A 72,089-nucleotide genomic window follows, 5' to 3' on the forward strand; every position below is an offset into this window, starting at 1 on the left:
TATTTTGTTGTTCAATGCAACTAGTCACTCACGAGAAAGAAATTAAGATTTGAACGTATTCTCGACCCCATCTAATTCATCCATATTAATTTTAAAATATTAATTTATTTTAAATGTTCAATTATTTACTAATTTTTAAAATTTTATTTACATACTTTCACTATAGTATGATAGTATACATCAAATAATGTACGCCATATCCAAAACTCGGTAGATATTCTTTTTTATAAATATTCTTATAGATAATTTAATTTTTTATAATAACGATAAACCGAGAATTATATATTCATACTTAATTTAGTAGAAAAAGACCCATTAATCCATTTTTCTTCATCAATAAATATTCAATTTCCTATAATATTGGTAAATCTATCAGTGTAACAGTTAATTTTCTTTTTTACACTAAATTAATTCAAAATTAAGAAGAGATAATGAATAATTTGAATACTAATCAATGACATGGTGGTAAAAAAAAGAAGTAATTTATGGGATATGTAAGATTTCAATAATTGTGATTTAAAAAGGTTTTACTATACTTCTATGCAATAATTTGGTAGAAAGCAGATATCATTAAGATAAGATTGGTTACTTTTTAAAGTTATTTTAAAATTAAAGATAATTTTTAAACATATAATATAGTAATCATTGTTATAACTTGATAGAAAGCAGATATCGTTAAGTTAAAATTAGTTATTTTTTAAAGTTATTTTAAAATTAGAGATAATTTTTAAACACATAATATAATTCAAATAGGATTTAGTTTGGGTAAAATCTAAGTTACTCATAACCAATTAATTCTCTTCAATTAGGCATGTCACGTAAGAATGAGAAACACTGTGATTAAAATAGCTACTTTCATATATATATATATATATATATCATCTGTTTGTTTGGACTGAAAACATTTTCTGGCTGAAATTTCCGTTGTTTGGCTGTCCGGGAAAATTTTTTGCAGTGTAAAACAATTTACGCCCACGGCTGTAAAATAACTTACGCATGGGATGTACTGAAGTTATTTTCCCGTAAACTCTTGAAGCTTCTCGCCGTCCCTACAACCATCAATGTCATACACATAACAAAACTCTTGAAGCTTCTCGCCGTCCCCTCTTCCTCACCTTTCTTGACATTATTCCGTTCCTTCCATACCAATATCTATAAGGGTTAATCATACCAATATATATATATATATATAAGGATTAATCACAATTAATGCCCTTAAAGTATACCTCATTTCTCACTTTACCCCTTAATCATTTTTTTGTCTCACTTTATGCCCCATTGGACAAAATTATCCCTCTATTATTCTAAGCTCTTATTTTTCTCTTTTATTTTTTTGCTTTCCCCTTTTGTGCTCCTTCATTTTCTTTGTCTCTTTCTTCTTTCTTTAATTCTTCCTCTTTCCCACAAAAAATCTTCATCTTAATGATTGAAATTAAAAAAAAGGAATTGCAGAGATCTATTTTCTCCTTAAATGATTACAATATATTCAAATCACTTTCCTAAAATACAATTTTTTAGCCTTTCAATTCTTTTAATTTTGGTTTTTCCTCTTTTCTTTCTAGTTTCTCATGTTATTCTCAAGAAATATGATAAGATGAAATTGTGACTTGATTAATAATCATCAATTGAAAATTGTGACACGCGGCAGCATACAAAAAATCAAAATTAATTTTTAATACTTTTTAAACCTTCACCCAGAAATGCAATTACAAATTCAAGATAAAAATTTCTGTTGAGATGGAGTTTTCTATTGAGAAAGATGAAAGAGAGAAGAAAGAAGAAAGAGAAAAAGAAATAAAAGAGAGGAAAAAAGATAAATAAATAGTCAAAATAATGGAAGGGTAATTTTATCCTATAGAGGGTTAAGTGAGCAAAATTAAAGGTTAGGGGCTAAAGTGAGAAATGGAGTATACCTTAAGGGGATTAATTGTGATTAACCCTATATATAACTACACAGACATAATAGAGGAACCTATTCTTGTCTTGGGCTTTTGTTTTGTGGAACATTTTCGGGGAAAGTGCACCAAACACATGAAAATCAAGGGAAAAGAATTTTTTTTTTTTTTCAATGAAGTAATTTTCATTCAAAATCTTTTCTTTTCGTCAGGAATAAGTTTTACACTCAAACAAACGGATTCCTTTTTCTTGTGTTCATTCAACCATGTCATGCATAGTTTTTGCTGTGGTATAGGTGTAATACTCTCTTGCCAATGACTTGATATCAACAATATTCAGTCCATATCCATCACACACTGAGAATTAGAGTTGGTATAAAATGTGATTCAAGCCCATGGAACAAAAGACCAACATATGATATGAGCATCTAATACATATCTGATTGTTGATCTCAGTTTCATAAGTACTTAAATTTATTTTCTCCACCAAAGCCAAATTAAGGTAAAAACCGACAAGAAATTATCTAGTTCCTCGTGTGATTTCCACACAAATTGTAGAAAGGCAAGTTTGAATTGTTTCAAGACTTTGTACAAAGATGGATGGCCTTGGAGAGGCACTTCAACTACCAAACCTGCAAGTGCAACCACCAAATTTGACTTGAGAAAATGGTATTTCATTCTCCTAACCAGATTCATAAGCAAGCCCGTGGATTTTCCTAAAACCAGCGGATACCTACCTTCCAAACCCACTTACATTAGTCATATATAAACTCAATGTCCTTACCTTTCCTTCCTCGTACTGATCAGTTTCCTATCCCTCTTACAACATGGGCAAACTTCTCAAGAATTCCATTATTTGCACTGTCATTACAGTTGCACTTCTCACAGGCATCAATCAGTTCTGCACCCACTTTTCCATTTCTTTGCCTCTTAAATCCCTTTTTCTTACCATCCCATTACTTGTTTTGGTCATTCACCTTCTACGCCCGAAAAAATCAACTGAACTCCCACCAGGGCCGCTTTCGATACCCATCTTTGGCAATTGGCTTCAAGTAGGCAATGACTTGAACCATCGTCTCCTAGCTGAGATGTCAAAAAAATATGGTCCTGTCTTCTTGCTCAAGCTTGGCTCAAAAAACTTAGTGGTAGTATCAAATCCTGAGCTAGCAAACCAAGTTCTACATGCACAAGGTGTAGAATTCGGTTCTCGCCCCAGAAACGTTGTGTTTGATATTTTCACAGGCAATGGCCAAGACATGGTGTTCACCATCTATGGTGAACATTGGCGAAAAATGCGACGAATAATGACTCTCCCATTTTTCACTAACAAAGTTGTTCATCAGTACAGTGACATGTGGGAAGATGAAATGGACTTGGTTGTTCATGACTTGAGAACTGATGAAAGAGTGAGCAGACAAGGGATTGTTATCAGGAAGCGTTTGCAGTTGATGCTGTATAATATCATGTACAGGATGATGTTTGATGCAAAATTTGATTCACAAACTGATCCTATGTTCATTCAAGCAACTCAGTTCAATTCAGAGAGAAGCCGTTTGGCTCAGAGTTTCGAGTATAATTATGGAGATTTTATTCCATTGCTCAGACCATTCTTAAGAGAGTACCTGAAGAGGTGCAGGGACTTGCAGAGGAGAAGACTTGCATTTTTCAACAATTATTACGTTGAGAAAAGAAGGTAATAAGTTATGCTTTTTCGTCTTTAAAAAGGTTCACTTCCTTTCAAATAACATTAGAAACTTCTCAACTTTTTTTCTGGTTTCTTCTTGATGCTAAAATCTCTAAATTAAAAAACATGGCTCTACAGTTAGCATTCGTGGTATGTTTATGTATCTGAAAGAAAAATATAGGAGGGTGAAATTCTTTTTTACGTTTTCTTGTGGTGTATGTGACTGCAACTCCTTGTTTAAAGAAATATAAACCATCATCTCTGACTTGACGCAGGAAATTAATGGCTGAAAATGGGGAAAAGCATAAGATAAGCTGTGCCATCGATCACATAATTGATGCTGAAATGAAAGGAGAAATCAGTAAAGAAAATGTGCTATACATTGTGGAGAACATCAATGTTGCAGCAATTGAAACAACTCTGTGGTCCATGGAATGGGCCATTGCTGAGTTAGTCAATCATCCACATGTTCAAGACAAGATCAGGGATGAAATCTCAGACATCCTCAAAGGAAGGCCAGTTGCAGAGTCTAACCTTCATGAATTACCATATCTACAAGCCACAGTCAATGAAACACTAAGATTGCACACGCCAATACCTTTACTTGTACCCCACATGAACCTTGAAGAAGCTAAACTACGAAATTACACCATACCAAAAGAATCAAAGGTCGTGGTGAATGCTTGGTGGCTAGCCAATAATCCTGCATGGTGGAAGAACCCTCACGAGTTTCGGCCGGAACGGTTTTTGCAGGAAGAAAATGGTACTGAAGCTGCAGTCGCTGGTGGAAAAGTTGATTTTAGGTATTTACCTTTCGGTATGGGTAGAAGAAGCTGCCCCGGGATCATTCTAGCGCTGCCAATTTTAGGGCTAATAATTGCTAAACTGGTAACAGAATTCGAAATCCAGGCTCCTCCTGGTGTGGAGAAGATTGATGTGAGGGAAAAAGGAGGGCAGTTCAGCTTGCACATTGCGGAACATTCCACTGTTGTATTTAAGCCAGTCAAGGCATGATATGCTTCTTTTTTTTTTTTTTACATAACAGCACATCTAGTCAAACCTAACCTACTCCTACTCCCACTGGAAGGAGGGAGCCTACTCTAAGAAGTGGCCCAACTGAATCGGAAGAATCTAATAAGAACTGAACCACTATCAAACCAGACGAATACTTCACGGAATAAGAACTGAACCACCATCAAACCAGACGAATACCCCACGTACTCATATGGATGCTTTATTTCAAGTGTGCTTTTTGTGTTGTGTCTGGGCAAGCTATTTGTGTCTGCCCCTTTGGCTGCTTTTACTGATTCGTTCTGTTCATAACTAGAGCTCATAAACTCTTCGCCCGAGTAAATTACTTCATGATGTTATGCTGCTCGTATTTTCAAGTCCTTGAAGATCTTGGTCACAGATGTGCCAGTTAAACTGTTTTCAGTCCCGTTTTGTTGAAACTTATTAGCGAATACACATTCTCTCACAGCGCCAAATGAACGAAAAAAAAAAAAAGTAGTTTGATCAAAAATGCAAAACTTACTTTGTCATGTTACATATATTCAACATGTATACAATGTCAGAGGGAACTCTTTAGATCTCTGAAAATTCACTAAATTTTCCTTCCTTTTACGACCGCTAAAGTTACAACTCTGAATCTATACGACGTTGAGCTACACATGTAAAGGCGCTAACTGGTTAAGCGCTTCCAGAATGGGCGCTAATTTCTGATGCAAAAAAGTACTAAAGCTCTAAAATATACAGCATAGGACCACCGGTATACAAGTTTAGAGATAAAGAGAGTTTGCGAACATGATACCATGGCGGAGGCTTTCACTGGCTGCAGCAAACTTCTTCTCCAAATCAACTTCTCCCACAGCAAGCGCAGCTGCTTTCAACTGCAGGCACCGCAAAAAAATGATCATGATAATGTCAGAACATCTCAAGCTGTAATTCAAGCTGAAATCCATCGAGAACTATGCAAAACGTTGCAGCGGCTATTTCAATGAGAAAGAAATGCTTGAACGGCTGTAATCTGAATGGAATGTCATTCATTTTCAGGAATGCGAGGAGAATCAGATCCTAAATTCACGAGTTATCCACACAAACCACCACTCAATAATTTCAACTAACAAGGCAGAGAGGAGGAGCAGAAATGCATTGTGCAGGTACTAATATTCAACATCAGCCAATAACTGAGACTCAAAACACACTCCCATTTCAATACAGAACAAGATAGGATGTACTCCAACTCCAAAGACAACAGGAATATCACCACTCCTTGTCCCTCTGTCCTATCATCTGATTCTACTCACCACGATCTTACTTTCTGCTGATAAAACAAATGCAACATGTCCTGATATCTGACTGCCAGATTGTCAACCATTTCCTACTCAATGAATTAGAAAATAAGAGGTTGCTGTAAACCATGACCATATTTACCTGGTTTAAAAACTCATCAAGCCTTCTAGCTAGCCGTATAATGCTACCTTCAAAAATATCAGTCATTTGTATGACCTCAGCAAAAGATGCTCCCTGGAGCAAGGAAAAATGAAATTTTAATAAACCGCAAGTCACTCAACAGACAGATAACTGATTCTGTATCTTTTTTTTTTGGTAGGGGGGTTTTTGTTTTTTTTTTTTGGGGGGGGGGGGGGGGGGGGTGGTTGGAGAGAGAGAGTGTGTGTGTGTGAGAGCATGGAACAAATAAATTCTGAATGTGACCAACACCCAAAACAATATACAAAGTGATTTTGGAAACGAAATCTCCAAATAAATTAAATAAATATGAAGCGAAGGCAGCTGAATAAATTAATTAGACTGTTCTTGACAATACATAGATCATCATTTTTTAACAATTTAATATATTGTACCTTTAAGAGTAAATAGATGATAAGGCAAGCATGAATGCAGATGCTCAAATTTCCACATTTTCAACTGATTCTAAAACCAAAGGCAGAGAACTATAGAAGTTTCCAAACTTGATCATGATTATATTAAAGCTTTGTGGCTCCAACACACCACCACAACATAATGCATTCAAAAGAAAAATCTACACTTAAAAAACGAAAAAGTAAAGTCAGAGACAACTTCACAGAGTCATAAAAATACTAAAACATAACCACGGAGCGAAAACATGAACTGACACCATGAGGCTGCTAAAAATGGTTGCATTTCCACCACTTAATCATGACTATCAGCATTCCATACAGCACATTTCACTAACCTTTGACCAGCAATAAATTACATCCATCAAATACGGTCGTATGGATGCCTCCACATACTCATCCACATTTATCTCCAATTTGCATTCATGTTGTATCTGTAAAACAGAGGATACAACTGGCATTATGTATATGTGCCACTTGTAGAGATCAATTTTCTCCAAACTTCGCTATTAATTTCTAGATTGTGTCTGGTTGAATGGCAATATAAAACAACATCATTCCATTCATGATATATTAAATCTAGCATAAAAAGATGAAAATGTTTTAGAGCTGAAGTTCAAACTTCAAAGAAGACCAAGCAGTCAACCAGTTGGGTTAGGATATCACCTAAGAAAAACTTGGATTAGGATATCACTATCATACAAGGAAAGGCTGGACAAACAGGTACACCAATAATGCAATAATTAATGCAAGATTTTCAAAAGCATGTGAGGCATAACCATTGAACACAGCATATATCTATCAATAGATCAAAACAAAGGAGAATATTCATTGTAACAAAACTTTAATAAGTTATCAAGAGCCCACTGAAATCAATTGGAGTTAGTGAGAATTTGGAAACATGATTAAAGGACTGAGATTAAGATGAATCACACAAACCTCTGCTATTCTTCTTGCACTGTCCTGGAGCTGCTGTAATGGTCTAGCAAGTTCCATTCTCAAATGTATTTGCTCAGTTGATCTATCTCCCGGTATAAAGCAACTTGCCAGAGCTGCAATTTGGTGATGGTCCAGCTCATTGAATGTTCCTGCCGGCCAAAGAAAAAAAAAAGATTCAGAATATTAGTTAGAATAAATTCCTGAATGGTAATATAACTAATATTTACAGCAATCAACAGAAGGCAGTATTGACTACGATTTGAAGGGCGATAATCAGATGCTGCAGATTCAAAAATGCACAAATTATTACCATGGACACAGACTTCAACTAGATTATGGTTGCCAATATATGTTTGCACTATACAAATTAGTTTTTAAGCCAAAGTTGGGGGGCCACATATTTATCCCAACAAAAATTATGTAAAGAACCAAACAAAGTACAATAGAAGTTTTAAGAACCAGAAAGAGATTTACCATTGAACATTAATTCAGTAACAAGGAGTTCATCTCCTGTGTCTATTAAGCAGGCTGCCCGTCCTTTCAGCTGGACAACACCATCAGCATCAATATGGCCCAGCTTTTTCAATACACGAGAACGATTCTTGAGTTCATCGCGAAATTTTTGAAGCTGAAAACATGAGAAACAGGACAAATCAAGCTATTGGCTTATGAATTATGCCAAAATATAGATGCCCAATTTGCTAATCGTCAAGAGGTATGATGTAGCAAAATGATATCACCAAATCCATGAAGTAAACTTTAAAAACAATCAATTCTCTCACTTCAAACAAACGACTTAAACAATAATAAATAAACCAACTATAGTATGTCAGACACAAAAATGCAACAAAGTGGAAAAATAATACTGTCCAAATGAACCCCAGACTTCATTGATCATCAACTTCAAGATCTAAGTGCAAGAGGACCCAATGTGGAAGAAAAAGTACCTGAGAATCACGCATTTTTGTCTTTAACTGTTGAATTTCATGGTTTACTTCTGCCTTTCGCTGGAAACTTTTCAGTTGATGTTCATCTTGGGACTACAAAAGTTCATGCACCGCAATAAAGTAGGCCATCAAATGAGGGGTTCAAAAATAGGAAATTTCCATGACTTTCAGGACAGCTTACTGTAATCACCTTCTGGTGTAACATAGTCAAGTTAGAAGTACATGCAAATGGCAAAATGTTTGACAAACCTTGTTCATTGGGTGAGCAAATAATTTCTGTTCAAGTTGCTCAATTTGATTTACCAGCTCCACAATTTCAGGATCTTCTATGCCCATGTCCTGCCAAAGAATGTAGCTTAAAGTAAAAAAGAAACAGATGAAGAGATAAATTACCTAAATATTTTGCTAAAAATAACATCTTTTACATGCATCTTAGAATTAGATAAGAAGAAAAGATGTCTACTAGTAACACATATCTACCAAATTAAGTAAAGATTCTTCTGTCATGATCATTGAACTAGCAAGAGTATCTACAATATAACACAGAAACGAAGCATCATGAAAGGGACAAAAAAGGAGGAAGGGTGCGAGGATGCAACATTCACAGCCACATAGAAAGACAAAAGACATAAATCAATAACCCCCCCCAAACAAAAAAAAATCCATTTCCAAATGCAACCCATGCTTCATCTGGGCATGACTATAAACAAACACTTGAAGAAAATAGTATTCTAACGAAAAAGCATGAAGCAAGTCACAGAAGGGGCTCAAACAAACCGAATAAAAGTTAATAGCATGTTGGCCCTTTCCTACTCATTGGTTGCATAGAGCTTTAGAGTAATATTTTATGGTTATGTGTCCCTTTGTATGGATGGTGGACCTTCTTCTGAAAGAAAGGGAGCGATATCAATCACAAAAAAAAAGACAACTATGCCCCTAAACATCTTAAACATCCAAGACCCAATTCCAATTGCTGCCCAATGTTATTAGAATAACAACAAAATGCTACTGCAGGCAGAAAAAATTGCACCACAAAAAAATAGTGAAAATTCAGCAAAAAGTCAGAAGATTGATGGTGCTCCAACTGTCTTCATGAAATAGTAATATATGACTACAATTCTTCATAAAGGCATGTAAAATCGTTGATGGGATTCACCTTTTTCAGTGTCGCCATACCCATCCCAAATTAAATACACACAAGCTATTGAGGAACCAACCCAATTTCCACCCTCCCCAATCCGCCAGAGAAAAAAAAAAAACTCAATAACATGGAACACATAAATTGCATGGGACATCAAAATGTGTATGTCATGCTTGATAATATCTATACAAGCAAATATTGCACACCAAGAAAATTCATCAGAGTGCCCATGCCCATATACCTTCACAGGATTAAGCTTTGGCAAGCCTTGTGGAAAACGTTTCCCTAGCTCTTGTACTGCAAGCAGCGTACTTTGCCTAGCTTCAAGTGGCCGAAGATCTGAAGGAATTGATATTCTGATTTTGCTGATGGTGGAAACTAGGCCCAACTGAACAGGAACCTGAAGGATAAAAAGAACATGCCTTATCTGTGCACATATTGCATCTTAACTTCCAAAAATATATCGAACACTAATAATGGCATTCTCAAATTGGGGAATGTTAGCCCATCACTCAAAGATGCAAAAATCTTTCAATTGCATTAGTTATCTACCCACCACATGCATTTCTCCCTTTTCTCCAGGACGAGGGGGACATGGCTTGGGACGAGAACCATTTTCACTTGATCCAAGTGAGCAATGAAGCAAAGTATCCACAATGTAGCTATTACCACGAGCCGAAGCCAATGCAGCAGGCAAAGAACCCGATGCTGGTGGGGACTTTTTCACCACATTGACAACAACTCCCCATCCCCAATCTGTTCCCCCTTCGCGCACCTTCACCTGCAAGTCAAGAGAATAACATGAGCACGGCATAAAGAGTGGCAAATTGATCAAAACTGCTGGAGAAGAGGAGGACAAATACTCAATCAGTATGATTCTAAAAGGAAAAGGTCAGATGAAAGTACCTCATCCTCCCCCAACCAACAACCCCCCTCCCCCAACTCAAGAAAAAGAGGAAATGAACCTTGGAATAGAAGAAAGCAAAGGTGAGGAATAGATGTGCCAATAAATGCAATGCCATAACTCAAAAACCAGGATAAATACTATAACAACTTGATAAATGAAATTAAATAGTCAATGTGTTTAAGACACAGAACTAGCATCTCAAAGGTACATCAGAGAGGGTAATTCACAAGGCCTTCAACCTGCATGTGACTGATCTGCTGATACCCATTTGCAAAGCTGGAGCACCACAGAAGGAGACAAGTGAAGTCCAGAATATGGGATGGGGCTCCTTTGCATCTTTTGGACATTAACAAGAGAAAGAAAAACAAGGTTTTAAAAAGAAAGCACAGAAATCTAGATCAGCACTCCATTCCGTATAGGGCTGGCTTGAGAGTCAACACCGATCTCGAGCCGAGCATTAATATATATAAGTCGAACTTGAGCAGCCATTTGTTAGGCTCAATTGCTCAAAGAGCCGCTCGAAAAGCTTGAGTTAATGTGAAATTACAAAAATGCCCCTACATCAATTAAAATCGAGCTGACTTCGAGCTCCTCGCGAGCCAGAATGTTGAGCGAAACTCGAGCTGCTCGCAAGCCAGAATGAGTTGAGCTCGAACTTTCCTTTTCCTAAGTCGAGTTGAGCTCGAGCTTCATTTTTTTTGGCTCGATGAGCTTGAGATCGAACTCGAGCTCGCACATAGCAAGTCCAGCTCGGCTCGATAAGTTCAAAACTCGACTCGACTCAGCTCATTTGCAGCCCTAATTCCGTAACAACCTCTACTTTGTGAATTCACGTTACTAAAGTGTCAGTTGCAAATTATTTTGTATTTTTGAGTTGCATCCACTTAATGCCTTGTAATATGGGTATTTCCAATTCTCAACAACAACAATTTAAGTATCTTCTCCAGCTTATTTCAAATTAACTTTAATATTGAGCTGGATTACTTAAGCTATAGGAGTCGAGCACGTTTTGGTCTTTCAGATAATAGAAAGGAAGCCATGGTAATTTTCAGAGAAAGACCTCCAAGTGTCTTCTATAAGAGTCATCAGTCCTCCTTTTGACGTAAAAGTCCAAGTATCTGTCACAATACAAATATTCTCTAGGTCACTTTTGCTATAGAAACTAACGTAAATCTTCTGCTGCAGTATAGATTGAGCAATTATCCTGAGATATTTCTTCAATTGCAGCTAAAGCATAAAAGTAATAACCCATGGAGATTTCTGAGATGTTATTATCGTAATCATGTGAATATTTCTCCCACCATCCTACATGAATGAGTCATTATCAAGTGTGGCAACTGTTATAGAGGGCTATAATAATTTTTTCGGATCGAACTTCAATCTGTGTCTTAAAAGGTAGTTAAACACGTTGCATTCAAAAATTTAACCAGGCACTCCATCGGTGGAACCCTGCCAAAACCTAAATTTTGCCTACTATGTACTCTTAGGAAAAGTCGCCCTTTGTCCTGCATCATAAAAAATTTTAGCATGAAAATTCATATATTTTTGCCAGGAAATAATTTGCTAATTTGCCCATGAGCTGTAAATGTATGTAGACTCTAACATAGAACTTGATTTAAGGAAAACTTTGACATAGAGCATTACAGCACAAATTGTCGAACAACTCTAGGTCTTGGTCCCACATCTACTTGATCAAGAAGACAACCTAAGCCCCTGCAGAAAAAACTGACCTATAGCTGATATCCTCTAAAGATAAAACAGAAGGTCTATTGGTAAGATAAAGACCACAGATCAGATCCACATGACCGGCTATCCATGAAATGCAGAGGAACTCACCTACAATACTTTCAGCTACCATGTCTTCATCTCAAACAATTGCACAGAGAGGTCCAACAGCGGCCAAGGGCACCTTGTTTATTGGCAAGAATGTTAATATGATGAAGAGTCTCACATTTAACTTCCACCAGCAGTGCACTTACTAAATGTTAAATTATCTGTTAATTCATAGTCCAATGTATTTCCGCTTTAAGATCCTATGATTGAAAGAAAAGATACCAAAAGAACAAAGATCTCCAATAATAGCTGTCAAGATTAAATTATTCGCCATAGTAAATGTTCTCAAACTCCAATAACTGGCTTGACCGTGAGGCTGCAGAAACTAACCCACAAGGTATGTAACTATGTTTCTAATCTCTTATGTTTCTGCCTCTCCTTATTTCTTGCCTTTCAAGACTAGCTTCAGACATTTCTAACTCAGTATGGGTATAGCCCCAGCTTTTGATGTGTAGGAAAAAGATAAATATGCTTTTGAAAGATACATCAATTCTGGACTTTACTACCAAGAATTCTGCAAAGCTAATAGTTCCTTTAGATCACTGGTAGGTAATTATTCAAGGTCCTAAGAGTTTTAGTATCAGTAAAAATAATCAAAAGTATAGGCCCCCTGTCTTTGGAGTGTTTTTCAAAAACTAGTTTTTCAAATACAATAAAAATTTTTAAAAATACTCTAAAAGGTAATCTAAAAATTATTTTAAATTTTTTTAAAATTTTAAAAAATATCTCAAAATATATTCTAGAAACTCTTCTACTCTTAAATATCCCAAAATATTTTCTAAAAATATTCCAAAATATACTCTAAAAACTCTGCTACAGCAAAGTTTTTCAAAAACACCCCCAAAAACAGCTAATCCAAACGATTAGTTGCTAGAAATTTGTCACGAAAAGGTTTGAAAAGTGCATCACATATTTCCAGAATCTACTCAAAACCACTTCCCAAAGCATCCTGTAGGACAAAAAGTGTTGCTAATCCTACTTAAGCCATCCCCCCATCCCAAAAATAGAGAAAAAAGAAGAGTGTGATAATTACAGTAATGATCCTTTCTATTGTTTCTATTTCATTCTGCAAGACATCCCCTTTACCCCATACCATGATAGCAATTGGTGAAAAACAATTTTGTTCTTTACAGCAGATGGCAATGAGGCCCTTGTCTACATTATCTGGTCTCCCATCATTTTCCTTTTGACTCTTCATGAAGGTGGTTTACCTAAACACCCAATGCTGACCTGCCAAAAAGCTCCAATACAGACTATTGGTTTTAGATACTTGGTAACATGTCCACTTCATTCTTAACTCCAATTCCTAATAAACAACCCCCACTACGAAAACAAATAACAATAGTAACAAAAGAAGTGTCCTCACAATCAAAACTTCCAAATTTCACTTTAAAAAAGTGCTGTCTTTGTTTTGTACACATATGAATAGGTATACTCCTATTGCTTTGTACTAATCTAAACCAAGTATCTAAACTAACAATAGCAGAACTTCATGTTAGTCATCACAGAGAGTTAAGTAGACCACCTTCATGAAGAATGAGGACAGAACCTAGAGAAAGGGAGATCAAAGCAATATCCCTATTTGCCATACAAGCAGCAAAGAACACACACAAGCACTAACACAGTTCGGTAAAGAACAGATGTATTGCGAGAAGAGATTATATCCAGTAAAAGCTAGCATCACTACCCAAGATAAAGGAGCACATCCCCTCTAATGGCAAGCTCGATATTACTTTTCGACAGGTAAACCTTGGAAAGCATATTAAAGAGCATACCCAAAGGGGATACACTTAAACTCTGTCACAAGCAATTTTACATCAATAAATACATAATTTGCTCCTAAAATTGCTGTTAGCATATGGAACTTCCCCTAATAGATAATGGATCTGACTAATTTCTACCATACAACAATATGCACATACTTCAAAGGAGAAGTTGACAATAACTGGAATAGGAACATTTTGATTGGAATATAAGTTAAGCTTCAATATCTGGGTATATCTTGAGGTAAAGAGATCACAAAAATCTCTGTTAAGATAAAGAACACATCACAATGCATCTGTACATGTAACAACATGCAGAATAATCTTAAAATGATATGGAGTACAAATTTAATTAAAAAAAACCTTCAAATTCAGGGTGGAAAAAGGAGGAACCCTGGTTCTCTTCAAAGTCCGTCATGACCAACTCATCCCTACCCCCAAATGGAGAAGCTCTTATGTCAATTGAAGTTTGCAGTATTTCCTCAACTAGCCAATATAAAATTCACCTATTTTTTCATGCCAATTTGAATTCAGTAACATACGGTTACCCAAAATATGAATGCTCAAGTGCCTCTAACAGCAGTTCCTCTCAGCATATGCAATCACAAAACAACACTTAACACAATCTAGCTGCCACTAAGCCCATTGACCTCCATGGAAGTCTGTTTCTTTTAGTTACCTCATTCAATGACTGAAGCATGATAAAGACACAACACAGTAATACAATTCATATTTACCCAAAATGAAACAATCAACTTGAGCACATGTTGAATATTACTAAATGATCAAATGCCTACTTTTAATCACCTAAGTAAAAGCAAATCAACTAAAATGAACCTTGGCACTGAACATGCATATTGAACAATACTCATAAGTCCTAATTTCAGATCTTTTTTTGAAACTCTTTTGTATGTATAAGGAAGGGGAAGTGGGAAGGAAGAACCACTAGAGGAACTGAATGGGGCAGAAAGAATCAATTCCACAATTCAAGATTGAACTCCAAACAATATAACCTTTCTGTATTTAACTTGGCAGAAAAAAAATCAAAGTGAAACTCAAATAAGCGTCAAAGTTGGTGTTCTAAAATGCTAAGGATTCATCATCTTAACAAATATTTCCTTTACATCCTACATCTAAAAGAAAACAAAAGTTTGTTTAAATCAAACTATCGAAGACAGTGTGACAAATAATTTACAAAATCAGTACATATCCAGAAGATTTACATTTTATAAAGCATTATTTAATATGAAAGCGATCCATTTGGAAATAGAGGGAGAAACAGAGAAAATAAATTATGAAACAAGTATCTATGACTTCTTCAGTGTTATTTGCATTAAGTCAGATTGTGACTATTCATCCTAAAAATGTTTGATACAAGTTAATAGGAAACAGTATTCCAAGCCTATATCCAATCTATTCGATCTTTTTGAGACTTTGATACACAATCTTAGTAGTTTGGGAACAAATTTTTTATTCATAGGGTAAACATACATAAAAACATATCGATGGCATATCAAAAAATTACTATATGAGTTTATTTAACATGTTCTGCATTCCAAACTAGAATATGAAGATGTTGCAATGACCCTAATAATATTTCATATAAGTATGGGAGCAAGTTTCTTAAATGAAATTGAAATACTAAATGAAATCAAAACTCCAATATGAGCATCTCATTATCAGAGTAGGATTGGTTCAAAGAACAAGAATTGACTATTTCCCCTAATAAGCTTCTTTAGCCAATGCAGGGGAATCTGATTCTCAGAATGAATCTAGAAAATAAGCAAAAGGTGCACGCAGCTTCTTGTATCTAGCAATACCATATCTACTACACATTGACATTCAAAAGTTGGTTACTTCAATGTGACATGAGGTGGTAGTAAACTAACATACAAAAGGAACTCAAAAAAAAAAAAAAAACTTACAAAAGGAACCTTAAATCGTTTTTTCCCCATTAGGCAACATGTAGCCACTAAGAAATGTGGCTTCATGTTCCTCCTCTGTATGGCAACTTTCTACCATGTTCATCACATGTGCATTTAATCATTTAAAAAAAAATCTAAAAATCAAAATGGTGAAAATGTGACGAACATTTTTCCCTATTTTATTCCCATGAAGAGAGCACTTTCTCAAAGTAACTTCTATAACAAAAGCTTCAAAACTCAAAAACACATGAAGCACACGTTTTGACAAAAGTTTGTGCACTTAGTCAGCAGCGTAGAGAAAATGTGGGTAATAGATGTGTTAAATGAACACTAAACAACCTCCTTATAGTCCAAGGTGAATGTGCACATTAAGTTTAATGATGAGCTTATTTCATATATTTAAAGGTATTCCTTTTGCAGCATTTGTCCTATGACATCCTCCATCCCATAGCCTGTTGGCAATCAACAAAATAGGGGAATGCTTTTATGCTTCTAAGTCATGCCACCTCATGCCTAGATAGATGCACATCAAACTCCTACAAGTGTCCATGCTTCCTAGCTTACTTAAGCTGTTCGAGAAAAATTAATCCTCGAGGAAATTCAGCTAAAATCAGAATAATTTAGAATTTCTCAACTCTATCTGTAATTAAGTTTCAGACTCAGCCCTTCCGCAATTCATGGTAACGTGTTAGAACAAAATTGAAGAAGTTCTAAAGAACATCCTTGAACACCTTCCAGGAAGTAACCTATACAACTCCATTTTCCAATAAAAGTAGCACTTTTTCCCCAAAATCTGAAAGTAGAGTCGTAAATTAATTGTTATTCTATTCAGAAACTGCATTATATCAGTCATAATCTATGTTCACTATTATAGAAAATCACAGGATACGTTGCAACTCCTTGACAGAGGGTTTTTCGACCACCACATATCCAGTTTTAGGATTATAAATTTCTAATGAAAATACAAAAATAAACACAACTTCAACCATGATATATGCAACCAGAGTACCTAGAACATTCTAACTGAAAATTGAAGATTAACATCAAGAAAACAAACTTCTATTGAAACCAATTTTGAACTGTTAAGAGTTCTTGATAAGAAGAACCTTTCACAACATACCAGCCTTCCAGGCTGCAGGAAATAAAGAATTCTTTCAGGTTGTGTTATTTCAGCCATCAATTTCTTTTCATGGTGCGCTATCTCCAGCTTTAGTTTATGATATTCAGCAACTTCAGCCTAAAAATAGATACAAAAACGATATCAGGAGCTAATGTGGATCAGAAAGAACATAAAATGATAGCACATTAGCAAAATTGTATACCTCCCCTGAGGCATCAAGCTTTGCAGCTTCCTCTTCCAACTTGGATACCTTTTTTCCTATATCAGGTAAAGCCTAGAAAGGGGGAAATAAGGTTTAGAAATTGTAAAGTGTGCTAAGTAAATTGTAAACAATATTCCCTCTTTCTGTTGGAAGTTAACAACTTATAATCAAGATGCAAACCTTTTCATACTGAAATTGGAGAAATGAATTCTTGATCACATGCTCAGCTGTAAATTGTCCCTCAGCCTGACTCATCAAGTTCAAGATAGAGTAGTAGCTAAGCCTGAAAGTGCTGACCAGTGGGGCTGGTTTGCCCAAAACCATGTCCTTAAGAGTATTCATCTCCATCTAGAATCCAGACCAAAACATGCACCAGTCACCACAAATATTTGAAGTTCTACATTTTGGAAACATTTATAAAAAGAATAAAGAATGATTCACTTCAATGCACACTTGACTGCTCTAATTAGTAAAGTAAGACTAATGGGAAATAACCAATAGCCAGCAAGAAAAGAAAAATGAAAGGAAAAGCTCGATCTTGAGGAAAGGCAATCCAGAGCCCATGAAATGCATACTATGAACTTGAATTAGCTCTCTTTGAAAATAACACACTATCATAAGTATAATCTAGTTAGTTAACCACCTGCTCGTCAATCATTATAATGCAGATTCCTCGATCATCTTTGCCACGTCGACCAGCTCTTCCACTCATCTGATGAAAACCCAATGAAATTTCTGAGATCAAATGCTGAAAGGAAACACAATGAATTTATGATAGAATGATATGGCACTTACTCACCTGGATATACTCACCAGAACCAATGAACCGATGACTATCACCATCCCATTTTTTGACACTCGTAAACACCACAGTTTTTGCCGGCATGTTTAATCCCATTGCAAACTATAAGATAGCAATCTAACAATTACTATTATCTTGTGACATGCTTCTGTATTCACTTAAATCAACTAATTGAAGCTCTATAAGGTATCTGTTTTTGCCGTTGTCTCATGCTTTTAGCTTGTTTTAAGCTACAGACTTTTGTAAAAAAAAGTGTTTACTGTCCAAAACTTCTAAGACAAAAACGCCATTTGAATTTTCAAAAGTTTTTCCAAATGAATATTTTTTCAAAGCAGCTTTTTTAACATCAAAATAATGAGATAAGATCCTCAGCTGAAGGGCTCTCACCTTCTACTTTTGGAAGTAAACAAGGTGAAATTGGGGATACATTAAATTAAAAAAAGCCAAATTACTTTTCAGTTACAATGTTACCGTCTCAGTGGCAAAGAGAGCCTTAACAAGTCCCTCTTGGAAGAGGAGTTCCACCAATTCTTTGATAATTGGGAGTAGGCCAGAATGGTGAACAGCAATTCCCCTTTGAAGCAGTGGTAACATCAGTTCAATTGCTGGTAAGCTTCTATCTTCCTCATTCAAGCAGAGCACCGCATTTCGGAAAACTTGCTCAACCACATCTTTCTCGTCCTGGGTGTTAAAATCAAGTTTGGACATGGACATTGCATGTTGTTCACATTCTCTTCTACTGAAGCTAAAAATTATTACTGGCTGAAATTTACGTTCCATAATCATCTGAAATATAATCAACATTTGGATTTCAGAGTTTTTAAAAAACATATCACCAATACAAGGAAGGAGAAAAAAGGAAGCCTACACACAGAATTTCAGATAAGAACTAACGGGGAAGGATAAGATAAAAATTAACAATTTAAGTTGCGATTAGCGATTTGATTGTACAGAAGTTAAAAGTAGCTACATAGTCAATAGAAGTTGTAGTTCAGAATTGAAACCCCAAGTGCAAAGTGGAATATTAGTAGAGAAACAGAATACAAAAGTAATTAATACAGTGCAATTGGACCTTGACAATCTTGTAAATATCAGTACCACCAGAAGCATTTCCAGCTTTTGCAATTCTGCCACTTCCTTTGGAATTCGCACTTTTGTTGCCATCTCCCAGCTTCTGCTTTGTAAATGTATCTTGCAACTTCACAAAATTATCCTCCCTGAATTGCTCATTCTCATCCACAACAAGATAAAGGCCAGATCCGCCCATAGGGAACACATAATGTTGCAAAGGTGTTGGTCGGAAATCTGTATAAACCACATGACAGGGTTGTTTGTGTATATTACATATCCACTCCGCAAACTCCGTAGCATTTGACATTGTAGCTGACAAGAAAACCATCTTGATAGCAGGAGGTAGAAATATTATACTTTCCTCCCAAACAACCCCTCTTTCACGGTCCTTCATGTAATGAATCTCATCAAATATAACCCAGGCAACTTCTTTTAAAACCTCAGAACCTCTGTAGAGCATGCCCCTCAGAATCTCGGTTGTCATCACCAGACAACTTGCATTCGGCGAGAGTGTTACATCACCTGTCATCAATCCAACATCTGAAAACTCCTGGTTCAACTCTCTATACTTCTGATTGCTCAGGGCTTTGAGAGGAGAAGTATAAATAACCCTCTGCTTATCCCTAAAAGCCATTGCAATTGCATACTCAGCAACAGCAGTTTTCCCAGCAGAAGTATGTGCCGACACCAAAACAGACTCATTCCGCTCCAAACACGCCACAGAAACTTCCTGAAAGGGATCAAGCTTAAATGGATATGTCTTAGCCATCTCCCCATTATAAAAAGGATTCGAAAGCGTCCCATGAATCGACTCATTTTTACTCAAACTATACCCACTCGGAACAGCCACCTCATGGACACATGTCCTAGACAAAGTACGCCTTTTTGACGCAGAATCCTGCTTCAAATTCTCGTCATTTTCTAAATCTTCTTCAGGCTGTTTACGTTTCCCATTATTCGGAGTCCCCTCCATTCCTAACTGCTACAGCTTCTAATAGAAACCCTTAATACACTCCGATACTCTGCACCCAAAACCAGGGAGAAAGAAAAAAGATAAAAAATCTTAAAACAAACTCTAACAAGCATTTCTGCTCCTTTCTTTCTCTCTCCCTACACATCAAAATATTAGCAACTAAAGCTAGGGTTTTTACTTCAAAGTGGACAAAACAAATAAAAATGCTACGAAAAGTAAAACCTTCCCAATTTTAGGGCATTACCGCATAATACACATTCTTCAATTCAGTTTACAATCTCGTTTAACCACATAAAAGCCCTAACCACAACGAAACACAAAACACACACACACACATGTGTCAATATTCAATATATGCAACTTCCAAGCTGAAATTCCTATGTTTATTCGACTGAGAAATCGAAAAGAAGTAATGTTTAGTTCATTATTATGCTTTGTTCGCATGCATGTACAGATTTCAATGGCGGCAAAAGGAAACATTGTGCAGAATCAAAAGGTAAATGCAGCAAAAGATATAAGCAAGAGCAGAAAATAACGGGAAAAAGGGTAATTTCTTCAAATTTTCGGGAAATTAATCTTACCTTTGATAAATGGAGTCGAACAAGGCCGCCGGTGGCCGGAAACTTTTTGAAATTTGGTGGAGGGAGAAGGAGAGGTAGAGAGCTGTCCGGGCCGGAGCTCTTGCTGGTGGGAACGGGAAATCTGGCGTGGTAAGAAATTACCTCTCAGGTTTAAGAGTTAAGACCAGTGGTCCAAAGCTACACGCTTTAGGATTGGGCTGCTTGGGCTTGAGTTTGTACTTGGGCTTCAGTTATCTCGCCTCGTGTATGAGTATAGGCCCGGCTCATTTGTAGGCCCGTTAACTCTTTTTTTGGCTTTGAAAAAGCAAAATGACACTACTATGTATGCAGTGTCATGTTTCAAGCTTCTTGTAAAACTGTGCAGAAAGATGAGTGCATTGATGGCAAATTTCTAGTGGGGGGAAGAGAATGAAAAGGAAAAATTCATTGGTACTTTGAAAAAGGTTAACAATAGAGAAGTATAATGCAAGACTAGGATTTAGGGATTTTCAAAGATTCAATAAGGCATTGCTTGGTAAACAATATGAAGAGTACTAACACGCCCAAATCTGTTGGTGAGTAAAGTCATGAAAGTAAAGTACTATCCCAAAGATTCAATTCTAAACTGCAAAGAAAAGAATAATGCATCTTGGATATGGCAAAGTTTAATGGGAGCAAGAGAAGAGGTAAATAAGAGTGCCAAAAAAAATTTTGGAAATGGAAGAAGTACAAGAATCTGGGAAGATTGCAGGGGTGAAAAATTAAATTCACCTAACCCTCATGATTGCAAGCTAAACAAAGTGGAAGAACTAATTTCAGATGGAACATAACACTCATTTTCAGGATCTTTTGCTCAGAAGAAGCAGGAAAAATCCTTAAAATACCTATAAGCCTAGCAGGAAGGCCAAACAGCTACTTTTGGAGCCATAGCAGTGCAGGGTAGTATACAATTAGATCAGCATATGAAGCAATGACTAGTGAGAAAAAACAACAAGAAAGAAGGGCCAACAATGAGAGAGAGAGACAAGCTATGCAAGAGAGAAAGAAAGGGCATGGAAATAGTTATGAAAAATGAAAATCAAGCACAAGCAGAAACTGTTCATTTGGAAATGCCTAAATCAAGTCCTACCAGTTAGAAAAACTATTTTCACAAGAACCAGAAAAAGAGAACTGATTTGCAAGAATTGTGGTGAGGAGGCTAAGACACTGGAACATCTTTTCTTTCAATGTGGAAAAGCAAGAGTGATATGGAAAATGGGCCCCCTTCAATGGGATAGGTTATATGCACACATAGGTAACTTCAAGAGCTAGTGGACAAGACTAATGCAAGCAAAGAGAAGAAAGGACGGCATGGAGCACATTGCTTTGACAGTGGATATATTGTGGTAGTTATGGAAGGTTAGAAATGATAGGGAGTTCAAAGATAAAGAGAGACACCCTATGGAAGTAATACAAAAAAGTAGTGAATGATTGGGAGGAATATAAACAAACATAATACACACCAACAAAGATGAGTATTTCAGAAATAGAAGTAGCTTCTAAACAAGAACAAAGGTTTGCAAAAGAAGAAAATACACTAAAAATATGTGTGGAAATAGGGCAACACAAGGAAGGTTAAAACGTGGGGATTGGAATTTTTGTTGAAAACAACCAAAACCAGTTGCAAGCGACATGGAAACTAAGGGAAAGAAGTACCGATTCCATGATTCTGGACTACTTATAGGCCATTAAATTGGCCTTTAGTAAGGTCAAGGATCAAGGATGGGAGAGTGTCAAAGTCCACACATCTTGCAACCAAATCCTAAGTCTAATCAGCAAACCATCCTCAAGCGACATTAGAATTTCTGCACACCTAGAGGACATCAAGGATTTTAGCTCAATGTTTAGGAAATGCTCATTTGATTGTCCAATTATTGAATAGAATAGACTACGTAAAAAATTGAGCAAAGTTGCTCAAAGCACAACTTTTGGTGAGGAATTCCTAAATCCTTAGTGTCTTAGGCCCTATTTGATAACCTAGTTCAGTATTTAAATATAATGGATTCAAATCTTAATATATTCAGACCGTTTGATAATCAAAAATTGAACATTTAAATTAATTAAGTGGCACTGAATTTTCTAGGCAAAACGTGCTTCCAAAATTAAATGATAAGTTATTCACTTATCACTGAATGTGATATGCACCCACATGTATTAGATTTAATACTTAACAATTCAATAATTTAATAGATTCAGATTTTGAATTTTAGATTTCAAACTTTAGTTTTCAGATTTCAGTTTTATCAAATGCACCATCAGTAAATTTTTGTATAGCTCACATTGAGCCCTTGTTCATTAAGTGTATTATAATTTTGTCATTAAGAAAATCTCCTATTGTTTTTGAAAAAGAAATATCATATCCTTATGGATTAGAGCTCTGTTTATATTAGTTATTTTTAGGGATATTTTTCAAAAATCTTACTATAATATAATATCTGAAAAACTTTCACTTTAAATGTATTATGATGTTTTTAAGGGTGCTTTTGGGATATATTTTGAGGTATTTTTATAATTTAAAACTTTTTTTGGATATTTTTAAAAATTCACACCACTCTCCAACATCACCCATTGCCACCCACCACTACCGTCTCGTCCCTCCTCCTCCTTCCTCATTCCTCTATTTCCCTCTTTTTCTCCCTTAATCTGCTTTGTTCTCCTCCTCCTCCCCTTCTTTCCTTTTTCCCCATCTCTTTCCATGACTAGTCATAATCGAATTCAAATCTAGTTGTGATCGACGGCGACTAGGCCCTCTAGTCACCATCGAAAATGGAGAGAGAAGAGGGAGGCTGCTGATACGGGGAAAAGGAATGAAAGGGAAGGGAGGGGGGAGGGGGGAGGAGGAAGGAGAAGAAGAAAGAGGATAGAGAGGAGAATAAGGAGAGAGAAAGGAATCGATAATGGCGATGACAGCGGTCGGTAGTGTTATGTGCTAGGTGGCAGTGTGTGGTGGAAGAAGAAAATGTGGTAGATTTTTTTTTTTTTTTGTATGAATTGGTATTTTTGGAGTTGTTTTAGAGGGTGTTTTCAAAAATTTTAGATGGTTAGATATTTGTGAGAGTGTATCTAAGGGTATTTTTTGGAATGTATTATGAGGCATTTTTAGAATTTAAAATTTTAATAAGGTATCTTTTAAATTACAAGGAGGGAGGAAATGGATGGTGGTGTAGATGGAGGAGAAAAAAAAGGAGAGATAGTGATAATGGTGGTGGTGGTGGTAGGTGAAAGAAGAAAATGTTTTAAAATTTGATAATATCTTATTATTTTTTATTTTTATTTTTATAAGTTGTATTTAAAATCGTACGTGTATATTTGGAGTTGTTATTGTACTCCAAAAATAAAACAGTTATGGGAAAAAAATGCTAATCCATACGAACTCTCACAACCCGAACCCAATAGAAATAATAACCGGGCCTCGAGCGAGCCGGGCTCAAGCCAATGAGCCCAATTGGCAAGCCTACCCATCGCCCAAGCAACTTCTGCCCATACATAAAGCTGATGCTGGCGTCTTCTAAAATTTTGAAGTGAAGCTGAAGAAACCCCTCTTCCGCATTGACGATACCAGTAAAGCTCTAGAAATCCTCTTCTTCTTCCCCATCAACGATACCATGGACCTGAACTCAGGCGATCTCAATTCACCTCTTTCGACGGGGACCACCATAATCGGCGTTACCTACAACGGCGGCGTTGTCCTCGGCGCCGATTCTCGCACCAGCACCGGTAATCTTTCCCAAGTTTCCATCTTTGAGGCCCCAATTTTAGTTTCTAGCTGATTGAGTTCATAAAAGGATGCATTTTAAAATAATTTTGATTGATGTTGTTGGTTTGGCTGATTTTTGCTGGGAATTTTTTGGGTGTAGGAATGTATGTGGCAAATAGGGCTTCTGATAAGATCACTCAGTTGACTGATAATGTCTACTTGTGCCGCTCCGGATCGGTATTGAAATTCCCTCTCTATAACATTGTTATGTTTTGTATTTTAAGCAATATATGAATGTGGGTTTGGATTATTCTAGGGTTTTAACATTCTGAATTTAAGAATCATTACCTTTGAAATATGATACAAGCTATTATCATCTGAATTTATCGAAGTAAGCAGTTATGTTTATGTTTTCTTTGATTGGTTTTGTTCTTATGATTTAGTTCTTTTTAAGGTTTAGTGCCACTTGGCTGTCTAATTTCACTTAAATGTTCTTGTAATGGTGAAGGCAATATGTTTGAATTGCATCAATAATGTATTACTTCTCCCATTCTCATTTATATCTTTGGCTATTTGCTATTATACAAACTTGATGCACTATGTCTAATATTTTAGGCAGTGATGAGGGTTCAATCTTTTAAAACTGGTCTTTACCCATTGGGAAAAAATATCATTTTGATAACTCTGAATTGCCTTTTTTCATAGCATATTTTCTGATTTCAATTTGAGACGAACCTAAAAAACTGGAAGGCGGAATATCCTTGATGTCTATAATTCAACAAGACCACAGTGTTATTGGAAACAATGAGTTTCATAATGTCTTCTTTAATACATGTTTTGGTGTTTGTTTTAAGTTTATTTCATCCTCCTTTCTCAGGCTGCAGATACCCAAACTATCTCAGACTATGTTCGCTACTTTCTCCATCAACACACGTAAGCTTCTTTATCCTTTATTCTGGAGCTCTACTAATTATTGAACCAATGCTTTACATTTGCCAAAAACAGTTTGTGCCTTGAAAACTATAATATTATTATTATTATTATTTGTCTCTTTCTTTCTCTAGAAGTTTAAGGTTGGTATTTTTAGAATTCTGGAGGCAACTTCACCTCTTACCACTTTACAATCTTTAATGCATTCTCTGATTTTTATGCATTATTATTGATCCAGGATACAACTTGGGCAACCTACAACTGTTAAAGTTGCTGCAAACCTTGTCAGATTGCTAGCCTATAATAACAAGGTCCATTTAATTTTCTGAATTCGTACCATCTTTTGATGAATCAGTATATGAATTGGTTACAGTTTGATGAGTCATGATGATCTGACAAACCACAGTTAGTTTTGTTTGTATTTGAGCCATCTGATGTGACCTTCAAAAGATTTGACAAATGAAAGCAAGAAACATACTGAATCTGCTATGTTTCTACTCCATGAACTAGAATGGGTTCTTTTATTTATTTCAAGAATATTTGATTAGCTTGAAAAACTGGTCAGAATGAAGTTACAATGACAGTAGTGGGACCCCTTTCCCATGGTTTGTCTGGAGGCTGGTTTATTAGTTTTTCAGTTTTTTTTTTATCTGCTGTCAAGCTAAATATTTATTGGCTTTAGAAAAATCACCTTTACTCATATGTTGTGTATTGCGCACTATCTTGAAAAGGTATCAAAGTAGGATTTGGCGAATCTTGCTAAATATCAAAGACAACCTAGACTTAACTGTTTTCTGTGTGCTTACCTGCATCATTACCACCATCTATATTGTTTATCGAATTTTGTTGTATGTATGATTATGTCTGTCATATTGGATCTGCATATTCATTAAATTAAGAATTAACTTCTTCCCACGTGAGTTTTATTTCAATATCACGCTTGTTATGTGCTTTTCATTGTCGCCTGAAGTTTTTATAGATGGATACCTATTTTAGCTGATTAGTTCATCAGTTGCATTCTAAATTTTCAGAACATGCTACAAGCTGGCCTCATTGTGGGTGGATGGGACAAATATGAAGGAGGTAAAATATATGGAGTACCTCTTGGAGGTACAATTATTGAACAGCCTTTTGCTATTGGAGGTATGCCATTTTTCTTCTGCTAATGCTTCGATCAATATGTTAGAATAGCCTTTCATGCTGGCCTGCTGCATTATTTGCTGCCAGTTAACTGTTGGGATAGAAGTGCTGTGTTTTCCTCACTATCTCCTTAAATTTCAATTAACTAATACCATGAGCACTTTGTCCCATTTCTTAAACTATCATATTACCTTCAACGGTTCTTAAAAATTGCTGTGCATGGCCTAAGCAAGTCAATCAGTTTGGTGGAAAAAACTTATTTGAGAATACTTATATTTAGCATTTGATTTCAGGAATATGGTGAATTTGAATTCTAGTAACTTAGTTTTTAACTTGATAGTTGCTTACTTGTGTGTGCAGGATCGGGCTCTTCGTATTTGTATGGTTTTTTTGACCAAGCGTGGAAGGAAGGGATGACCCAAGAAGAAGCTGAGGTTTGTAATTGTTTCAAGTTCTTTGTCAAATCTATGTAGATGTTGATAACTTTGTCGTTAAAAGACTGAACTGGCAATAATCTAACATTAAGGCTTAATAAATTTGCGTCATCTTATGTATCTCTGAGATGACGTTGAATTTTAAGGTTGCCTATATGAAAATTGCGCATGGCCGAATATTTCTTTCCTAGGAATTCTTTTTTCTCTGATATTTTATGTTTCTTCTAAACTTTGTTTATTTGAAAATGCTTTTTTTTCCTTTTTTTTTTTGGGGACCATTGGAATCTTTATGAAGTGTAGCACAGTTTTCCAAGCACTGAGAATATTTTACTGGAAAATATGTGGATATGTGCTTCTTGTGTCGTATTAGCAGTGTAGCATATCATTTAACCTCTCTGCTGCTCCTCTGATTTTCTCATCCAGAGAAATAGAGTCAGAAATCCTAATTTTACCGGCTTGTACATATGTGCTTAAGTTTTCTTTCTCATGTTTGTGATTGTATGCAGCAATTGGTGGTCAAAGCTGTTTCTCTTGCCATTGCTCGAGATGGTGCCAGTGGTGGTGTAGTTCGGACTGTGACTGTGAGTTAATTCTCATCAACTTTACTTGTGTTTGTATTCAACGTACTTGGTCATCAATGGGCCTTCACATTTAGCCAATATTAAATTGCAGTGAGTATGTTTGGATTGAGATAATTTGAAAAAAAAATAATTTGCTTCACAAATCTCAATCACCTTTTTATCTCACATACATCACATCACAAAAAGTGCTATAATAATTATCTCAAATAAATCATCCAAATAAACTCTTATCCAAACAAACTCACTAGTGTAATCTTTTTTGACAAACATAATCATCTTTGTTTAAGAATACCCGGTTTGTAGTTTTTAATAATCATTTAAAAAAGGATATAGCCAAGTCTCTAGGATTTGGCATGTTATATGCGGAACAAGGAGGAGTTGGAGATGGAATTATGTGAGAGAATAATCTAATGGTGTTCTTGTGCTTTTGTTATTTCAGGCCCCTAATTTATGTTGTTTTAGTACTTTATTTCAGCTTGATATTGTTTTGTTTTCGTATTTTGTTTATGCTAAATTCATTTTGGTTTACACCTTTAGTGGTTTCAACTCCAACTCTTTGAGAAATTAAATTTGCTCTATTTGTTCTTTCTGTTCTCTGGAACCATAAGCAACTTGCTAAGTTTGATGAGAATGTATGGATCTTTGTCAATGGCTGATTTTGATGAGAATGTATGGATTCTAGTATGCTTTTTTTCAATGGCTGATTTTGACGAGAATAAATAGATCTTGAGCCTTAGTTTCCCTTTTGACACACTAAATGCATTGCTGATGACTTACCAAAACATTTGTTCTACACTTCTTTTCTGCAGATTAACTCCGAAGGAGTTGCTAGAAAGTTCTATCCTGGTGACTCGCTTCCCCTTTGGCATGAAGAATTAGAGCCCCACGAGTCACTGCTGGATATTCTGTCAACATCTAACCCTGAGCCAATGGTTAGTTGAAAGAAGGTTGTCTCGTGTACTTTCAACTGGCAATCCAGCAAATCTAGCCACTTTACTGGATGGATAAACCTCTTAATCATTTTGAGTTTCGCATGCAACTTTGAAGTCAATATCTTATTTCCTATTTAATATTAAAGCTTGAAGTCCTGTAGCTTGTTCAGAATCTAATTGCAGTCTTGTGTTCCCTCTTCGATGTGTGGATGGCTGATACATCTAGACCACCTTAGCATGTGGTTGTTCTTTGGAAATATTTTAGCATGTGGTCTAATTAAAAATGAAGGCTTTTGGGAAGATTACTGTACTGTGCATTTTTGGTTCTGACATTGTTGAATGACTTTGATGATTGAGTTTGGCCTTAGCATATATATATGGGTAAAATACCAAAAAATTCCCTGTGATTTGCTAAATGTTCAATTTAACTCCCTTTGATTCAGAAACTTACATTTTAACTCGTCGTGGTTTCGACTAAATCGAAAATTAGACAGAAAGCATCCAATCTAACGGTTGTGTGTGAAATGTCAATATTACCCTTACTATATGTGAGGTGCTATTCATTCAATTTTTAATTTAGTCGAAATCACAAGAAGTTATAGTGTAGTTTTTCAAATCAGAGGGAGTTAAATTGAACATTCGACAAACTATAGAGAGTTCATTTATATAGGGGCAATATTGGTATTTCATGTATAACTGTTAAATTGGATGCTTTCCGTCCAATTTTTAATTTAGTTGAAACCACAGAGAATTATAGTGTAAGTGTCTAAACTACAGGGAGTTAAATTGAATATTTAGCAAATCACAAGGAGTTTTTTGGTATTTTACCCTAAATTGAAAAGGTCGTTTTATTCAAAACATCCAATTATGACACCCCTTCTCTCATATTTCACGCTTCATAACGCACCGTTTTAATAGAGATAAATGCGCTTGTCTAGCAGAAATTTCTCAATTTTCCACTAGCAAACATGAAATAAATTTCAAGATATTTCATGAATTGATCAGATTGTGGGTTCAGTACTTGATACACAACTAATTCCATAAGAGCGGGAAATGGAATTTATATGCATAGTACCATACAACCCAGCAGCGTATAACACTTGTGAATTAATTCAAACTTTTATCTAAACATAGAGTCTCCATGTTGACCTCTATTGCCTACAGGGTCTAGCCACAACAATCCCACCATGCAAGCAAGCTTTGGAATGCAAAAATAATAGCACTAACATTTAGCTATCAACTTTGGCCAGACTACACAATAACTTCCTCCATAATATATATAGTTCCTCTAATGGTTAAATGTCAACATATGATTCTTCATATGAGTCAATGATCAACCATGTGAGTCCAGCAGTAAAGCTCCCTTATTCAATTCCTACTAACAGTACCAAAATAAATATTACTCTGCCCCCTAGATGTGATTTTTTTTTTTTTTTAAATTCTGAAGTGTGATAGAGTCAGAAGTGGACATGTGCCAAACTTAAAAAAATTTAGCCATGCCAACCTTAAGAAAACACTTTTTATTTTTTTTTTGTTAAAAGAAGGATTAATAGTGGTTCTCACTTGTTCGCATGATGACTTGAGTTCGAAAAATAGTCATCTTGAGAGTCTTCCACCTTCCTATTACTTACAGAAAAATACTAAATACATCATATAAAGTACGTATATGTTCAAATCGTGCATTATCTCTAATAACATATTATCAAGCGATTGCTATAAATTATACTTCATTTAGAGTAAATAGAGTATAATTCATCACAATTACTTAATTATCGATAATTGATATTGGTATACCACGCGACATATCATATCAGCAAGCAGTATCTTTTCTCGCAAGCACATAGTAACTTGCCATTAAATCAAAATCATTAAAATCAGGACACCTAATGTCTCCCTACAATGTTAAAAAAACAAAAAAGAAAAAAAAAAAAGGTCTTCATACATTTCTCCAAGAAATTTGCTCAGATCCTGTTTATCTATTTTCAATTAAAAGAAAGATGGGCATCAACACCTATATAACAGCAAGACTAAGCTGCATTTTTCTGCTGCTGATCCACTACTACCAGTCCACTCACTCTCCAACCAAGCGGCGTCGTTTAGTCTATACACACTAACCGGAGGGAGAAACCCATGGGTGTAGAGGAGAAAGATGTAGACCATCTCCCAAAGAATGCAGCCAACTATACAGCTTTGACTCCACTTGGCTTCCTGGCGAGGGCAGCTTTAGTCCATCCCAGCCGTACATCCATCATTTACATTATAGACGAATATGGGATGGAAAAATTATACTAACATGGTAGACTTTCAATTGCTAATGTTTTCAAGATAACGTGGAGTGGAGAACAAAAAGAAAAGCTATCATTCACGACAACGTTACACTTCTTGATGTTAATGTATCATGAGGAGACACGTTTCATCTTAATACATGATATAACGTAGCACCAAAATGTATTCGAGGATCCAATACCATATTTCATGCTTAAATGGCCTCAAATTCTTGAGAGTCAGGCATATATCCTTTGCCAAAATACTAGATTATAGTGCAAAGATGATGCTACTGGTACACTAAAGTTTCAAACTGAAAAGAATGAAGAATTATAGTTTTTCTTGCACCTGATTGATCAAAAGAATTGAATTCCAGCTGACTACGTAGAACTAAAAAGCAGGATCAATAGGGAATTGATTTCAGGAGTAGCAAATCGTGCAAAATCTGGAGTTGTTGTTGATTGAATTGTTGCTGTATCTTGCAGCTCAGTTGTGTGGAGTTAATGGTATCACTTCCACTGATTATATTACACTGATTCATGAAACTAGGTCGCTGTAATTGCACCAAATGTACCGGCAATGTACGAAGCACATTTTGGAGTTCCAATGGCAGGAGCTGTTCTGAATGCTGTCAATATTCGTCTAAATGCAGAGACTGTTGCATTTCTTCTGGGGCATTCAGAAGCTGCTGTTATAATGGTTGACCAAGAATTTTTCTCCCTGGCAGAGGAAGCTTTAAAAATCTTGTCTGACAAGAGCAAAGGCAACTTCAGGCCTCCTCTTCTTGTTGTTATTGCTGATAAAACCTGCGATTCGAAGTCACTCCAACATGCTCTTTCAAAAGGCGCAGTGGAATATGAGAGACTTCTGGAAACTGGTGACCCAAACTTTGCATGGAAACCACCACAAGATGAGTGGCATAGCATTGCTCTTGGTTATACTTCTGGCACGACAGCGAGTCCCAAGGGAGTCGTGCTCCACCATCGAGGGGCATATCTGATGGCTCTTAGTAATGCTCTTGTATGGGGAATGAAAGAAGGGGCAGTTTATCTATGGACTCTTCCCATGTTCCATTGCAATGGCTGGTGTTTCACTTGGGCACTGGCTGCTATGTGTGGAACAAGTGTATGCCTTAGACAGGTATCTTCCTCTGATAGTTAAATTTTCTTGTCTCTGCTGAGAATAAGGTAATGTTCCCTGTTGCTTAATTAGGCACCCGTTGCCTGATTTATTTGACTAATCTTTTGTGATTTAATCTTGATAGGTAACAGCAAAGGCAATCTATTCAGCCATAGCCAATCTTGGCGTCACACATTTCTGTGCTGCTCCTGTGGTGCTCAACACGATTGTGAATGCTCGAAAAGAAGAGACCATCCTCCCTCTCCCTCGTATTGTACATGTAATGACGGCCGGCGCTGCTCCACCCCCTTCTGTTCTCTCTGCAATGTCTCAAAGAGGCTTTCGCGTTACGCACACTTATGGCCTCTCAGAAACATATGGTCCTTCCACCATATGTGTGTGGAAACCTGAATGGGATTTGCTGCCACCTGAAAACCAAGCGCGATTGAATGCTCGACAAGGTGTGCAGTACGTAGCCTTGGAAGGCCTCGATGTTGTCGACACAAAAAGCATGACACCCGTTACTGCTGATGGAACCACAATGGGAGAAATTGTTTTCAGAGGTAATGCTGTGATGAAGGGATATTTGAAAAATCCCAAAGCCAATCAAGAGGCTTTTGCAAATGGATATTTTCATTCTGGTGATCTTGCTGTGAAGCATCCAGATGGTTACATAGAAATTAAGGACAGATCGAAGGACATCATTATATCTGGAGGTGAAAACATCAGTAGTCTTGAAGTAGAGAATATGCTGTATCAACATCCTGCAATATTGGAAGTTTCAGTGGTGGCAAGAGCGGACGAGCAATGGGGTGAGTCACCTTGTGCATTTGTCACGTTAAAGGGAGACTTGGAAAAATCTGATCAAAAGAGCTTCGCAGAAGATATAATGAAATTCAGTCGATCAAAGATGCCTGCATATTGGGTTCCAAAATCTGTGGTATTTGGACCATTGCCAAAGACTGCAACTGGAAAAATACAGAAGCATTTGTTGAGGGCCAAGGCAAAGGAGCTGGGACCAGTGAAGAAGAGTCGCTTATAATTTCTTAGGCCTAACTGCAGAAGTTGACTAACCTAAATGCTACACCTTTCTGCTGCTGTTTTTTCATTTCTTCTATGATGTTACCTCACTTGTCAACAATTATATAGACCATGTTTTTTCTCTGTCACTTTCTTTATTGGCTTGCTTCACCCTTAATAGATAAAGTACTCTTATGAAAAGTTACAAGTTACATCTTAAAAAAAAATAGAGTGGGAAAAAAAAAACCAGGTAGTCAATGATCAAATTAATGCATATTCATTCTTCCTTCATCATATTTATATCCTAATTCTAGACTCAATAAGTAGGCAAACAAGTGGTAGACTCGGATTTTAAGCAAAAATTTGTGATAGTGTTTTGTTTTTACTTTGGTCATTTGTACCTATTATAAATAAGAATGAATTGCTATTAGAAATTGGATTAATATTTATTATATTTTAATTGTAATAATTTTTATACTAACAGATTTAAAGGGAAAATCGTTCAAAACGTCCCTCACATTTTACAAGATGATTTTTTTCGTCCCTCACTTTTAAAAGTGTAATTTTACGTCCCTTACATATTCAAATTGACCAAATTTGGTCCCTACCTAGGTTTCCGATTAGTTTTTGATCGGAATTCACCACGTACCTTGCACGTGATCATATTTCAAGGGCAAAATTGTCAAATCAAATTTTATATAATTCGATTCATAATCCCTTACATTTCATAAAATAAATTTTTTCGTCCCTTACATTTCACAAAATGAATTTTTTCATAAAATGAATTTTTTCATCCTTCATATTTTTCAAAATGAATTTTTTCATCTTTTATTGATCATTTGTGTGAATAAATTTTTTTAAATCCATGTATATATCTATTTGATTTCACTTGAACAGTACGAATAGCATATGAAATCAAATAGAGATATATTACATACTATTCGTACTGCTCAAGTGAAATCAAATAGATATATACATGGTTTAAAAAAATTGTTAGTTTTTCACTTATTTTAATTTTCTTTTACTCAAAATTTGAAAATAAAGAAGACATTTAATCCTAAATATTATCGAGTGTTTATATTGAATTAAATTTGGACAGAAAAAATAAACAAAAGAAAAGTATGACAAAAAGAAATTAGTGATTGGCATTTTCAAATTTTAAGACAATCACAAGGCAAGTACTTCAACTGTTGGTCTTAAAAGTGTCAAGTAGAAATTTCGTATTTAAACTGAAATTTGTTAGCACAATTATAGAATTCGAGTTAGGACCCATTAATTAGATGAACTTATTAGACAATTCAATAAATAAATTATTATCAAAAGAGAAATATCACAAATATTGAATAGGTTCAAATGGTGAAATCATATAAATATATACATGGGTTTCAAACAAAATTATTAGTTTTAAACCCCTATAAATATCTATTGAATAGTATGTGTACAACTACAATTAGCATGTTTAGATGAAATCCAATAGAGATAAATTACATGTTATTTGTAGTGTTCAGATAAAATCAAATATACATATACGTGGGTTTATAGAAAAAAAGCTATTCATACACATGATCAATGAGGGATGAAAAAATTCATTTTGAAAAATGTAAGGGATGGAAAAATTCATTTTTTGAAATGTGAGGAACGAAACAATTCATTTTGTAAAATGTTAGGGACCAAAAAATTCATTTTGTGAAATATGAGGGACTATGAATCAGATTATGTAAAAATTTGATTTGACAATTTTGCTCTTAAAAAATGATCACATGCAAGTCACGTGGTGAATTCCGGCCAAAAACTAGTCAGAAACCTAGGTAAGGACCAAATTTGGTCAATTTGAATTTGTAAGGGACGTAAAATTACACTTTTAAAAGTGAGGGACGAAAAAAGTCATTTTGTAAAATGTGAGGGACGTTTTGAACGATTTTCCCAGATTTAAAAGGACGATAATATCCTCTATACAAATTAATTTTTTTTTTTCCAACAAGTGTCATGCTTCTACACTCACTAGTGTAAACACACAATCTACACTATAAACAGTTGATGTTTCCTAGTTCTAATTTAGAAGTTCTTGTTTTAATCAAATTTTAGTAGTTTCCTTTTTAAGGTATACTGTAGTTGTTTTGTAATTTCTTGTCTTAGTAGTTTCTTAATTACCTAGTCTAGCATGCTATATATTGCTGTTATATTATTGTATTCAATTGAAAAAAGTGAGATAAAAACATTATAAAGAGTCTTTGGTTGTTGTAAAGGCAATTCTGTAAAGATTTTATGTGGTCTCAATATGAGAGTCGGATGTGATTAATAAACTCCTTTTTCCCCACACATATTTTTATGTGTCAAATATCTTCCACCGCATTTTTTATATGCTAACAAGCGATAGAGAACTCTAAATTCGAGAATTTGGTCTTTGGGGTGTATGTTGTCTCAAAACACAAAGAACTAGACCACTATGAGTCTTGCAATCGCCAGATCAGTCGCTCAAGTCTCAAAAAATTTTCAGATCTGACAACTAGATCTAAAATAAATTCAAATTAAGAACAAAATAAAAACTAGATACCACATCACATTTCACATGTAAGGAATTAGAACATTTTCCTGCGGAAATTCATAGTCATAATAAGCTTTCAAAGTCAATAAGAATTCATGAGTTTTCTTTTCAAAACATTATATAGATGATAGATGATTCACCTATCTCGATAGACATGAGAAACTCCGAACTAAACTCAAGTAATCCGAATGATAATCTACCAAACTTGTTTGTGGTCAGTTGCATTAGGGATGATTATTTTTTAGGGAAAATGATATGTTTCATCCTTCACATTTCGCAAAAATATTCTTTTCATCCCTCACTTTTATAATGAAGCAAATTCGTCCCTGGCATTTAAAAATTAAAGCTATTACATCCCTTAACCTAATTTTCAATCTGAATCAAACCATTCAATAACCCAGTAATAAATTTCAGAAATAAAATTGATAGATCACTCGGTCAATTTCATCATATTCACATGACATTTATTAAACCAAAAAAATAAAAATTATAACATAAAAGGCCATTCTTTGTTTTGGAATAGTAGAGTTTTTTTTTTTGGTAAATCTTTTCATGCACCGATAGTATATCCGCTTGCGAATCTAGATGTGTATCATAAATATAAATTTTGGTGTTTAAATTTAAATTGAAATGATATGGCGGTACATAAAACTATCAGTGTATACAATGATGATGTAGGAAAGATTAATCTTTCTTTTTTATGTTATAATTTTTTCTTTTTTCTTTTTGGGTTCATTAAATTTTACATAAATATCAAGTTGAGGTAATCAAGTAATCTACCAATTACACCCCCAAAATTTGTAATCAGGTTAATTGGTGGTTTGATTTAGATTGAAATTTGGGTTCAGGGATGTAAGAACTTCAGTTTTTAAATGTGAAGGACGAAATTGCTTCGTTTTAAAAGTGAGGGACGGAAAGAATATTTTTGTAAAATGTGAAGGATGAAATGAAACCGATCATTTTCCCTATTTTTTATTACATATGTAAAGGTTCTAAGTGAGCAACTTTTATTTGTTAACAATTATCTATTTCTTTTGTTCTTTTATTAGCTTATTTTTAGATCCATAAAAATATTGTAAATTTACCATTGATCATTGATACTGCCACATAAAATAAGAAAACCAAGTAGTATAAACATGACAGTGAAAAACTGAAAATTTTAGGAAAGAATTTCAAATCTCTCATCAAATTGACAGATCGAATTGAGAAATTTGATAAAGGATTTAAAATCCATCCAAATAACTCTAATTGTTTTGAATTACTTAAAGAAGCATTTGGGTTTGTAATTCACCGATTATTAAAAAAAAATTTAATACTAAAAGTGATTTATAAATTCAAATACCTTCTAACAGTAATCTAAACAATTACAGGAATCACTCGATCCAAACGCAAAATTCCTATCTTTTAGTTCTCCAAAAATTGTTTCCAACTTTCCAAGCCTAATTAATTGATCCATGAACACTAGCCAAAATGCATTTCCATTTTAGCTACCTCTAATGCAAGCATGAGTTTCGACTTACAACACCAAATTATCATACCCACTTGAAAATAAAGGTGTGTTGTTCTTTTTAACATTTACTTCAGTTTAATATTGGACAGATTGCCATTTGACTTCCGAATTGTTAGCTTTGTCATTCGTGAGGTTCTCTTTTGACTTTAGCAGATTATGCTCAACTACAAAAGATACAACGGGTCATGAGTTGGTAGAAGCCATTGTGAACCGACGGGCTGATGGATTGAATACTCTAAGATGTCACTACTCTTCACAGAATTTCTGAGATTCTTACCAGTTTTTGTTAATGGGGGGGTTAAAGGAAAAATCTACACATCTATACACTCAAGAGACTAAACCATACAGATTTCAAGCTTTTACTCTCTACAATACAACTCTATGGGAGGATTTTTCAATATAGGAGACAGAAAAATTTGATGATAGATATCACAAGATTGAAAAGCTTCACTTTGCGCCAGAGTGGATTCTTATCTGAACTTCCACCATTGCATCTAACCTTTCATACTTCCAAATTCTTGGATGTTCTTGCAAAAGGAGATCAAACTCAGCCACATCATCTTCCAAGCTATTACTTTGCAGCCGGGTCCAAAGTTCAAGAAAAACAGGCTAAATCACTAAAGGCATGAATTCTTTCCTCTGAGCCTGATGTAGCTGTACTTAGACCGTGGCATAAGTAAGGTGAGAAGGAATACCCATGGCATCGAATTCTCCGGCACGTCCAAGAGAACAAACTTCTACTACTTAAACGGTAAGCTTCAACCAATGAAGAAGAATTGCTAAAGCTCTAGCTGGCTAATTTACACATTCCCACCATCTGAGCTGCTACAAGCTTGATTTGGGAGGACACTATTCCCAAAATCTCCATCCAAGCTCATCTGCTGAACTTCTTGAGGAGAAAGAATCTTAATGTAGCGGACACAGTTCACAAATTCCCTGAAGGCAAAGAAAGTCTTTGTAAGGATATATATATATATATATGAAAACCACATCAACAATGGTGTCTGGAAATCAATTGATCAATCAGTTATGGTATTACAGGGCAGAAACACAGGAAAGAACAAGTCTCGGTAAGCTAATACTTGGGATTTGAATTTCAAACAGAAGTTGCAGATTAATTGTAAAGAGAAAGGATAAATTGATTAACCATGGACTTACTTCAACTAGTAAAAGCCTAGTCATGACTAACAACATACTGATTAACCACAGCAAAGACGAAGCAAAAGGTAATTAGTAGTGAATAACAGAAAATAACAACTTCAATAGTTCAAGTTTATAGACTTACTCCCAAGGGTCATCACCAACTAGCAGAACATCATTTTCATGATCCACGTACACAAGTTTCCAACCTATCCTCTGCCTGTCCTCCAGTTGCCCCTCTATGCCAAACCTTCGAGCTAGATCTTGTTTAAGCTCTTCATAGCCTGAGTAACGTGTAATATCTATTGATCTCCCAACAGCTCCACGTTTATAAACCTGCACAAGCACTTACTATTCAGCATAAGAAAGTTAAACACCCTGCGGAAGAAAGTATATGTCAGTGAAAACAGACCTTGGTATATGTCCGCATGCGAGGTAACTGCGTTGGAGCCCAGGGACCTCTATTCATGAAGTTACCGTCATTTATGGCTGAATCAATTGAATTAAATGTCATATCTGGTACTCCAAATGACTGAGAAACCATTGATGATGAAAGCTCAGGCTGAGTTTCCTTGGGATTCTCATAGCTGGAAATCATTCCACCTCCAGTGTCAAGATTACTTGAGAAGTCCTTACCAGATCCCAACATTCCCTTTGCAGATACAGAATCGGGCATCATTGCCATCCCAAATTGGTTGTCAATGTTAGCCCCGAAAGAAACATTATTTCTTGGATCAGCCTGAACTTCTTGACTCGTGTCTCTGAACAACACTGGCTGAGAATTGAAAGACATTTGATTGGTTCCATGTGGTAACTGGACATCATTTTGAGAAAGACAGACTGAAGTTGCCGAAGATTGAGTATCCAAATATTCCATTTGTGCTCCTGAAGCATTAAGGTAGGTTTGATGAGCAAAAAATCCTTGGTTCTGACTCTTGGAGACGTTCAATGAAGGCTTAACATCAGGTTTTTGCAGCAAATCTTTAACTAAGTTACCACTAGCAGACATGGTTTCTAGGCCACTAGAACTTAGCAGGGCTGCAGAAGGCTGGGCAATCTCATCCCCCATTGCTGTACCACGGTGTGTCCTGCCATTCATGCTTGGCTGAACTCCATTTGGACAGTTATTTGTGGATGGAGAAGTTGAACAAGAAGGAATATCATCAGTGATCCCAGAAGGGCCTCCACCAGCAGTCCCTGTCAGTAAACTGCTGCCAGTGGCAGAGAGATGATTGGTTGTTGCAGTTAGCGAGTGTCCAACGTGCCCATGGACTTCAGGCACCACTCCAGATTGCTGCTGCTGAAGCTTTGGTTGCTGAGTCCGTTGATTGAAGCGGAGATTATTTTGGCTATTGGTTCTTGTTATCTGTTGTGGGATAACATGGGACTGTGGGATAGAGGTGGGGATTGGTTGGGATACATCCTGTATCTGACTGGACGTCAATGACCTGGAAAAGCTCGGAGGTGCATCCAGGAGTGGCTTTTGTTGATCATGAAGTTGGGTGAGTTGAGAAGGCTGCTGCATTGCAGATTGCTGTGCCAACAAAGATTGCTGTTGCTGATGGAGCTTCTGTAGAAGTTGAAGTTGGATTGGGTTCTCAGAAAAATTCAACTTTTGGCTAATAGGGTCCTGGGACTGGGATGGCAATAAATTCTGCTGTGAATTCTGACACATAAGTTGCTGCTGTTGTTGTGGCTGCAAAGGCTGCAAGTTTTGAGAAAGGCTCCTTTGAAGCTGATGGCTCGACTGTTGCTGTTGTTGAAGGACATTTTGACTTTGTACAAGATTCTGTGCCTGGAGAAGTTGAGCTTGCACTTGACATGTAGGCAAAGATTGATTAATTAAAGGTTGTCTCGGCTGCTGAGATATATCAGGCAGCTGCTGTTGCGGTTGAATTATTGAGCCTAATGGATTCAATGTAGAAGCTGGAAGATTTTGCAGTTGATCAAGGTGCTGCGGTTGCTGGGTAGGTCTCTGTGCAAACTGCAGGGTGTTTTGCTGAGGAGCTTGAGGTGCTGGCAAACCTAATTGGCGTGAAAGATCTGCTCCAGCAATGTTTTGCATAACAGACCCAGGTAAAGAATGCAAGTAATTTGGCTGCGCTGTGTTAGCCAGTGACGGATTCTGCTGCATGTTCATCCACTGAACTAAGCTCATACCAGGGAGTGCTTGTGGATCCTTCATGCCAAAGTCTTCCCCAAGCCAAGGCATTGTCCTCTTGAATAGACTGTCTAGGTCAGACAAGTCATCATCTGGAGGAAACAACAGAAATGACAAAATCAGAAACTACCCAAACCTGAAGTCTACAACTTTGAATCATTTTTCAACTGGAAGTTTACCTTTCGGATACTCATTCAATGTTTCAGTCATTACCTAGAGCACTAGTATTCATTATTCAGAGACAACAATGAACATATTAACTTAAAAATTATATTAAGGAAAAAAAATAAAAAAAGAATGAACATATTTTTGCAGGTTAAAGGTGGACCAAGATAGGAAGAAAGCACCTATTCTCTAGCACCTTCATGTTGTTGACTCTTTTGCAAAAAGATAAGCGGAAAACCTGATGTCATCCCACTTCTCTTTGTTCAAGCAATATATCAACTTTCAGTGAGGATAACTTAAGCAGGCCCAGCTAAGTGGAAATGGACCATTATTAAGTTCTACATCCTAAGGAGAGTAAAAGAGGGCAGCACATCGTGCAAGTGTGACATAGTAAACAATTCCACCATTTAAACTTGATAGCAAATACTTCACTTTTACGGAAGACCAGAAACATAAACTTTAAAAATGGATGGAAAAGATGAGGGAAACAAAATTCAGATCACAAGCACTAGTATCATTTTACCTGGCATTCCAGGTTGCCTAGGACGCTTTGGTCTAAAGAATGAGGGAGTAGGACAGATGAAAAATGGGGCCGTTACAGGTTCAATCTCCCAAATTGATACCCGATTACGTCTCTCTCCTGCAGTCGACTCATCCCAACCAACCTAATCAGGGAGAATAAAAATCTTGAATATGGTACCTGAAAATAAACTAGGGATTATAAAGTACAAAGCTTTCTTTATTTTTACCTGCAAATTACGCCACTGTGAGTTCTTCCACCTTAAAGGATCCAGATCACTGATGCCTGTTATTGTACCCATGTATCTGCAAGGTAGAGATTATACTTATTTAAAACCATACTATGTGACGAAAAAAGGGTCAGAGGTAGGTTGGGCAAATCACAAGGGTGAACACCATGTCTTCCGGCACCCCCACCTCTGACATCTGTTACTCCAGGGCCAGAGAGCCCAGACCAACAAGAAACCATAACTTTATCACATGATCCAAGTCAAAGGGAGGACTTCTACCTTCTTGTTCCTGATTCTTCAGTTTCAAACATCATTCTGAACCGCATCCCAAGAGATATTTGATTACTGCAAACTGCTTTGTAGTACTTGGCCAAAGGGATTACAAATTCAGACGGACTAGCCCTGCTCATATCATGTAAATTCAGAAAGTTTCAAAAACTGCACTGTTACGTTTCTGGAAACTGAATACGCAAACCCAACAAGTATTTCCAGTGTAGATGACAGGTAAACCAAGACACAAAAGATTTAATGCCAGCATATAAAGATAGACCTTGGATTATAAAAGACTACGAATGGGCTATTGTTAGCAGCTGCATGAGCTGCAGCAGCGAGGATCCCAATGTGCATGCTGTCACTTGACAGAACTGATGACGATAAGTTGGTAGGTTGCCTATTAGCTCGTCTAATGCCCAAGAGTAGTTGCTGCTTTTCATCCCTGTACACAAGCATATTGAAAATTAACAGTAAAAAAAGGATTATTAAGTCCACAACATATTAATGTATGTTAAAAAGTAAAAACTCTACTTTGCAGTTGCTATTATTTTGTGCTGATGCCCAAGTCTAGATCTAGTGAAGCTCAAAAGTGGGAGAAAAGAATATCACAAAAGACCAAAGCTAGAGAATCATTACATACTCGATCTCATTACCTAATAAACAAGACCGAGTCACCAGCAAAAAGCCTCTTCCCACTGACAAAAAGACTCCATCCAGTGGTAAGCAAGTGACGCTTTGGTTGCCCTACATTATAAGAGAAAAGAAGTTGGAGCAATAAGTTCAGGCGTCAGTAACTAGAATAGCTCTCCCTCTACTTAATAAGAATAAGAAGGAGAACCAACAAGTTTTGCGGTTGAAACTAATATTTCCAACTAATAAATCTAAGGTAGACACCAAATGGAACATACCGCGATAGATATGGCGAAAAGTCCATAGATTTTCATGCAGGTCCCTGGCCACAAGCTCTTGAGCAGGTGGTTGCAGTGTAAAATCCTAAGGAAACATGACAAATATGTTCCTTCCGGATCAGGTTTAAATTAAGAAACAATAATACAATATTAAGCAAAGAAAACAGACCAGGATTTCTTCCCCTTACCAGAGAGGGAAAAATCTTCTCTGCTGCACGGCGGGGAACAGAGAAACCTCCATGGGTGCTTGTATCACTGGCTGTCAAAGTCTTACAAAAGAATTCTGTTTGTGGCTTATTAGCCTTTGTTGACAAATCTGACCTCAGCAATGCATCTTTATCAAACTGACAGTCAAATTGGGCAAAAAAAAAAATTAAACAGCCATATTCAATTAACAAATTTAATCTCTCATCTTCTAAAGTAATAACAAGCCAGGACTACTGCTATCGATTTGGAAGAAGCAGAAAAGCAGAGAAAAATATGGATTGATTTCAGATAAGGAATATCCTTACCTCAGGAACCGGTTGGAGTGTCATCTGGGCATATACTTCGTCTGTTTCTGGATCCGCCTGAGAATTGAATGAACAAAAATGTAATTTTTAAGCACACAGGACTTCCAAATTCAGTAAATCAAAACGGCACTTAAAATTAGCCCAGCCATACATGCAGTGTGACATTGTGAAGGAGGCATAATAGCTTTGAGGGAAGATTTGGGTAGTTTGGAATTTGAGCATCTACATCCTTTTTCATAGATGCCGCAACCTGAAAATGGAAGACCAAAGTGGTATCAGAAAAATTCAATTACAAAAAGATGGCAAAATGTTCAACAATAATGGACAGGCAACTGACAGGAAACCGGTTTTCTTAAAGATAGGAGTGAACATAAATTAAGTGAATTGATACTCCTTAGGGTATAGAAGAGAAGCTTCGTGACTGCCCATGGAAGATACAGTTCACATGTAGCCTAAACTATTCTCCACTCGTTTGCCTTAATTTATACTTGACTATATCCACTTGGTATCAGACAAAAAATCTCAAGGGCCAAAAGCTGCTAAGTCATTAACATGACCGTTATCCTATGCCACTGGCCTAAGTAAAATCATATACATGCCTCGTTCACTTTGTTACTTAAAACCCGTTGACATTTATAGCAGAATTTGAAGTTGATTGTCAGTGTGCTAGCACTGACACCAACAGTAACAACAACTTGAAGAATTAGAAAACCTATCCTCCATTGTGTCACAGCCAACGCTATCCAACCTAATGACCTAATGGTTATTGAATATGCTAAGCCAAAAATTTATGATTCATTTCCCCTATAAACTGAAAATCCCAGGCAAGGCTCATCCGACCTAAATTTTTCTCAGTAATAATGAACAAACCCAATGTCTTTAAACTCATGACTCTTCCACATAAGTCAATCAAAATCCAATACAAGAACACCAGAAAACTCTTGAGTGTAACCACTTCTTTCTTGGTACAGTAAATATCTCCTGTAAAAGGTTAAAATAGAATTACTTAAAAAATATGCTTTTAGAATAGAATCTCACGTTAATTTACTTTAAAAGTGCTGAACAACTTTAATTAACCTTTCCATGTTCTTATATCAGCATGTTTCCTAGGGGTTGCCTAAATTTCTGTACATATTACACAGATGGATAAAGTTGTTGAAGATGCACAAAGGTAGGGATACATTTTACCCTACTGAGATATGAACACAAACAACATGATGCATCACCCTATTTAGCTGACATGATGGTTAACGATAACTAGAACCATACCAACCCTCCTTATAGCCCATAGCCATTTCTCATTTGTATTGATGCAAAAGGCAAAATATGCATACACAAGCCAAAAAGGGAGAAAGAACAGCAAGCCTAAAGGTTGCAGACCTGTTCACTATGGCCTTGAGGGAAGTAGACAACATGGGTCCCAGCGGCCGGCAAATTTACCAGAGGACCAGCACAAGCTTGCCATAGCTCTGGGTTTATACTCTTCTTCTCACCTGTGATCGATAACATCCCCATTTTACCAATTCCCACGTGTCAGTACGATTTCCCTCCGACCAAAAATCACCAAAAGTCAACTAAAAAGAAGGGTACTTGAAATTTTTTCGAGGAAAATGAGATGAGTGCAAGATGTTTCTGATCAGAAGCTTTCTTGTTTTCATTAGAGATAAATCCAACTAAAAATAAAAAGGATAAAAATATATTTTTAAAAAGAGAAAAAGGCAGAACCGTCCATCCCACAGGAAATTACCCAAAGTGTCTTTGGAGATACATGAATCTCACTAATTTCTTGTTTATTTTTGTGATCCTCGATTATTACAAGGCCTAAAAAACTACAGAATTTTGGTATAATGACTTGACAGCTACAAAGAAAATGAGAGCAGAATAAGTAGAGAAAGAGAACAACCTTCAGAGGGATTGGCCAAGGCCGCAGCTGACGGAGCTCCGGCGCCGGTGGCCGGCGTCTTCATTGTACTTAATGTCTGGTGACCCTCTTGCTTATTCAGCTGAAAGAACAATATGGTTGTGGATATTTACCGGAGACCCATTTTTCCCGGAACTAATCAGAGCTCCGATGCCACCTCCGGCGACCCAAAAACCACCAAAAATAAACAAAAACCGAGAAAAAGCCCAAGTTGGAGCTAACTCAAAAGAGCTGTCTAGAAGACCCAAAAAGCTAAAAAATGGATAAAAACAGCTAGCTCAATGGATCAACTACAAACCAGCTTGTTCCTCTGCTTCTTAGCTAGGAAAAAAGAATGATATCTTTCCCAAAGCAAAATGATAAAAGCGGTGGACTTTTCCGGCCAAAGACGAATAAAGAAGAAAAGGGTCCAAGCTCAAGTCGTCAAAGAAGCTGCTTGCCGGCTCCGGTAGATATTCCGGCCGGTGCCGGAAAATGGGAGGAAAGAGAAACCCAAAAAAAAAGAAAAAAGGAAATAAGTACTACTAAAAAAGGATGAAACTTATTGAAAAAGGCGAAAGAAACAGAAGAAAGAGAAGGAGGAAGAAAGAAAGGAGGAGAGGGGGAGACAAGAGAAGCTTTGGAAAAGGAGGGGATGTTGAGGATTGCAGAGACCAAATTGCAAAATGCTGCTGCTGTTGTTCTTACTATACTTTTTAATTGCCCCCTATTCCACACTACACTCTCCCAGCACCCACACACACTACACACACTACAAATCCACACACAGACACACACTACTTTCTTCCTTCTTCCTGTTCTTCGTCAGAGCCAACAATTTTCCTTTTCCCTTCTTTGTTTATTTTTTTTTAATTTATAGGAGTATCTTTTGTTCTTTCTTTCTTTTCTCTTTCTTGCATCCCACCAAAAGTTTTCACTTTCTTTGCATTCTTCTCTCTCCTTTTTCCCTATTAGTAGCGCAACGAGGAGGTGAGAGAAGAAAGATAGGGAAGAATATGCAATTATTTTTTGTTTTTAACTCCTCTCCATTTTGTACTATTACGTATATATATATATATATATATAATTTGGCAATGAAAATTGATTGTTTATTGGTATTTGAGTGTGTCTTTCTGTCTCTCAGGTCGAGGATGATGGGACTGGTGACTATGGCCTCACAAAGTTGACCCGTATGAGGTTAAGGCGGAATGGAGAGGCCGAGCGGGGAAGGATTAATTAATAGTTTTATCTCATTTACATTAGACTAGTAGAAGTAATTATGGATATTGTCTCGTACTGTTCATTACGTCAACTTTTTTTCGCTTTCACTAAATTACCCTTTCTTTTTTTTTCTTCCTTTGCCATAGGCTTAGGTTGGGAGTTTAGGATTGAAAAGAAAAGAAGAGAAAACTTATTAGGTTACGAGAGAAGACGAGAGAAGAGAAGGAATTAATATGTTTGGGAGTTTTGAAAATTAGATTTTGGATATGAAAATTATTAAATATTTGTTTAAAACCTTTTTAAGGATAAAATAGGTATTTTGAAAAAATTTGACAAGTTTCCTCAAAGTTTCCTTCCATTTCTGCCCAATTTGGGAGAAAAAGTTTTGATTATTGTAACGCTACATTGCATCTTCCTGAATCTTTCCATCTCCTTTTTTTCTTTCTGACTAAAAACTAACAAACAAAGGAAAACAAAACTTTCTCTCCTTTTCCTTTATTTTTTGTCCGGATCCTCAACTCCCAAACGAAGCCTTAGATTTAGCTGTAAATGAACCAAACCCTTTGACAAACAGTTCAGACTAAATGTGTTAAAGGCTCAAATCAAATTTCATTTTCAACGAACTCGAACTTGAATTCAAAGAGAATTTAGGATTCGATTATAATATGAAATCGAATTCAAACTTGTAGTTACTTGGTTCGATTTGATTCGAATAATTTTTAATACTTTTATTTAAAATATTTGTTAACATTTTATATAAAATTATATATTTATTATTTATTATGTAGATATTGTGTATGTATCAGTGATAATTAATATTAGAATTGAAGAATTAAATAACTTTTGAGCCCTCGAATTGAGTTCAACCTTAGATTTTGAACTTGTATATGATTTGAGTTTGAGTCCAAAACTTCAAATCAAACTTGAATTGTAGAAAATTCGATTTTATTTGATTCGTTTACAACCCTACTCACAGGAGAGTATATGATTCATTTAGAATCGTTTGGATTGCTATTTTTCAAAGTTTTTGTAACAAAATGCATTGTAATTGTTTAATGTATATAAGATAAAAATGTGATTACAAAATATGTTCATAGAAAACGTATAGAAATACATGTTTGTGCACTGTTTTTTTTTGTTTCTTTTTATTCATTCTTTGTGAATTTTCGATTGACTAAAGTTATCTTGTCATCAAAATAACCCTGAAAAACAAAGTGTTTGGATATCAATTTTTTTCAAATATTATTTTACTTATATTATGAATACATTACATTACATAACAAAAATTACTAAAATAATTATTTCAGAGAATATTTCAAATTATTTCCTATTCGATAATATTTCATTTATTCCTGATGACTCCTATCGGGTCACTATAGCTAAGTTGTGCTTTAAATTTTGGATCTAAGTGGCAAGTTTATAAGGAGAAAAAAGAAAAGGGAAACTTAAAGTGAGCATGCATGTAAACCACATTTTGTAGTTTTATCGGAAAAAAAAAAAACAAAAGAAAGACTAGCTATTTTTCCCTCAACTGTCTTCAAATGTCATCGTCACTTTCATGCCACCTGCAACGCAATAAACTCTTGTAAGAAAAGTAATTAATATATTCACTCTTCTAAAAGAAAAAAAAAGGGTAAATTTTTGGATATGGTTATTTCGAGAAATTATTTTTCTATTACATCCTAAATACATGTTTCGATTATATTTTTCTTACATCTACGGCCCCGTTTGGCAAGTGAGTTTTTTGGATGTTTATCTAAAACTTTACTGTAACTTACTGTAAAAGTTTTTAAAAAAAAGTTTGAAGTGTGTTTTTTTTTAATATTTTGAAGTGTATAGCTAAAGTTTTAAAAAAAACTTGTATCAGACAAACTTAGCAAAAAACTTATCTTCCAAACAAGGCTGTATACATCACAATAAAAGTTATAAAAGCAACATAATTTTTTTCCTCAAAAGATACAGGAGTAATTATCCACGTTCTCTTTCTTCCTCTCTACGTCGTATCCTAAATATGTCTTTCAACATATATTTTTCTTACACACACATATATATATATATAACATCACAAAAGAAACATAATATCTGTCAAATGATGCAGGAGTAATTATCCATATATTTTCTCCCTCTCTACGTCCTTCCAAGCATAACCAAACCACAACTTGGTAATGAAGTAGACATGGAAATGGAGTTGGCATGGCATTGACTATACCTTGACCCTCATTGTCACACTCTTTTTCCGACCTTATTGCCTTCATTACTCAAGACAATGACTACAGAGTTGGCCTAAATTTGAGGCCATTTTTCCTTCCATTATTTACTAGTATTTGCTCTCTCTCTCTCTTTTTACTGCCTCTTATGTTAGGTATTTTTTTTTTTTTTCATCACAGTGGGTATCTGGGGCCGATGACTGATTACAGTACGCCCCAACTAATCCCACTGCGTGACCGCGAGAGGCTGCCCGACATCATCGATCAATGGTAACGACTGAGATTCGATCCTTGGTTGGTGGCTCTCACCCAACTGGGCTACAACCACCGGACCGAACCCAGACTGGGCGCCTCCTCTTATGTTAGGTAGATAGATGAATACTTGGAAAGTCCTATTCAAAGGGTGACGGTTGAAACAGTGGATATTGTCCACAGCCTACTCTCTTTAAAGCCTATCTAGGACTTGTGAATAATAGCATAATTGTATGTACCTTGCACAAACCTAGCTCACAAGAAGTACTTGATCCTACATTGGACTACAAATGTTACTGTTGGATATGGATAATGGGATTATATAATTGTCATTTCTTCAATTATTAGTCACCCCTAGCTTGTTTTTACAGTTGAAAGCATATATGGTTTATACATCTTCTGCAAGTTTTGATGTCATGCAATATTAATTGCTAAGCTGCAGTGCCATGCAATATCTGAATTTATGTTCCTGTTATAAGACTGCTACATATAATATAGCTAGAGTGGTCCTTTTTCTCTGCATAATTCAGAAAAGCTTAAGTTTGGCCATGAAAGGGGAACAATCTTCTGATCATTCATGTGATCCTAGAATCCTACATTCTTTCCGAATTTAACTTGTGTAGTTCAGAGGTTTATGTAAATGTATTTCATGTCCTACCAGATTTCTTTGCACTCCATTCCCCCACTCTAACTTTTTTCTTTCTTTAAGAATAAGAAAAAGGGTATCAAATTTGGTCTATGTTTGTTTCTGGAAAAACCCTTTTTTTTTTTGTTAGGGGGGGGGGGGGTTTGGCTATGGTAGAAGAAGAAAATAATTAATTTATTTTGTGTCTTAAGAAAAATAACATCCTACATCGAAATAAAAATAATCATTTGATCACATGCCAATATTTTTCTTTTTGGGCAAATAGAAATTTGAAACTTAATGAAAAAAATGTCTTCTGTTGAAATTACATATGTCAGTCAAGTTTTGAAAAACAATATACTATTTGTTTGGATAGGAGTTTATTTGAGATAATTATTGTAGCACTTTTTGTGATGTGATGTATGTGAGATAAAAAGGTGATTGGGAAGATAAAAAAGTGATTGAAATTTGTGAAGCAAATTATTTTATTTCAAATCTTCTTAAGTCTGACTTTTCAAATATAGCTGGAAACTCTAAATAAATAAATATATATATCTTCGCATTATGATGTAACAAAATGTGAAGTGAGTCTTTCACTTAATATTCCTTTACCTTCACCAAAGAATGTTAAGAAATTTAAAAATAAAAAAAAAACCTACTCAAATTTGGATTTGCCCATTACTCAAATTATCCGTCTCCTTCACTTCATATTGGTTCCATAAGCTGAAAGAATATCTCTTAAACATCCATAGTTTCAAAATTTTTATACTTAAGTAGACTTTAATTATTTTCAAAATATGGTAGGTATCATAACATCTTGACTTTAATCTTTTCCAAACCAACATTTAAAACCTTTAGAATCATCATTCTTGTATAGAAAGGAGCTTAGCAAATGATGATGAGTTGTCTAATTAGTAAGGTAAAAATGCCAATTTGTGTCCTTTTAAAAAAAATGGGAAATGCCAATTTATGTTAAACTCAATTGATTACAGAAGACTAATATCTTATTGGCCATGATGTTCATTTGAGCATGCCCGGATAATGCTATAAACTATTGTATGAGCTCACGAGTAATGATGGTGAAACTGACTACGAAGTTATGCTGCAATTGACCAATACATTAATCATTAATGAACCAATGAGTAAAGAGAGATAATTCAATAATGGTGAGTCCACTTAATTAGCATTTTTATCTTTTCTAATCATCTTTAAGTAGCACAACATCAAATAATTCTTCATTGTGAAATAAAATATATTGCACTTCTAAATTATGCACGTTCTAAATTAGTCGAATTTAAAAGAGAAGTCATGTGGCCTCAATATAGAAGTAAAAATATTCAAAATTAAGTCCTTAGAAATATATTGGAGTTCCAAGATTCACGTCTAATTATATAATACCTAATTCATTATTTGTGAGTTATTTTGCCACGTTATATGAGTTATCGTACTTGTAATTTCTTTGTTTTCGATACGAAAATAAAGATATTAAATTCATTATATCTTGTACAAGTTTTGATTCTAATGATACAAATCATCAATGCACTTAAAATGTAATTTTAGGATGGACGGGTATGAATTTAGCCCCGCCCGGAATTAGGAAAAGGAGAGAAAAAAAGAACGACGCAAAAAAGAAAAGGAAAGAAAATAAAATCTCATAAGGGCTAATCTTGTAATTACGGATAATCTGAGTGGATCTTTGAAGCTTCTTTTAGTGGAACTTTCCAATTGCCATGAATGGGGAAAAGCATGCAGGCTTTGCTTAGGACTCACAGCGCCAAGTACGGAGAACTTCTTTACGGATAGTAATGATGATTAAAGAACTGATTAAGTGGGGATTAGTACATTAATGTGTATTAGTACAGTAATCCCTTTATTTACTCTTTCTGACCCGGGTCTCATAGCTGCCGGCTGACGTGGCGTACTGTAGGAGAGTATTTGGGGCCCCAATTTGCAAATGCGACGTTGACAGCTCTGATTCTTTTCTTCGGGAGGATTCCTTTTTATGACAAATTGCACAATACCCCTAATTTCTCCATTTCCATTTCTGACAAATCAGACGTTCATGTGTTGATGAAACAAAGGCAATTCCGTTTGGAGGTCCAAAATTGTACAATTATAGTGCGAATTTCATCATTATCCGAATTTAGCGTGTTGTGCTTTTTGAAAATTTCAAAATGTTATTTAAAAAGAAAAAGTAATATTATCACATTTGTGTTCGAATTGGAGATTATTTAAAATAATTACTACATCATTTTTTATAATGTAATATGTTGGAAATAAAAATGTGATTGAAAAGACAACAAATATTGATGGAAAAACCTGCTTGTAATGCAAATAAATAATTTCTTGTAAATAATACTTATCTAGACAGACGAATTTACTATAGATAATAGCACTTAAGTGCTAAATACTCTTTTTTTTTAAAAAACAAAAATGCTCTATTGTGCTACTTGTGTGAATAATGACGTGAAATCTCCAACCTAGAGAATATCAAACGATTGTCGGATTTTGCTGAAAATGTCTTGGGCCGATAATGTTTAAAAGGTATATTCGTCCAATATATTGTCCTATAGGTTTTTGTAAGGGGAAATGATTCCATTGCCATCCGGCACATACAAGATTTTTTTCTTTATTTTTTGAAACCTTTGGATCGTAAGTACCAAGCATATTCCAATGTTTCATAATTCATTTGTATTTCTTGTCTAAGTAATGAATCAAGTACATAACAAGATCAAAGACAATTATTTAGATTGTTGGAATTTATTTCTAGAAACATGTCGAGTTGTACTGGTGTAAGTTGTTTTGCAAGGAAAAAGTTGAATTGAATAATGAGGTAAGAAGAATTATAAGTAGAATATTTTAAATTCAAAATCCTTCGTCTATCAAAAAAAAGTATGATAAATTTAAAAAATTATTTTTTAGAGTATTGACATTGAAGCCCAATTGTTATTGGCACTTCCAAACAGATAAAAATATCTCCACCAATAACTCTCAACGGTGGTTCCACTATCTAATTTTGTACTTTATTCAATGTTTTACCAACAAATAATCAACTAAAATTTACAAAAAAAAAAAGAAGGAATTTTTCTTGGTTGATATAAAATAAATTTTTGGGAGTGTCAACAACAATTTGTGAAGTGTCTATAATAGTTTTCTCATTTCATTTTGTGGTACAAAATGATTTTTTTGGAAAAAAATAACTATGATTTTTAAGTTCTTAAAAGAAAACGGATAGAACCGATTCACCAACCCTATAAAATGAATTCTAATTGTGATTCACCGTTTTGGCTCCAAGAGCAATGACTAGGGGTGGCAATTCGGGTCCAAATCAGGTTGGCGGGTCGGGTTCGGGTCAACCCGTCAGAAAATCTGTTGACCTGACCCGAACCCGAAAATTTCAGGTTGACGGGTTGGCGGGGTCGACCCGAAATGACCCGAAACTTAATTTTAATTTATTAATTTATCACTGTAATTTCTAATAAAATCAATTTCTCACAAAACTAATTACATAATCAAGTAATAAAAATTTAAATAAGTAATTCCAAACCAAATCTAAAATAAATTAAACACCGTAAAAGTGTTTTATCCCAAACAAAATATAAAATAAATTAAAACAGTATAAAAGTAAAAAATAATATAATATATTATTTGTCCAAATATAATAATTTCAACTACACACAAATTAAATAAATTCATTTATGATTAAGTAATTAATGCCTTTGAAAAAAAGAATAACTTAGGTTAGTTAGATAAAATTATTTTTATATTTATTAAATTATTTTTAATTCGTAAACGGGTCATATCGGGTCATATCAGGTCACCACGGGTTGACCCGAAATCGACCTGTTTTCTTTTCGGGTTCCTCGGGTCCAACCCGATTCTGACCCGAATTCCCAAAACCTCAACCCAAACCCATTAATTTCGTGTTAGGTTCGTGTCGTGTTTTCAGGTCGTGTCGAAAATTGCCACCCCTAGCAATGACCCCGACTGCAGCATATTGAAAGGCACTTTTGATACTTTTCAGCCTTCTATATGATTGTTTTTAATTCTTTTGAGATTCCAAAATACAATTAAAATATAAAGACTTCAATTAAATATAATTCGTTATATATCATAAAAGTAAAAGAACTAATTAGTTAAAATAATCAATCCAGAACAAGACTTATAAGATTTTTGAACTTGAGATTTTGTTTTGATTCAAAACTATTCAATAATGGAATCACTTTTGATTCCCTTTCCAAAAAAAAATCCCCCAGCGAGCAACAACTAAAGTCCAACTTCTTCCTTCACACTAGGGGAAAGGGGTCATGGATTGTTTCGTGTCGTCTATAATATTATTTGAATGAGATTATTTGTAAAATTTTATTTATTTACAATATCAACATATTTTGTAATGTGTGTTTGGATAGAGTAGTATCATTTGAAATATTATTTAGAATAATTACTGTAGCATTTTTTGTGATGTGATGTATGTGAGATAAAAAGTAGTAGGGAATATAAAAAGATGAATTGGAAAATGTGTTTATAATGCAAGTGAAATATTATTTGGGATAATTTGGCAGTCCAATTAGTATTACTTTTTTATCTTATACGCATCATATAAAAAAAGTGATACAGTATTTTTTTCAAAAAATTATCCCAAATATTTTTGTAGTACAGAGTGTTCTAAACTTAGAAGGGAATAAACTCGTATAACATAAAAGGACGTGGTGAAAAGTCATACTATATTTTCTCCTTTGTCCTTACCCCTCAATTCTACAGCTCCTTACGTGCAAATGAAAAAAGTAATTGTAATCTTTTGCAGCCTTTCCATGTTCACTTGAGCAAAATAATATTCTCTCTCCCCTTCTCATTGGTGAAACATTGTGGGACCCAGAGGCCGTGTTTCCTGGACAGGTGCGTGGTAGGGCCTACTGATCTTGACCCAAATGTGAGCCCAAAATTCTCGGTTGATTGGACGTTTGTGGTTGACGTGGAATCATCAATGGCCTTTAATCCGTGGTGGCTTTTTCTATAGTGGAGTCGAATCTTAGCCGTCAATTTCTGGACGGCGTGCCTCCATCTCGTGAACCGCTCCTTTTTTTTTTTTATTGGTTCGGCTTTCAAGTCAAAGGTAAGGTGAGCCGAGCCGGTGGAAGAAAATCAGGTGTGGCCCACGACAGATCCTTATGGTACGACTTGATCCCTCACGAGCCTCCAATCTGTGTCAACGGGAGAAATTTTTTTTGTTTTGTTGTTTCTCACTTTTTTCTCCTTTTCGGGTGAATTATTGGTCGGGTTTCTGTTCAAGCCAGAAACTTTTGACATTTTGTTGGAGACTCGGAGTTATATTTCTAACTCAATCCCGTTTGTCAAGTGAGTTTTTTGGATATTTATCTAAAATTTTACTGTAACTTACTGTAGAAGTTTTTAAAAAAATTGTTGAAGTGTATTTTTTTTTAAAATATTTTGAAGTGTATAGTTTAAAAATTTTGAAAATTTTTTTAAGATTACTGTAATTAAAGTTTTTAAACAACTTGAAACAAATAAACTTGACAAAAAACTTGTTTACATAAAAAATCTCAACATGAATTAAGGCTTTGTTTGGATTACATTCTTCTGAATTTTTTGTAGAAAAATTAGTCTCGATTTGATAAATGTGAAGTAAAAACGTGATTAAAAAATGTATTTACGAAAAACGTAACAATTTTTTTTAAAAAAATTACTTTCCAAGCAAAGCTACTGAGTCAGTTCTCTTGTACAAAATTATTTTAAATATTATTTTATTTATATCATTAATATATTTTTTATATTTTTATTTTATATACATCATATAGTAAAATGTATTTACAGTAATTATTTTAATCAATTTTTTTTTCAAAAAATTAGTGAGTAAGACTTCATACTTGAGATTCTAAGACTTCATACCATGACCTACAAGCGTGATTACGTGTGTGCATGAATGCTTTAGATTGAGATTGTATGACATGTCTAATGTGAAAGTGAGTAAACGATTCCATTTTGTGCTAAAATCTCTACTTTGATGATGGTGACATTTTATTGTCTTCAAAAACAAAAAAAAACGTGTTCTTAGCTTTCGTGTCAAAAGCACTTAGCTCTGAAAACCATCGACAAAACCCAACAATGATAGAAGAGTTTTTTGGTAAAAAATGTTTTTCTTTTCAGTTTTCTTTAAAGCGAGCTGTCACCAAAGTCATAAAAAATTTTGAGATTATTTGGAATAATTTTCGTAATATTTTTCGTGATGTAATATATGTAAGACAAAAAAAAATTAAAAAGATAAATGATGTATTGAAAAATATATTTGTGATACAAACAAATAATTTTTTGATCAAATAATTGCTATCCAAACACATTATTTGTTAATGTACGAAACGTCGGTTTTTTTTTTTTTTTGCCGGTTTGACATCATTGCTTCAAGCGGGGCAAATTTGTGAAAACATGGGAACGAAAAAAATATTTTCATGAAAACTACTTTGGAACTTTGTTACTACTCCAAATGTTACATAAATTGTTTATGATGAATTCTTTTCTTATTTTCTAGTCACTACAAATTAGGATATTAAAAACACAATAAATGCGTTTATATGGCCACATTAGAAAGAAAATAATAATACAATATCTTATTAAAACAAAATGCTACTATATATTTCAAGGCAAAATAACTTGCTCCCACATTAGAATTTTACATCGCTGCTATTATTGGATTTGCCTGGACAGGCTATTATTTGTCCAAAAAAAAAAGAATTTTATCATATTATAAATAAATACATTTTTAATTATATTATATTATTATATTTATATTTTCATCTCATATATATCACATCATAAAAAGTAGTATAATTTTGGATAAGCTTATGTTGCATATTTCACGTAATTGGCAGATTTCCAAGGCTCTAAAAATATTTTGTAGCATCTTAAACCAAAGTTTTTTAACAATTACTATTTGCTTTTGGTACATGATTTCTTTCGATCTTTTTCAAGAAGTCTTTCGGAGCATGAAGCGTAGGAAACCGGCCCGACAATCGAAGTACGACCTTGTCGTGGTACGAGACAAAACTTTTTCTTTCACCAGACATTATTTAATCCATAATTTAACAAGAACCAAAAACAGAAGTGAGGCTAGCTGTGGCTTTTTGCAGCCGAAATTCCGGCAGGTTTACCGGGTTTTAAATATTTTAACCCACGGTCAATTGTCATGACAAGTGACGAGAACAATAAAAAAATATAATCCCCAAATATCAATAAAAAAAATTTAGAAAAGAGAGATGAAGAATTACTGTAACACTTTTGTAAGATATTAGATACACTCCGTGCGAGGTAAAAATATAGTTGAAAAGCATATAGAAGGAAGATTCATGAAAACGCAAAAATTTTCTCTAAAAAAAATAACGATTCGAACGAGTATTATTATGTACGCTAAGCCAAAGTAATTATAACATGCATCGCATTGTTTAGATATAGTATACTAATTTGAATTTAGATAGACAAATTAATACTTCATTGTCCCACTTTCATAATCTTGTTTTGCTTTTTTATCCGTTCCAAATTATAATTCACTTTATAATTAAAAAATATAGTTGATTTTTAACTTTTTTTTAAATACCCTTATTTAATATATTTCATTATTAGTAAATATGGCCTACCTTATTTACTACAATCAACTTTGTCACCAATAACTGCTTTGATATATTTTTGAATGGTGCAATATACTATCATTATTGTTGTTATAATTAATGTAAAAGTATAGTGATTAATGATACTTTTAATATTAATGTAAGGGTATTTTAGAAAAATATTAGGTTAGATTTACTTTCCCAACAAAGTTAACTGATTATTATTTAAATAGTTTGAAAAAAAATTAAAACTATCAAAATGGGACGGAGGGAGTAGCAAACAATAGGTGATTTGATTTATTTTGTTTTTGTATTTTATTCTTTTTATCTTTATGTTTGTTATTTTAACATATACATTATAATCTAATAGGCGGATAATTGTAGAAACTCTAAATATGTAGTCAATGTGATGGTTAGGGTTGTCAACAGGTGGGGTTTGGACCCGGAACCAGCCTCGATCTGAATATGAATCCAATAATTTTTTCGGATATGGGTTGAGAAATAATTTTGATACCTGGACTCAGACTCGAACTTGCACCCGTTTACTGTAACAAAAAAAGCAGGTTGGATACATAATATAGAATTCCGACCTGTATCTGATCTGGACCTGAATAATACATTAATAATTATAAAATATAAATATTACTAAATACGTTCTTTTGCTAAATTAACAAAAGTATTCTTTTACCAAATTAATTAAATTACTCGTATTCCAGATGAAGCATCCAAGAAATTAGAATTTGGAAGAGGCAAACTTGTTTGACCAAAAATGTATTCATCACAAGTTGCATATAAATGTTTTTTGCTAAATATCATGGGATCATGTTGGGTCTTTTTGCTAACATGGATAAAAGAAAATGAATGATACGTGTTGGGCATTTTCTTTTCGAGTAGATCTAGACTCGACACGGGACCTGTCGGATCCGATTTCGGAATCTTAAGCACAAGACCCGGATATACGGATTGGGTCTGGGTCTAATACATTAAAATGGGTTCGAGTCTGAAATTTTCAATTCTCACTCGAACCCGACCCGTTGAAAACTAAGGTCGCATTTGGATGGTAAGATTCTTTTAGAAAGTTATACTGTAACTATATAATGTATATAAGGTAAAACTGTGATTAAAAAATTGAGGTCCCATCCAAACACCCTGAAATTTGTGATTTAAATCCCGCAACGGATCTTCTGTCCCACACCCTGTGCCATTCTTTGTCCCATTTTTTATTATATTGCTATTTCTCTTACATAAACACTATGTTTTAATTCTTTTTTTGTTTCCTTAAGATCCAATAACTATTAACTAAGTAATATACAAAATTTAACAAACTCAAAAAATCAAAATGCTATATTTTTGCTATATTTTTTAATTTCTTCTATATTTTTAATTTTCTATTATATATTGCTTTTTTGAAACTGTTGTATTGATTTTTTATTCAGTTAATAGTTATTGGATCTTAAGGAAACAAAAAAAGAATTAAAACATAGTGTTTATGTAAGAGAAATAGCTATATAATAAAAAATAGAACAGAGAATGGCACAGGATGTGAGACAGAAGATCCGTTGCGAATCAATCCCTGCCTCATGTCTTAAAATTCACTTCTCTGCTACTAAAAGAGAAAAAAATAATAACTCTAAATCCTGAACTAACAAATGTTTTGAAAACCTAAGGAGATTTGAGAGCGACCCCACGTCACTTTTTCCTTCAATCACACATCAAAGTCTCGTAGGAATCGCTCGGCACGATTCTAGAGTAATTCTGTTGTTGTCTCTGCGCTTTCTGTAGATACTGTTCTGTTTCTTTTCTGATGCTACTCTGAGTGCTAGTAAAGCTTAGCTTTAGGAGCACGCCTTCCTTTTTGTCACGCATGTCCACTTGCACGAGTTACTCCTATGTTCGGGACGCCTCTCGGGATTAACGTTGCAGCTCCTCCTCCTCCTTTCTGGCTTTTTTTCCCTCTTTGTTTTGGTTCTAAGTTTTATCGTTCTTTCTGGCTTTTTCCTTCTTGTTGCTTTATGGTGTTGGTAACTGATATTTACCTTATTTTTTGATGTGATATATATAAAATAAAAAGTTGATTAGAAAGATAAAAAAATTGTTATAAAACGTGTAGTCAAAAAGAATTTTGCGAATAAACCTCTATTCAAATACACACAATTGTATTGTTTGAGATAGCAATTTAAAAAGTCTTGACTGTTGGGGTTGAAAAACTGTTACTGCACTGCATGCACTTTATTCTTGTTAATCAATAAATATACACTATTAATGAGACTGACTAAAAACTCAAGATTAAACCCCTCATGTGGAAAACTCCCCACGTTTAAGGTTTCACAAATTTCCATTATTTTGGGAGAAAAGATTGTGTGGGATTTTTCTTTCTTTAGCATGTCCGTTAAAAATACAAACATGTGTAAAACCTTGACCATGTAAAAAGCATTTCTTTTGTCAAGGTAGTGGGAGCTCACGATGATGGACTCTGTGTGCTTAATATTTTATCTGGAATAGTTGTCCAAAAGATGAGAAGTCGTCATCAGAAACAAGGATAATTTTAAACTATATTAGATGAGAGAATTTTAGGGTATTCATTAAATTATTTTACCTTATTTCAAAGTTTGATTATTAAAAGTGTCAAATTAGGGAAAGTAAGTGTAATTTTTTAAAACCTCAAGGGAGGCTAGTGAAATTATTAGAAACCTCAGGGTACTGAAATTATCCCTAAGAAATATCAGCATTTTTTCTTTTTGGCCTATGGAACAATAAAATATGTAGGAACTAATAGTATACTCATTTGGTCTTTGCAGATGCAAGTATCAATTGAATTGAGAGTGTGTTTGTAAATTGTACCTTTGTCATGACCATATTTTAATTGAATTATTTGAGCACTTCTACTGGTGTGGAGCAAACTTTACGCCAGCATGCAAGCTGCACAAATAAATGCAATACATTTAGGGATGGCAACGGGGCGGGGTTGGGGCGGGGGACCCCTCCCCCGTCCCCCGCCCCGTTGCCTATTAGTTCCCCCCGTCCCCCGCCTCCCGCTCCCCCCGCCCCGCCCCGCCCCCGCCCCGCCTTGCCCCGCTTCCCCCGCGGGGGCACCCGCGGGGTTAATAAAATTTTATTATAATTTTATTATAATTAAATTTTAATAAATAATCAAGTACTAAAATATCAACACATCACCAAATTATTATTCATTGTAATTTTACAATTGAAACTCATAAAAACAATCAAACAGAAGTTATTTGAATACAATCCAATATGATGAAATAAATATAACTAAAATAGTCAAGTTTTCACTTTTAGTACAAATGCAATCACTAATTCATTATTGTGTTTGTGCTTTTTTTTGAGAAAAAAGTGTTATTCTATTAAGTGTAATTAGAAATTTAGTATAAATGTATTAGTAAATTTAGTATAACTAATTAATAAATTCTATTAGTAGACATGTATAATTATTCATAATATTAGTAGACATGTATCAATTATATTACATAAACTAATATACATTATATAATACATCTAACTAATAATATCATTATCATAAGTTTATAACTAATTAACTTACATATTATATTATATATATATATATATATATATATTTTTTTTTGTTTTGCGGGTGGCGGGGCGGGGGCGGGGGTATACTCCCCCGCCCCGCCCCGTTTCTAAGCGGGGGGAAAAAATTCCCCCCCGCCCCCGCCCCAACCCCCGCCCCGAGAGCCCCATTGCCATCCCTAAATACATTACTCCATTCTAAAGGGTTGAGATGGATACTAAAATAATAGTAATGAGAGTCGAATATTAGTATATGCTACACGAAAAAGAGTGATGTTAAGCACTCATGCCAACTATTGCATTGCTAATCATTGCCCCTTTTTGAGGTGATCAACTCAAGTATACAATAAACTTCAAGGGTAACCAATTTTCCTTTTTGTCTTTCGGTTTTGAAACATATTCTCTGAGTCCAAAAAGAAATTACTGGTGCAATTGGTCAATTAAAGTAGCCCTTTTATTTCTTGATTGCTGATAAAGGGCCAAATTGCATGCTTAACCATGAGGCGCCATCATTAGGGGCTGCATACTGTGCATGATTCGGATGTTGATTACTACTCAATTGCAATGATAATTGCTGTTTCACCAACTTGGCTTAGGTCCAAAATTAATCTTAAACATCCGATACACCTTGACACAAATTACTTTGACGAAGTTGAAGAAACAACTTCTGTTCGCTGATGATCAATTAAGAATTTCAATTTGACTTGTTAGAGTAACTCTTTTTAGTACATGCAATAGGGAATTTGCAGAGAGAAATAGAGAAGAACAAAAAATCTGCAGGGCATACCATACCCTAGTTCTGTTTTGACAACTTTATTATAATTTAATGCAACTTTTTTTTTTTAAAGAAAAGATAAAAAATGGTCTCCAATTTAGCCCAAAAAAGGGATATCCTCCAATTTCCAAGAACTGTTTGATCCATGCTGTTATATATGACCCTGCCATGTTGAGATCTTTTCTAATTAACTGAATTTAGCTGGCTTTAGAGTTTAAAAAAAATAACCTATATGTCTATTTGTTGCTGTCGTTGCTGGAGCAGCACCACCAACCAAATTCCAGATTGAAAATTCCAAATAGTTCTTGTGAAATATTGGATTAAGTATATTGGCATCATAAGCCTCTACCAAGTCCAATTAAACCATATTGGGCAACGTGTTGTTTGGAAAGCAATTTTTTAAAGAAAAATTGTTACATTTTTCGTGAACACATTTTTCAATCACTTTTTTACCTCACATATATCAAATCGCTACAATAATTTTTCTATAAAAAATTCAGAAAAATCCAATCCAAACAAAAAGTTTTTAGTTCTTGTAAACTTCTGCCTTAGTTCAGATTTTGTCTATCATTAGTGCATGTTCCTCAAATAACATCGAAAGGCAATTTATTCTTTTTTTTTTAACAATTATTGAGAATAAATTTGCAAGGAAAAAAAATGTATTGATTTAATATACTCAACTATTCATTAATATTAGAGGGTAGGCGATGAGGGAAGAAGGGTTGGGTTGGGTGGTAAGATAGAAGGGATTATAAGTAAGAAGTCAGGGCTCAAAATTTCTCACTTACAAAAAAAAATATTAGTCAATATTACGTGCAAATAATATTATTTTGCCTTTTCTGTTTTTTTTTTTATAAAAAATTCATGCATCTTGGCCTTCATTTCGGAAGAATCTGCTGGTCGTAGGGCCCAATGACAATTTAGTGCTCCACGCAATGGTCACATGCACACCGAGAATTCTTATGCAATTAAACACTAATTTAAGCAGAAGATTTCTTTTTTTAATGACTTATTTATTGCGAGGAACATGGCCTAGGTACAAATAATTTATTTATTAAAAATATGCACGTATGCATACAAATACAAAAAAAAAACCTTTCTTCCTCATCACCATAAATTGCCAACAACCAATTGAGGCCGTGGATCTGAACTGGTTCTGAATAATAAAATAAAAATTGTTATTTCTTGATTCCCCTTTCATAAATAAATCTATCTTTCGGTTTCTCCATGTGCCTCTGAATCCAGAATAATTTTAAAAATTACCTAGTTGTTGCCTAGTTTGGGCAATTCCAATTTCTGCTAGGTTTTCTAAAGTTGCATAAACTAAGTAATTTTTCAATAAATTGATAATATTCTGAGTTTAAAACTTCGAAAAAAAAAGCTTTATAGAGCACTAAATTATTACTTCTTGAATTTTCGCCGAACCTGTCCGTAATTATCTGGCCAACTTATTGACAGCAACCAATAATATAATTGATTGTTATCCAACTTAGGGTTCTTCTTATGAGTTCAAGGATGAAGAAATAATTGGATGTTGGTCGGACTGCTTAGAAAAAGAATGAGTTAATAATTTTGGAACTTTTAGTACCAAACACAGGGTTAATTAAAGGGGGAAGAAAACCAATTGAATTAGAAATTTGCTTTACTAGTTGATTGGTAGAATGAAGAAATTGGAGTTCAAACATGAAACTTTTTTTGGACATATTTAGCGTGTTTGGATAAGAGATTATTTGGGATACTTTTTTTTAAAAAAAACATACTGTAGTACTTTTTTGCTGTGATGTATGCGAGATAAAAAAGTGATTGAAAAATGTGTTAACGATGCAAAACAAGTCAGTGTGTGTAAATAAGGTGAAACCAAACACACTCCTTTATTTTTTCAAAAAAAAAAAAAAGAAAACTTATTGGAAACAGGAGTATGAACTAGAATGTTAAAGTCTAAATTACAAAGCTATAAAAGGATGAATTAAACGATGCCACTTCAAGATTTATTTCTTTCCGGATCAGATGATATACAAAATTAACTCAGAGAAAGAAAAAAAAAATTATTAGGTATAACCAACGAATCACAACTGACAGTTGTGCGCGCGATATACCAGATCAATGGACTTTGAAGAGAAGAGGAGAATATAAATCTGCAAATACGGCCTTTCGTACTAGCTAGTTATCTTTGATTATTATGATTAAAAGTATGATATCCCATTATTCATTTAATCATCAGTCAAGACTAATTATATGAGAAATTCCCTGGAAAGGATATGATTGGACTTGCACGTTCTTAAAATTATTCTTAAACTTGCTGTTGTCTAAGTACGCCATATATTCTCATCTATATTTCGTTTGAAATTCCTCTTCATATTCTCATAATTCATGGTAAAGGTGGTATATGAAAGGTGGCCAAAAGGCAGGTTAATATTCATCATGCACTAAACAATTGTCCATATGGTGAAAATTAGGACACTTACGTCAAACTAGTTCTTGATTGTTTACTTTCTTAGTGTTTTTGGGGGCAATGCATAAGTAGAAAGCTGTTACAAATTATAGTACATTTTCTAGAAGTTTGATCAATCAGAATCAGTGAATGCTGTTGTCGATTGATGTAACTTTTTTTTAGAAATTTGATTAATCAGAATTAGGAAAAAATTGCTTTTAAATGAATTCTAAATTTTATTTTGTTGCCTTTTAATTAAAAATCTAAAATTTTAATGTAAAAGCAAATGAGGACATAGAAAAAAAAAATAATTTTCAGAATCCATACATAAAATCAGGTGAAATAATCAAACTGGAACACCACTAAGTCTCTGATTACATGCAAATTATCTAAAGGTCGAGATTTCAGAAATTACAGGTTTTGAATTCAAATTTCTCTATTCTCTCTCCCTCTTCTTAAGTCCTACACCCCTCTTATTAGAAAATAATTTAAAAAGAAAGCAATAATTGTAAACACATACAACATAAACAAAAAGAAAGAAAGAAAGAAAGAAAGAAAGAAAGATGGAAGCCATTTTTGATATCCCAACTGCAAGATCTGTGGATGAGTACTTTCTTTTATATAATTAACCCTAAATAATTTATGTGTATGAGACTCAACCAAAAGGACTATATGTAAAGAATTGTGCACCAGCATAATAATTAAAGAAGATTAAGATTCTAACAGAATATTATGGGCATTATGGGACGACAATGCTATAATGTACCCTAATAATGGGTTACAGAATCATTAAGTCATTGTGTTGCCTTGTCATGCTACAAGTGAAAGTTTGGTCGGTTAATGATTTTACAGCCTTAAAACATACGGCACAAATTTGCCTTTGCCGTTTTTCACAGCTTGGGGCCACTAAAACTATTTTATCTACTTCAAATAATACACTAGTAGAATGCATGAAGTACGTATTTTTCCTCCATGCACGTAGCAAAATGTTTAGGGAACAAACCTATATGGGGTCAATTAATACAAGGCACAATATTGCAAGACTCCTCACTAAGGATGCTGATTTTTGTTTAAGTTTTCTCTTTACTTCCATGTTCCCTGTTTAGATGATGCAGACAAATCCACTTTGCAAAGATGAACGCTTGTCGGAAGAAGCAGAGGACACACATGTATAGTTTTCTTTTGAATACTTGTTTTTAAGTCGAACTTATGGACTTAAATGGGATGAAAATAATGCTTATATATATTGACTTCAACTTGATTACTTGGCCACCTTCTGACCGGATAGGAGAAGACTTAACAAAGTGGTTGGTTTCTTGACATAAATTTATGGGTTGATCTATTTGGTATCCCAAAGTTACACAATAAGAAATAGGTCGATTGTTATTCTTTCTGTAAAAATAATGAATTCTTTCGTCAAAAGTGATAGCTAGAATTTAGAGGGTGGATAGTAAATTTTTTTAATTGTGATTCGACTTTTCTTCTTTTTTGGTGCTTATCGTCTGGCTTGAGTGCACCCACCATATAGAGAAAACCTATTATTAGTCAAAAGAACTAACTCAAAGTGACAAGTGATACTTTTGACACAAAAAAAAAAAAAAAAAAGTGACAAGTGATACTTGGAATTATTGAAATTTTTGGTTGTCCTTATCTTTCCTCCAAGTATCTATCTAGTCCTTATCCTCTTCTCTTTCGTTCTAGTTCATCTTATCTACATGTATATGATACATTTATCGTCCATGGATCTGCCAGTACCATTTCCAGATAAACTTTTGTATCTCCAGATAAACTTAGTTCATCTTATGTATTTCCAGATGCTCTATTATCCATCTCTCTTGATAAACTTGATGTCATGCAAAATTCTCTGTTTTTCAAAAGTGTATAAGTTGTTGAGAAATCAAAGAAACCTAATTCCTTTGGAAACCACGTAAGATTTAAATTCATGGCTGAAATCACTTTAAATTGGTTATTGAAGCATCTTCAAGGTTCAAATGAACAAAGCCCTAGACACGTAGAAGGCTAGAAGCCTGTTGAAAATTGAAGTTCAATTTTGTTTTGAAGAACGCATTTCCCAAAAATGGTCGAAAGAGAGGTTTATATTACTATCCTTTGCTTTGATTTCAAATTATATGAGCTTGAAAGTTGTGTGTTGTGATTAATTCGCCAAATTTCCCATCAAAATATACCTTGCGACAAAGGTAACAAGACTATAGAGTCTCCCTCTTTTGAAGAGGGGGGAAGAATGCAATTTCTCATTGGAAGTAAACAGGATGCGTAGATTGCAATTACAAATTCTGTTGCAATTAAATTTGCTCACTCTCAATTTATTCATGGAATTTTCGTCTCCACAGAAATGACATGTCAAAGATGAATGACATTTCTTTAACCTCGAGGATTAATTGACAGCTTTATTTCTCAAGGGAATATATGCCCCACCTTATCCCCACCTTATCGTGCTGATTGACACCATCCTAGCAACCCCAATGCAAAAACAAAAGGACAAAAATAGAAAAAAAAAAAAAGAAAAGAAAAGAAAAGACAAAGGAGGAAGTAATGAATTATAGAGGAACTGGGAAGAGGCAAGTTATTGCTTGGAAGGGACAAGTTACAGGAAAAACGCAGATCCAAGAAGAGATATAGCATGAAAACTCCTGAAAATACCTCTTGTCGAGTTGTTCAAATCAGTTGACATTCCTCATGCAAGCTTGGAAACATTGCACTTGGTACATAGACAGACAAAGGGCCCGGCCTTAATAGGAACTCTTGGCAACATGGACTTGTCCTTGTGAGTTCCAAAAGTTTGTTATAAAGTCACAATTCATGCTATAATTCGTAAGCAAATTGCTTCTAATGGTGGAGCCTAATCACTTGGCTCTCATAATTGCAAGCATTGAAGGAAGTCAAGAACCACATAAGCATATCCATATCCACGCTCAATTAAGGTGGAAATCATATATTGAAGTCTTATACAAGTTTAGTGGATGTTTCATTTAATTAGTCATATTTATATCAGAATATTCAACTAATTAGTTGGATTTTGAGGACATTTTTTGGCCATTATCTTGGATCCTAACGCTTAAATCCGAAGAATCTGACCTTTTTCCTTTGATTAGCTCATTGATAATGAAGTGATTGCCAAATTGATTAGTTGTCCAATTGTATATAAATACATTTAAAAGATTCCAACCATTCTAATCCATTAATCTACATGTACCTTGGGACCATTTAAGCTCCGTAAATGTGAATCTAAAGAGTTTTAGGGATGGAAACACTGTGCTAGGATGTTTCCTTAGATGAAGCTTTGTACTAAGCGCCTTAAGGAAGAGCTAAATTCAGAGGGAGTTTGGCAATATTTAGGCATGAAAATCTAGTATTGCCAATGTAGTTGAACAAGGGAGAATATTGTTCTACCTTTGCAAATGTCTAAGTAGGAGCTGTAGGACCCTCATTATCCAACATGTCTTCTCCAGAGAGGGTCATTGTGTCTCCTCTGAGGTGGGAATGAAAGCATTGCTGGGTCAAAACCAATAGGAAAATGCCACATAAATGGAATTGATGCTTGTGGGGACCAATCTTGTCGCTAGCTTGATTGGAAGTTTGGAATTTGGAATGGAACTCCAAGAAGTTTTCCAAAAAATTCATGACTTTTGAATTGTGCAAAAGAAAATGTTGGTCTACATGTACTTGTATGGATTGGAACATTGCAAATCCGGACTTGAGATATTTCCCTTGTTGAATATTGACTGAAAAAAATTCATAGTAATATTTACTTGTTTAATTTGAATGAGACTGTATCTTGGTGACTCCATTCAAACAAGATTTGGGCATCTTTAATCACTTGTAAATCAATATCAAACTCGAACTTCATGAAAATCGAATTAAGCAAGACGATGTCTCATGGTTCTGGTCTACAGATGAGCATGCTTATTTTAAAAATATGGGGTAAATTGTACTAGTCTCCCCTATAGTTTCTTCTAAAGTTAAGGACTTCCTCTCTTGATTTTTAAATAACATAGGCCTCCTTTGTTAATGTTTTTTTAATGCACCAACATATACAATAGTTTTTATTTTACATTTTTACACTTCTCCGTACAAGTTCATGTCATTTACATTAGACAAGTAAAAACAAAAAGTTTTGGTTTTCTTCGAAAAGGAAGAAAAATTAGAATAAGAAAGTTTATTCATGAAAGCCCTCCTATATTTGTAATTTTGTTTTAAAGTTTTTATTCTCACTTATCAAAATAAATAAATTTGCACGTGTAATTGCTTCTAAAGTAGATTGGATTAAAATAAAATGGGGTGTCCGAGCAATACATTTATCAAAGCAACTCATATATGCCTTAATATTAGATAATGGAATCAAAACATCTAATTAATGTTGAAAATGAAAAAGGATTGTGGATTTGCCTATGAAAATGTACACTTAATTTGAAAATAAAAGATAAAATTGATGGAGGCCCCATTTTTATAACTATACCTGCAATTAGGTGCTATTAGCCTTTTACAATTATAAAGTTTGAAGTAGGGATGGCAGCGGGTAGGATAAAACTCGATACTTGTGAGTACTCGATCCAATGACTAATTCGATTAGACAATCGATGGGTAATCCATTAGGGTTTAGTATTGATAAGGCCTTACTGACGGATAACACGATAGAGTTTGATAAAATAATTCTAAAAATCTGATACTCGATAATCAACATAGACACAACCACCTGTTTATTCTCTTTATATATATGTTTGTGTATGTGTTTGACGAGGAATTAATACCTCTATAAAACCTATTTATTCTCTTTAGTTTGTATTCAATTGACACACATGTTTGTCTTGGAAACTATTATTTGTCATACTTTCTATATAACCCCTTGTTGGAAAATGTGGGATATTTGTTTGAATCTACTTCTCGAAAATTGTTAAATTTACCCTTCATAAAATGTTGAATTTCTTATGGCTCTACCCTAAAATGTGGGATAGTTGTTTGAATTTTTTTTTAAAAAAATTGTTAAATTTATCCTTCACAAAATGTTGAATTTCTTTATGACTCTATCCAAGTTTAAAATTCAATATAGTGTGTTGATTTAATATGATATGTAGTGATTTTAGGTTTTTTTTTTTAAATGTAAGCGAGAGGTCTCGAATTCGAGATATCTCATTTATACTGCTTTCTTCTATGCCACTCAATCCATCCTTTCCTCCCAACTGGTTTCAGTTTGATAAAAGCTAAATATAATTTTTTTTTGAATTATTCAGATTAGCGTGTAGAGGTATTTGATGGGTAATCTAGACCTGAAACGAGAAGGTTTTGTAATGAAAGTTAAAACTTGCAGGATTACCTGATAGAGTATAGTAAAAGATTTAGATATACGGATTAGGATTTGATGAGGGAGATTTTTGAGAGTATCCGATCCGCTACCATCCCTAGTTTGAAAAAAAGAAAAAATTATAGCACCACCAACTTTGTTTTTAAACTTTTTTTGGGAAAAAAATTACTCATATCATTGCAAGACCAGTGTGGGAACATTGAAGTGAGTCTATAATAAAAGTAGTTAATCTCTCTCACTTAATTAAGAGTAGGGGAAGTTTTTGTTTTTATCTAACAAACAAAAGGGGAGGGTCCCTGTCATTCTCAAATCAAGAGGGGAGGTATCTGACTTTGACAACACCTAGGAGGAGCTTAATGTAATTTAACTAAGAATATTATAAGGGTCTGGCTAATGAGTGTCGCGATAAAATGGCCATGGAGTTTTTCTTTTTTAATGTCAATTATCCAGAAAACATGCAAAAATCTCAGCACGTTAGTTAGGAGGAATTAAGTCACCTGGTCAGGTAAATTTATTTGTTGCAATAGGTTGGATTTTGGAATGCATTAATAAACATAGGAGACTGTAATTCAGTCAATTATGAGAGATTCTTCTGATAAATCTTTTTCCTTTACGAAAAATTTGGTTAAGCCAAAATGATTTGCCTAGTTCTCTTTGCAATATTGATTCAGTCAATTATATATATGTGTCATCCTTTCTGGTCCAGTTTCTACAACACCATATTGATAATCTTGTCTACTTTTATCTTGTTATATGTAAATTTTTTAGAAGGTAAATGATAGATGTAAAGAGACAAAACAACATACTCATAGAGGGATGCAGCTACCAAAATTATACTTCTTGTTTTTACTAGCATCATTTGTTTCTCTATGAAGATTTATTGGCCAAAAGATTTTAATTCTCCAAAATTGTAGTGGTATGAAAATAAAGGGTCTTTCTAATGAAAAAAAAAATTGGAAATTAGGTTTATTAATCAGTCTGCACATTACATCCGCAGAAAAATTTTTTAAAATAGTTCTTGGCATGCAGACATGGTAAATTGAATGAATACTATTCTTCAGATTCTTTAAACAATCAACAACTTTCATTTTCATTTAGCAGAAAGTTGAGATGTAATTAATTAGATTTTAATTGACCAATTATCGTGAAGATTATTTTAATTAGTATATAGTGCGCTTTTATTGGAATATCTTGTAAAAAAGACAAGCGTTCATACTTGGCCGACATCACAATCTTTAAATGGCCCATGGAGATTCTTTACTTTTTTTTTTTTTAATTGAGATATTGTTTTCAAAGTGGAGAGCTGAAAAAAGTTGAATAACTTTGTGTAAAGTCACATTCTTTTTGCTTTTTTGCTTATGATTTTATGCATGACTTTGTAATAGATGTAAAAGATTAAAAAATGAAAAGGAAAGTGATAAGAACATAAAGCCTTATCTTTCTTTTTGAGTTTCTAATAAGCCTTTTAGTCTCCTTAGATAGAAATTAAATTTAAAATGTAGTATTTATGTGAGATATTTGGAATTATTATGTGATTGAAAATGTGTAGGGATTATTATTAGTAACACTTTTTTTGTAAATAATCGAATAAACATTTTATTTTTCCAAATGAAAAATAACTTTTCTTTTAACAATTTCTTTCCCTTTGTTACTTTATATCCCTTTCTATTTGTTCACTATTATCTTAATGTATCCAATGGTGTACAAGGTTAATTTGAAATCAGGGGAAGCAGAAAACAAATTCGACAAATTCGCTTTCGTGGTCCAAATTCCAAAGAATTGATCTTCCATTATTTTTCCGGGCAATGGAGTTGCAACAAACCGCGTCTAATCATTCTTTCTTTCTATTCTGAAGTCTTGTAACCGTCCAAAAAATGATCACTAAAATAGGGTAATTTAAGTTTATTACTTATATGGGTTTGGCCAACGGGTGAGGCATTCTCGTTAAAATAGGTTCAAGTGTTAATATTTGATGAGAGTGAAACCATTCGAGAAAGTATTTAAATGGAGAGGAAGGCGTTAAATGTAAGTGCGTATTCACATGATATTTTAACAAGAGTAAATCTTATATACAGTGACAAGATATACACTATCATGATTAGATGCACGACATATTTATAAAATTTGGGGTTCAAATTCAAATTTGAATTATGTGTCATGAATTCAATAATGAAAGTATTTACACTGTTGGTGTATAGAAAATTAATCCTTTAAACAATTACCTCCGAAACACCAGTTGTGTAATATAAACATTTGGTATTCACGCTTTAAGAGAATTCATAATCTCAATTTAGGATATATAATCTGTCTTTCTTTAAACCAAAGACAAAAATGACACATATCCAAAATCACTTTAATAAATGTGTGCTTAACTCCAAAAATTAAAAGACTTGTTTCAAATTAGAGAGAGTAGACCTAGTCAATATAAAGTAAATTTGCAACTCGTAAATCAATTACGTGGACGAGCTTTCTGTCTAATGCGAAGGATTTCATGCGACATGTCATTTACGACTTAACGTTATTGGATAACTTCGGATTGCTCATATCATCATGTTAGTCGGAAAATTTTATGTTGATCCCGACTACTAAGGGTATCTAATAGTTTCTCATTAGTCACATTTTACGAAGGGCCACCCAGAGTCACTTTTGTAGAGAAAAGCAATTTTCTTTGTTAACATATTGTTTCATTTGGGTTGCTATTTTCTGGAGGTTTTGTAAACAAATACTATAATGATTTGATATATTAGAGCTAAAAAATGATTGAAAAATATGTTTACAGAAAGAAAATGCAAAAATTTTTTTGGTATAAAACTACATTCTTTACACCACTACAGCATTCATTAGTTTGATTATTACTGCTTTGGTAATTTGATAAAAATGATAATGAGAATCAGTACCAAACATTGGGTAAGTTTCGATATGAGATTATTTGAAATAATTATTATAATATTTTTTATGATGTGATGTATGTGAAACAAAAATGTAGTTAAAAAAAAAAATGACTGAAAAGCGTTTTTGTGATGCATGGAAATAATTATTCATAAATAACTCCCAAATGCTATACAAAAGAATGATAAGGAAAAAGTTACAACATGTGTATTGTAATTCTGACTTTTACAATTAAGTGTACTTTATATAAATATATTACTTTTATTGATATATGCTTATAATTGACCAATGGTTCTGTTTGGATTAATTGTTTTTGGAAGTGTTTTTCAAAAGCTTTATTGTAACTGTGTATATGAAAAACTTTTACTGTAATTGTTTTTTGGATTGTTTTTAGAAGTATTTTTAGGAATTTTTAAATATATTTTAGGGTATTTTTATAATTTACAACTTTTTTGGGGTATTTTTTTTTAAAAAATTTACACCACTCTCCACCATCACCCCTTCCCTCCTCCTGCCCACTCTCTTTCTCTCCTCCTCCCCTCT

At 34.5% G+C, this 72,089-nt stretch overlaps 4 protein-coding genes and 1 pseudogene across 5 annotated transcripts; 3 read left to right on the top strand and 2 right to left on the bottom strand.

The window, feature by feature from the left end:
- Window positions 1-2,720: 2,720 nt before the first annotated feature.
- Window positions 2,721-4,788, top strand: LOC113774707 (cytochrome P450 CYP73A100-like). Its single transcript, XM_027319308.1, has 2 exons — window positions 2,721-3,588; window positions 3,855-4,788. The coding sequence occupies exons 1-2, from the start codon at window positions 2,723-2,725 to the stop codon at window positions 4,591-4,593; spliced, it is 1,605 nt and encodes a 534-aa protein (XP_027175109.1). The 5' UTR covers window positions 2,721-2,722; the 3' UTR covers window positions 4,594-4,788.
- Window positions 4,789-5,088: 300 nt separating this feature from the next.
- LOC113774706 (DExH-box ATP-dependent RNA helicase DExH10) lies at window positions 5,089-20,760 on the bottom strand. Its single transcript, XM_027319307.1, has 17 exons — window positions 20,663-20,760; window positions 19,110-20,130; window positions 18,509-18,823; window positions 18,035-18,139; window positions 17,879-17,947; window positions 17,416-17,583; window positions 17,236-17,307; window positions 17,034-17,150; window positions 10,042-10,266; window positions 9,727-9,885; window positions 8,594-8,683; window positions 8,345-8,437; window positions 7,872-8,025; window positions 7,398-7,546; window positions 6,797-6,892; window positions 6,013-6,105; window positions 5,089-5,468 (listed from the first exon to the last, which is right to left on the bottom strand). The coding sequence occupies exons 2-17, from the start codon at window positions 20,079-20,081 to the stop codon at window positions 5,358-5,360; spliced, it is 2,988 nt and encodes a 995-aa protein (XP_027175108.1). The 5' UTR covers window positions 20,082-20,130; window positions 20,663-20,760; the 3' UTR covers window positions 5,089-5,357.
- A 3,419-nt stretch (window positions 20,761-24,179) lies between these two features.
- On the top strand, window positions 24,180-28,705 carry LOC113775050 (proteasome subunit beta type-6). The gene is made up of 8 exons (XM_027319773.1): window positions 24,180-24,397; window positions 24,538-24,614; window positions 25,255-25,310; window positions 25,546-25,618; window positions 26,339-26,450; window positions 26,808-26,881; window positions 27,388-27,462; window positions 28,272-28,705. Exons 1-8 carry the CDS (start codon window positions 24,286-24,288, stop codon window positions 28,401-28,403), a joined length of 711 nt encoding a protein of 236 aa, XP_027175574.1. The 5' UTR covers window positions 24,180-24,285; the 3' UTR covers window positions 28,404-28,705.
- A 1,819-nt stretch (window positions 28,706-30,524) lies between these two features.
- LOC113773005 lies at window positions 30,525-32,820 on the top strand (annotated as a pseudogene).
- A 4,252-nt stretch (window positions 32,821-37,072) lies between these two features.
- Window positions 37,073-45,245, bottom strand: LOC113772829 (auxin response factor 19-like). 2 transcript variants are annotated; one of them, XM_027317308.1, is made up of 15 exons: window positions 44,665-45,245; window positions 44,142-44,254; window positions 42,913-43,011; window positions 42,762-42,818; window positions 42,438-42,593; window positions 42,250-42,334; window positions 41,995-42,085; window positions 41,619-41,783; window positions 41,348-41,470; window positions 41,069-41,144; window positions 40,843-40,984; window positions 38,990-40,246; window positions 38,406-38,878; window positions 38,139-38,329; window positions 37,073-37,789 (listed from the first exon to the last, which is right to left on the bottom strand). In XM_027317308.1, exons 1-15 carry the CDS (start codon window positions 44,726-44,728, stop codon window positions 37,654-37,656), a joined length of 3,228 nt encoding a protein of 1,075 aa, XP_027173109.1. In that variant the 5' UTR covers window positions 44,729-45,245; the 3' UTR covers window positions 37,073-37,653. The 2 variants fall into 2 exon arrangements, with proteins under 2 accessions (XP_027173109.1, XP_027173108.1); XM_027317307.1 differs by having other exon boundaries at window positions 38,406-40,246.
- Window positions 45,246-72,089: the final 26,844 nt, after the last annotated feature.

The sequence above is a fragment of the Coffea eugenioides genome, chromosome 6, assembly GCF_003713205.1.
Source record: "Coffea eugenioides isolate CCC68of chromosome 6, Ceug_1.0, whole genome shotgun sequence".
Classification (NCBI taxonomy): domain Eukaryota; kingdom Viridiplantae; phylum Streptophyta; class Magnoliopsida; order Gentianales; family Rubiaceae; genus Coffea; species Coffea eugenioides.

Bases quoted from the DNA above. Each gene is read 5' to 3' on its own strand.
- LOC113774707 (XM_027319308.1), top strand. From the start codon at position 2,723: ATGGGCAAACTTCTCAAGAATTCCATTATTTGCACTGTCATTACAGTT. The intron at 3,589-3,854 runs GTAATAAGTTAT...GACTTGACGCAG, and splicing joins TATTACGTTGAGAAAAGAAG to GAAATTAATGGCTGAAAATG.
- LOC113774706 (XM_027319307.1), bottom strand. From the start codon at position 20,081: ATGGAGGGGACTCCGAATAATGGGAAACGTAAACAGCCTGAAGAAGAT. The intron at 18,824-19,109 runs GTCCAATTGCAC...ATTATATTTCAG, and splicing joins ATATTTACAAGATTGTCAAG to ATGATTATGGAACGTAAATT. The intron at 9,886-10,041 runs GTGGGTAGATAA...TTTATCCTTCAG, and splicing joins AAAAGGGAGAAATGCATGTG to GTTCCTGTTCAGTTGGGCCT.
- LOC113775050 (XM_027319773.1), top strand. From the start codon at position 24,286: ATGGACCTGAACTCAGGCGATCTCAATTCACCTCTTTCGACGGGGACC. The intron at 25,619-26,338 runs GTCCATTTAATT...CTAAATTTTCAG, and splicing joins TGCTAGCCTATAATAACAAG to AACATGCTACAAGCTGGCCT. The intron at 26,451-26,807 runs GTATGCCATTTT...TTGTGTGTGCAG, and splicing joins ACAGCCTTTTGCTATTGGAG to GATCGGGCTCTTCGTATTTG.
- LOC113772829 (XM_027317307.1), bottom strand. From the start codon at position 44,728: ATGAAGACGCCGGCCACCGGCGCCGGAGCTCCGTCAGCTGCGGCCTTG. The intron at 41,784-41,994 runs GTAATGAGATCG...GCTTGTGTACAG, and splicing joins GACTCGGTCTTGTTTATTAG to GGATGAAAAGCAGCAACTAC. The intron at 38,330-38,405 runs GTCTGTTTTCAC...GTGCTTGTGCAG, and splicing joins GCATGCGGACATATACCAAG to GTTTATAAACGTGGAGCTGT.